This window comes from Chiloscyllium punctatum, chromosome 14 (assembly GCF_047496795.1).
Source record: "Chiloscyllium punctatum isolate Juve2018m chromosome 14, sChiPun1.3, whole genome shotgun sequence".
Lineage (NCBI taxonomy): Eukaryota > Metazoa > Chordata > Chondrichthyes > Orectolobiformes > Hemiscylliidae > Chiloscyllium > Chiloscyllium punctatum.
Window position 1 is genome coordinate 16,761,206 of NC_092752.1, and position 72,089 is coordinate 16,833,294.

At 41.9% G+C, this 72,089-nt stretch overlaps 1 protein-coding gene across 7 annotated transcripts; it reads left to right on the forward strand.

Annotated features, from left to right (window-relative positions):
• Positions 1-6,851: 6,851 nt before the first annotated feature.
• Positions 6,852-57,507, forward strand: gpat3 (glycerol-3-phosphate acyltransferase 3). Of its 7 annotated transcripts, XM_072583976.1 has the most exons (14): positions 8,546-8,604; positions 11,254-11,444; positions 13,282-13,348; positions 23,348-23,651; positions 25,612-25,686; positions 27,508-27,597; positions 39,829-39,922; positions 43,789-43,904; positions 45,979-46,034; positions 47,208-47,293; positions 48,270-48,398; positions 54,461-54,540; positions 55,776-55,885; positions 56,238-57,507. In XM_072583976.1, the coding sequence occupies exons 1-13, from the start codon at positions 8,583-8,585 to the stop codon at positions 55,870-55,872; spliced, it is 1,407 nt and encodes a 468-aa protein (XP_072440077.1). In that variant the 5' UTR covers positions 8,546-8,582; the 3' UTR covers positions 55,873-55,885; positions 56,238-57,507. The 7 variants fall into 7 exon arrangements, with proteins under 7 accessions (XP_072440079.1, XP_072440082.1, XP_072440080.1 ...); XM_072583978.1 differs by lacking the exons at positions 8,546-8,604; positions 56,238-57,507 and adding an exon at positions 6,852-7,105 and having other exon boundaries at positions 55,776-56,025; XM_072583981.1 differs by lacking the exons at positions 8,546-8,604; positions 56,238-57,507 and adding an exon at positions 7,132-7,150 and having other exon boundaries at positions 55,776-56,025.
• Positions 57,508-72,089: the final 14,582 nt, after the last annotated feature.

The following is a 72,089-nucleotide window of genomic DNA, read 5'->3' on the forward strand; positions in this document are numbered from 1 at the left end:
GTTGTGAAATGCATTTAAAAAGCAGGGATTGTGACAGGTGCTATAAAAATACAAGTCTCTCTTTTTATCTTCCTTCTTTCTCACAGCATTAGTCGTGGATTTTATTGTTAGAAAAGAAAAATGTGGCAGAAGTTGGAAAACATATACAACATGCTGGGAATACTCAACAGGTCAAGTAGCAATGTCAGTCAGAGATACAGCATCGATGTTCAGGTTCATGAATCCTCAACAAAACTGGAAAATATTTAGAGGTGGGAAAGGGATGTTATGATATTACACTTCATTGTCATTTTGTTTAAATTCCAAGTTTTGTCCCATCAAAGAAACTGCCTCTGCATAGCATCCTATCACATCCTTATACTCGTCTAAGTTTTGACATGTCAAGTGAAATGTTCTCGCTGTTCCAAAAGAGGCAGAAGGGGAGTGATGTCCTAGTGGTTTTATTGTGACTATTAATCCAGAGTCCTAGGTAATGATCTGGGAATTTGAATTCAAATCATTACATGGCACACCGTGGAATTTTAATTTAATTAATTAAAAAACTGTCAGTAAGTACCTAAGATGACAATGAAGTCATTTTATCAGAAAGACTCATTTGGTTCAAGAATGTCCTTTCGGGCAGAAGTTAAAAATCACACAAAACCAGATTCTTGTCTAACAGATTTATTTGGTAGTACTAGCTTTTGGACCGCTGCTCCTTCTTCAGGGACCTGATGAAGGTGCAACATTTTGAAAGCCAGTACTTCCAAATAAACCTGTTAGACTATAACTTGGCGTTGTGTGATTTTTAACTTTGTCCATCCCAGTCCAATATCAGCACCTCCACATCATGGCTACCTTTAGAGAAGAAAACTACTCACTTATATATGACTCCCGACCCACAGCAATGATTTTTAACTGTCATCTGGGCAATGAGGGATGGGTAATAGATGATGGCTGTCCATGTCCCTTGAATGAATAAAAAGTAAAAAATCTTTTGTGCTTCACAAAGGAAGTAAAGTGGTGATGGCCAGTTCATCAGGTTTCATTGATGTTAATTGAGGGAAAGATGTTGGCCAAGACATCTCGGTATCACTGGACAGGTGGATAGTTTATTTAGCATTCAATCTGAAACCTAGCTCGTAATAAGATGCACACCTTCACAGCTGTACAATGTCAGCTTAGTTTATAAACTTATATGTGCATACATCAAAATACAAGAAGTCTCTACTCAGTCAAAATCCTTTCAATTAAGGATGTTTTACCTGGTGCTTTTTGGGCTGTATCGGTCAGAAATGGTTTTGTGTAGTTGGTAGTGTCCATATTTCTGAATCAGAAGCTCCAGGTTCAAGTCCAGATGCAAGTTTTAATGGTCAAGAAAGGTATGTTCATAACATGGGCAAAGGGACAAACCTTATAAATCCATCTAACTTACACCAATGGCAGGCAATAACAGCGGGAGAGATTCCTGCTCAAACATGTGAAGGAAAGAAATTGGAGCCTTTGTCATCACTATCCATATCTCCTGATTCCAATGTGCATGATGGGGCTCTTGTGGGCACAATGTCTTCTTGGCATGGGGGGCACAGGTGGCTGGACAGTCAGTGTACATAAGATTGATACCAACAACATAGGGTTCGATTCTCATTCTGGCTGGGTTTCTGCCTCCTTGCCTTATCTGTAATAGAGATCATCTGTGGGTCAGAACTGCAGCAGAACACTTGCTGGAACAATCCATTAACTTCATCATACATTGGGAGCAAAACATAGCTGGGTTCAGTTAGCTTCAGTTGTCTAAATGGCCTGTTAGAATAATACAATATGGAAGCAGGCCATTCCACCCATCGAGTCCACCTGGAGCTCCTAAGAGCATCCCACCCAGACCCATTCCCCTAACCCTATCCTATCCTCTTAACTCTGCATCTCCGATGGCTAACCTACCTACACTACACATCCTTGAACACTATGGGTAATTTAGCATGGCCAATCCACCTAACCTACACATCTTTGCCACAAATACAGAAATTGCTGGAAAAGCTCAGCAGGTGTGGGGGGAACTCAGAATTAACCTTTCAGGTAGAGCGACCCTTCTGCACATCTTTGGACTGGAGGAGGAAACCGGAGCACCCAGAGTTAATTTTGGGACACTTGGGGAAGTGCCTTTTCCGAGTCTTTACATCGCTCGTCGATGTTTGTATACTCTCTAGCATCATCACAGACCAAGGATCAAGTGATACTGATGTTATATGAGGCTGGTTGTTATCGTCATTATTAGTGGGGACCTACTGATGTTGTTGATGTTGTAGGATTTTGTGGACCGGCACCCCCCGTTTTTTATTTTTATTTTGATATTTTTTTGGTGGGGTTTGTCCGGTCCTTGTCTCGGTGGAGGATCTTATCACACCGTTTACGGTTTTTGCTCACTTATCACTGAAGAGTTGTAAGAGTTCAAGTGTCAGTGACAGAGTGAGTCTTGATGTCTTTTGGGCGAAGGTATCGTATCTTTCTATGCCAAGGAATTTCATGAGGCGGTTATTCATATCCAGCCACTTGCCTCGTGCACCCATCACGAAGCCAAAGTATTTGGGGTCCATACCTCCCGTCAGTTCCCTAACCTCGGCATTAAGGTGTTTATATTTCTCTTGTTTCTCTCGCCATGCTGTTTCCAGTGCTTTACTAGCATTCTCATACCGCAATGTGACATCTACAACCGCGATCTTCTGGTCTTTTCTAAGTATGAGATCGGGCTTCCATAGGGAACTGTCTTTGGCAAACAGCCTGGGCTCCACGTACGATGTCCAGCCGTACTTACTGACTTGCTTCTGCAACTGGTCAGCGATCTTGTTATGGCATTTTATTCGAGCATTTTTCATGAATGGGCAGCTTCCTGAGATGTGTGATTATGGTCTCGTTTGCCATCTCGCACCTTCGGCATAGTTTGTTTCGGTTTGGCCATCCCCTAGCTAATGTGGTTCTTGTCGGGTACAGGTTACACCACAAGAGCACTCTGTTAATGAATCTAGAGGACTTTTGTTGTACTCCGGCTTTTGTCTAAGAAAAAGAGATCTTGTCATCTCTAAAGTACTGGATGCCTGCTCCTTGACATTCCAGCTTTTGCCATTTTTCGAATTCCCACTCCCTCCAGCCAGCATACCTATTTGGTGGTTTCGGTCACCCCGCGTTTGTCTCCTGAAGTGCAGGCATGATGTCTCGGATGGCAGTCATTGGGTCAATTTCCCCTTCGCCGCTGCTGCGGCTACTGGGTTGGAAATTTTCAATTTCCTTGAGGACCTTGAGCTCGCGCAGTCCCACAACTGTCTCTGTGTTGCTCTCTCCTTTATCTTGAAAGGAGGCCTGAATGACTACATCACTGGACATGTCTAGTGCCTCGCATTTGCGAACAATCGCGGATTGGATTTGCACCTCCAGGTTTGGGACGCCTAGACCGCCGTTCCTGTTGCTAGCGTATAGCACTCCGTCTGCGGTATGAGGTGGTAGGTGTAAGAATTCTTTGGTGGCATTGCGTGTTATTTGGTCCAGTTTTATGAGAGTAGCCTGTGACGCTTCTGTCAGGATCAGATTGGGGGATGACATTTATCTTTAAGATCTCTCGCCGTTGTCGTGGTCGGAGAGATCCTGCCTGTATTCCTTTAACCCAGGACTTAAGCTTCTCCTCCCACTCTCCTTCTGCCACACCTGCCCATGGATTGATCCGGGCACCCAGGTATTTCTCTGTCTCGCCTGGGGGTATGTAGGCTATGGATTCGTCCCGCAGCTTCCAGTTCGCGAAGTGATTGTACAAGAAGGTTTTCCTCTTAAAAGTGAAGTGGAATCCCTTTGTCTTCACTGTGTTAATACTGAGGCCCTGTACGGTCGCAGTATGCCTGGAGCAGCTTTGGATTCCTAGTCATACCCGTGTGTGTGAGTTGCTTAGAAGGGCAATGTCATCCGCGAAGGCCAAAGTCGAACAGTTGACTCTTCTGCTGCCCAGGGGCATGGAGACTCCTGAGTTGGCCCTCTCCAGAGAGCACACCAACGGATCCAAAGCAATGTTAAATAATATTGGTGAGAGTGGGTCGCCTTGTTTTACGCCTCTCTCAATAGTTATTGGGGTGGTTAAGTTTCCGTTCCCCTCCACCACTGTTGTGTTGCCAGTGTATAGGTCTGCGATGAGGCTTACAAAGGCTTTGGGTAGTCTCACTCTTTGCAAAGATTTGATCAGTAGCTTGTGCCCAACCGAGTCGAACGCTTTCGCTAGATCAACAAAGACAACTGCGAGGTCCTTCCGATTGTACTTTGCTCCCTTGATGATGTTTTTGAGGACTACAATGTTTTCATTGCATCCAGGAGTGGCTGCTAGGAACCCCTTTTGCCTGGGGTTTATCTCGAGTGTTTCACTTAGGCGTTTAGCCATTATTTTCGTGAACAGCCAGAGCAGCATTGGACCGATGGTTATTGGTCGCCAGTTATCAATGCTTTTCAAGCGTTCCTTATCCTCGCACTTAGGAATCAGGACGGTTCGACTCTTTTTAAGTGAATCAGGGATCGTGCTTGACTTTAGCCATAAGAAGAGGCGGGGTAGACGGGTTTCCTCCTGCTCATGGAGTGTTCGTATGTCCTGCAGTTTCAGGCCGTCTGGTCCGGCGGCACTGTTCTCATCTATCCCCTTGATGGCCGCTTCAACCTCCTCTAACCTTGATGGGTTTCATCAAGGACCCGTCATCGACTTTGCCAGTGTATGGGGCATACGTATTTATGTTTAATTTATTATTTGGTGCTGACAGTTTCTCACGGAAATCTGTCTCCAGTTCCTCTTTTGATAGAGGATAAGCGGATGAGGTCGGCGCCCCCATGGTCTCGCGTGCTAGTTGGCGCAGGTTGGATTTGTAAAGCAGCTGTGTTGCTTGAAACAGCGCCTTACATGCTGCCCACCGTTTCTTGGCTCCAGTATTACTACCGGGCCTTTTGTCTTTCTTGGCCCGATCTTTTTGGGGCCTCTTGTGTTTGTCCTGCCTTTTCCTACTATTCATTAGTAGGTCGGTAATACTGTCCACCAGTCCGATTCCGAGGGCAAGCGTGTTCGGGTCATTCCTCGCGCTCAAGAGCTCTTCAGCTTGTGTAAGCTGGTCATCTATGTCTCGATGTTTTGGGATTGAAGCCGGTGTTTTTTGGCTGGCTCTTTGGCGCTGGGCTTGGTCATCGGAATTCTCCTTGACACTCTCTGCCTCCGAATCGTGCGAGTCTATACCTGTCGTTGGCTCGCTGATGTTCTTGACCTCCGTCGGGGTGTTTGCCAAGAGATTTGTTTTGGTGTTTTAGTTTTCAGGATGCTACTGATGGATTTGTTTATGAATTTGCATCGAGCAAATCTCACTTCTAATTCCCTCAGGAGTGCCACCTTCTCCTGTGACCATACACGGTCGCTTCTCCCAGGTTTGCTTTGGACTTTGGGTGCCAGTTTGAGGCGTTTCTCGTTTTGTAGAACCGGGTGTCTGTGCCTCTCGTGTTGACCAAGGCCTGATTGTGTTGAAAACCGTTGGTCACACGCACTGCATGCAAAGTCCCCAGCTGGGGGTTGTTTCGTTCCTTTGCATTTTGGGTAATGGCAGGCTATTGAGTGGTATTCTCCTTCTTTATCGCAGCGTGAACATCTCGTACGAATGTTCTTTATTCCGTGCACTTTAGTCACATGGATCTTAGACATGCTCACCGTGGGGAAGAGGGTGCTGCAGTCCTTGCAGAACAGCCCATCGTTGGGATAGTGGATGATTACCTCTGAGGCAGACGTTCTGTCTCATACTGGCTCGATTACAACTCCTTCCATGAGGGCAGTTGTATCAGTTGTTTCTTCACCAGTCTCATTTATAGTCTTTTTCGTGTCTGTGCCCTGCTTTATATCTCGATAACTTTTGTTGTAGAAGGTCTGCGCGGTTATGTTTATCTCAACCGCAGGTTGGGCTGCCCTTACGGTACCTTCTCCAACGTTATCTATGTCATCCGTTACAGAGCGAGCCGGCTCCCTGAGAGGGGTTATCGATCTCAGCTCCATGTAAGGTAGGAGGTAACGTCTCAAGATCGCTGTCTCAGTCTGGACCGAGATGGACCTTGTTGCGGGTTTTATACAATTACAACCTAATGATTTATCACAGCTCACGGTGGTGGACAAGACTGCGGGGAGGTTGTTTTTCTGGGACGCTTCCCAGCCAGACTGCTCCATTGAATATGGAAGACTCATACTGGTTGTTTGAGAGCTGGTCAGTGTAGACCATGGCCGTCTCGTACGTTTTCTGGTCGTTTGGTCACCCAACATCTGGGAATGTTGGGCTTACCGGTGGGGAGGCACGACACACACTGTGCGCCAAAAATACGTGAAAACGTCACAGTCGGCAACTATGCTTCCTTGACCAGGTCAAGAAAGAGAGTCATAGATACTCCCGCCCAGACAGATGTGCAAACTCCACACAGACAGTTGCCCGTGGCTGGAATCTAACCCGCGTCCCCTGCGCTGTCAGTGTCTGAAATACAGAGTGTGGGGTTCAATACCTACCAAGGGTACCTTGAAGGAGTCTCCTCCTCAAATTCTCCCCTTGACTGTGGCAAGGTGGACCTCAGGTTAAACTACCACCAGCCTGTATCTCTCTTATGAGATAACAGCCCTATGGGTCCAGTATAGCAATTTTACCTTTTATTTTAACATTAAGAATTTCCTCTCAGAAACACACGGTGAAAAATACCACGGTGTGTTCCCCGTTCCCCTAATGCACAGGTTTGCCGCGTGAAGTTCACGAAAACATATTTAAATAGAAAGAAGAAACAAGCGAGGAGGGTAGGCGGAAGTCAGAAAGGGAAGCTAAACAATCCACAAAAAGCCAAGAGTGCAAGTAGGAGGAAACCCAGGGGAACAGCAACGCTAGTGAAAGTTGTAACTGTGGGTTTCCTGCTGGCTCAGTCCTGGGGAAGAGGAGCTGGATCTGGAGGGGGGGAGTTCTAAGTACCAGCTGATCCGGACCCGGGGAATCACGGTGCTGGGAGTTCCGGGTGGGCGCGGTAAGGAACAGCTGAACTCTGGAACCAGAGCAGAGCCCAGTACGGAGTCAAGAGGGAACACACTTTCAAAACTACAGCGGTAAGGATCAGAAGGAGGGCTCGAACCCGGAGGAAAGGGGCGAAGGTGGGGACCGGGCATGTAAGCAAGTGGCGACATTTTTGGAGGGGGGGTTGGAATCTGATGTTAGGGAATAATTAGCCAAGAGCGAACCCGGAGTAAGGGGCAAGGAGTAAAGAGCGAGCCCAGGACAAGGTGCAAGGTTTTCACTTCGAACTCAGACTGACAGAATCCAGGGGCGAACCTGGAGTGAGAGCAATAGGAGCCGGTGTCAAGTGGTGTCTGGGGAGTAAGGGCCGAGAAAAGTTAAAAGCTAAAACAAACGAAAAGGAAGAGTTTAGAGGGCCAAGTGCTGGCAAATGGGACTAGATTTATCTAGGATATCTGGTCGGCATGGACGTGTTGGACCGAAGGGTCTGTTTCTGTGCTGCCCAACTCTAAATAAGGGCAGAAGTAGGATAGTGGGCGGCACGGTGGCACAGTGGTTAGCACTGCTGCCTCACAGCGCCAGAGACTTGGGTTCATTTCCCACCTCAGGCGACTGACTGTGTGGAGTTTGCACATTCTCCCCGTGTCTGCGTGGGTTTCCTCCGGGTGCTCCAGTTTCCTCCCACAGTCCAAAGATGTGCAGGTCAGGTGAATTGGCTATGCTAAATTGCCCGTAGTGTTAGGTAAGGGGTAGATGTAGGGGTATGGGTGGGTTGCGCTTCGGCGGGGCGGTGTGGACTTGTTGGGCCGAAGGGCCTGTTTCCACACTGTAAGTAATCTAATCTAATCTAAAAGTGAGACAGTTAAGAGTTCAAGGTCCCGTGTGGGTGAGGGGTAGGATCGGCAGGAATAGGGAACCCTATTGAGGCTTTGACCAGAAAAAAAAAGGGAGGTGTGGCTCAGGTCCAGGCATTTGGGATCAAGAGAACCTCTGGATGTCTATATATAGACAATACAGGAGTTTACTGAAGAAGGAAGTCAGGAGGGCAAAAATGGGGCATGTGATAGCCTTGGCTGAGGTTAGGGTGAATCCAAAGAGCTATTTAAGCATATTAAAGGGAAAAAAATAACCAGAGAGAAAATAGGGCCCCTCAAGAACCCAAGTGGATATGTAAGAACCCAAGTGGATATGTATGTGTAGAACTGCAGGAGTGGACAACGAATATTTAGATTAGATTATTTACAGTGTGGAAACAGGCCCTTCGGCCCAACAAGTCCACACCGACCCGCCGAAGAGCAACACACCCAGACCCATTCCCCTAAATTTACCCCTTCACCTAACGCTATGGGCAATTTATCATGGCCAATTCACCTAACCTGCACATCTTTGTGACTATGGGAGGAAACCGGAGGAAGTCCACACAGACATGGGGAGAATGTGCAAACTCCATACAGACAGTTGCCTGAGGTAGGAATTGAGCCCGGGTTTCTGGCACTGTGAGGCAGCAGTGCTAACCACTGAGCCACCGTGCTGCCCTGTGTTTTCTCCTGTGTTTACCGTGGAGAAGACATGAAGACTGAGAACTTGGGAGGTTAGTGGTGATATCATGGGAACAATCCATATCACAGTCAAGGTGGTGTTGGATCTTTTGGAATGTATGAAGGTGGATAAATCTCCTGGTCCTGACCAGATATGTCCAAAAACATTGCAAGAGGTTAGAGAAGAAATTACGGGGGCCCTGGCTGATATTTTTATATCATCATTAGCCTTGGGCGAAGTCCTTGATAAGGTTCTACATGATAGGCTGCTCTGGAAGGTTAGATCACATGGAATCCAGGGCGAGCTGATGATTTGTTACAGAATTGGCTTGATGGTAGGAAGCAGAGGCTAATAGTGGAATGATGCTTGTTGGACTGGAGGCCTGTGACTAGCGGAGTGCCTCGGGTTTGTGCTGGGCCCATTGCTGTTTGTTAACTATTTCTCTGTCAATGATTTGGGTGAGAATGTACAAGGCATGATTAGTAAGTTTGCTGATGACACTAAAATAGGTGGTATTATGGACTGAGAAAGGTTATTAGAAATTGCAGCAGGTCCTTGATCAGCTGGCGAAGTGGGCTGAGAAATGGCAAATGGAGTTTAATGTAGGTAAGTGAGAAGTCAAATCAAGGTAGTTTCAAGGTGAATGGTAGGGCCTTAAGGAGTGTAGTGGAACAGAGGGGCATTGGAGTTCAGGTGCCCGATTCTCTGAAAGTGGAGTCACAGGTAGACAGGGCAGTGAAGAAGGCTTTTGGCACACTGGCCTTCAACAGTCAGGGCATTGAGTATAGAGGTTGGGAAGTTATGTTGCAGTTATATAGGATGCACTTGGAGTATTGTGTTCAGTTTTGGTCACCTTGTTATAGGAAGGATGTTATTAAACTGGAAAGAGTCCAGAAGAAATTTAAAAGGGTGTTGCCTGGACTCAATGATCTGAGTTATAGGGAGAGGTTGGACAAGCTAGGACCTTTTACTTCAGATCATAGGAGACGGAAAGGGGCACCCTATAGAAGTGTATAAGCTTACGAAGGCATAGATGGCACGAATGCATTCAGTCTTTTTCCCAGCGTTGGGGAATCCAGGAACAGAGGGCATCAGTTTAAGGTTAGGGGGGAAAGAATAAAAGGGAATCTGAGGCCACCATTTTTACACATAGTGGTACACATGTGGAATGAGTTGAGATGCCAGCGGAAGTGGTTGAGGTGGGTACATTAACAGCATTTAAAAGGCATTTGGACATGTACATGGATAGGAAAGGTTTAGAAGGATATGAGCCAAGCGCAGGGAAATGCGGTTATTGTGGACGGACGTTTTGGTCGGCATGGACCAGTTTGGACCACAGAATCTGTCTGTGCTGTAGGATTCTATGACTAGGAGGGAGAGAGACCAGAATGACAGTCGGAGTAAGGAGGGAGTGTGAGATGCCACCGCATGACCCTTCCTCACTGGGAGCCCTGTGCCCAAGCTCCTGCTGTTGGACTGGGTCAGCTGTTCACTGTAGCAGAGAAGAGCATGAGGGAGGATGACTGGATCCGTACTCCCAAAGAGGTTTGTGAATATTAAGGGGGCATATGGGATATTTGCCTTAATAAATCGAGGATACTGAATACAAGAGTAGGAGGATTATGTTGGAGCTGTATATTATGCTCGTTGTACCACAGCTGGAGTACTGTGCGCAGTTCTGGTTACCACACTAAAGGGAGGATGTCATTGCTGTAGAGAGGGTACAGAGGCACCCCACCACCTGCGTTGATGTGTTTCAGTTCTGATACTTGAGTAGATAGACTAGCGCTGTTTTCCTTAGAGCAGAGAGGGATGAGGGGGAACCCAGTTGAGGTGTACCAGATTGCGGGTTATCGATAGGAGTAGTAGGTTCAATAACCAAGGGGGAATAGATTAAAGGTAAAGGAGCAGGGTGTTTACAGAGAACTTAAGAAGTACTGTTTTCTCACCCAGAGCATGATAAAGGCAGGAACCATTATGATATTTAAGAAATATTTAGGTGAACCCTTGAAACATTTCAGCTCCCACCTCTGACTGGGCAGGAGTGGGGTTGTGCAGGAAAGTGAGTTTCCACAGTGTATTGGAGGAGATTGTTAGGGTACACTGTTACACAGTAATTGTGCTACATTCTGACTTGTGTGTGATTTGGTAGAGCTGTGAGTCCTCTATAGTACCTGATGGGGAAGGAAAAGAACAGCTGCCAGTTCCCAATTTCCTCCCCCGACCCCCCTCCCCCCACCCCCAGCCTCCGTTGCAGAGAGTTGTGTTCTGTGTTGCATTACCTGCTTCACCCCAACCATCCTCTAAGGTATCTGCACTCCTCCAAGTCTTGCCCCTTGAGCATCTTTGATTTTATTCACTCTTCCAGTGATAACAATGCCTTCAGCTAGCCTGGTCTCTAAACTCTCTTCCTCTAACTCACTATTTCAGAATGAACTCTGAGTAGACCTTTGATCGGTTGGCTTATTAGTTCTTTGTGACTTTGTAGCAAATGCCCCGTTGAGCACTTTGGAATGTTTCACTACATTGAATTCTATTTAAATACAGATTACTGTTTTGTTTGGTTGGTATTGTTTTGGGTGGATTCATATGGAGAGGGGTGGGGTGTGTTTGACACATTGAAATAGCAGCAACTGTGTACGTCAAAAGAATGTCCCCATTATCAGGAGCTAGTAATTCACTTTTATTCCATAACCTCCAGAACTGGATACCAGCGCACTCTGGTTGTGGAGAATAGAGAGCCAGGAGATGGAGGGACTTTGGGAATTCCTGTTGAAGCTGCTGTCAGTATGGCTGATTATTGGGATCACACTCATTATGCTGCCTGCCATGTTTGGGGTTTCATTGGGAATAACAGAACTTTACATGAAAATTCTGGTCAAGACTCTTGAGGTAAGAATCTTTGGTTCAATAAGGGATGTATTGCAAATCACATTTGGGCTTAAGTTGTGGGAATGTGCCTTACATTGGAAGAAAGTATTGGAGGTGGCTATTTCCTAATTAGCTCAATGGATCATGATGGGTCCATCACTCTCTTGAATTTCAGGCTATTCAATAGTTGTTCATTTCAGCAGCCGTTGGCTCTTGTAACACATCGAAGTATGTATGTTTATTTAGCAAGTCAAAGAAATGCCAATTTTAAGGTGCTCTAGCTTTCTTTTTGTTTAGGCATTTTACAATTAATTAATCTGCAATGTCACTGGGTTTGTGTGGTGAGCAACTTAACTGTTGATAGTTCTGGTTTGATGAGTTTGGTAGGGTTTCTTCTCTGTGGATGGTATGAGAATTTGTTTTCAGTACTCCAGGATTCCCACTGTTTATCACCAACCAATGACCACAGCTGGATGTTGGCAGGACCACGTGTTGCTGTAATGTTATCCATTCGTGCCCGTCTGCTCCCCATGTCTCCTCGGCTCTCACTTTTATCACCCCCTCACTTTTATCACAAAAAACTGAATGATATTGCCTTCACTCAATAACTGGTTTGGATCATTGTATGAAAAAGAATAACAGCCAGCATATGCTGGAAGCAATGATCCAACATTCTTCTCTTCCTGTCGCAGCTGTTTTTAATTGAAATATGATCTCGAAAGAAGTGTTTTCATCGTGTGGTTATTCTGTTAGCTGAAGAAAAATAAGAATATTTGTCCAAAATAAAAAGACATTGTTTCCAAAACCTTCTCTCATGTAAACTGTCACTTAGCCTCATCTGTTCATTGTAAAATTACATTGTATCTCTTAACCTCATTAACACTGTACGAATGTTCTGAATTGGATGGACCTTGATAAGTATTGCAACACTTTATTTTTTCTTGACACCTCTTGGCAGTTTAGTTTACAACTTCCATTACAGCTGGGAAGTTTAGAAAGAAGAAGCAAAGACTTGAGCAGATAATTGATTAAATCTCTCGGCCTCCTATATTATGGGAAAGCTTCTGTGAAGTGAGATGTAATTTTGATTAGTGTGTCAAGGTGCAGTAGTTAACAGACAATCAAGCTTTGGTATATTTCAAAAAATGTGTTGCTGGAAAAGCGCAGCAGGTCAGGCAGCATCCAAGGAGCAGGAGAATCGACATCTCGGGCATGAGCTGACTTTCCTCATCCTGAAGAAGGCCTCATGCCTGAAACGTCGACTCTTCTGCTCCTTGGATGCTGCCTAACCTGCTGCGCTTTTCCAGCAACACATTTTCAGCTCTGATCTCCAGCATCTGAGGTCCTCATTTTCTCCTATATTTCAAAAAAAGGCAAGTAACCATCTGTGGTACTGAAACAGATCACAGTATGGGACAAGTCAGTGCTTGGGATCTTCCAATCGTTTTTTGATTCCAGAAAAAGTCATTTTGAAAGCAGTGCTGAATAAAGGTAAGTGGGAATGTTGGAGGATGTGTAGGTAGTATAACATGCATATCCTCCCCTCCCACCAAGTCATCTTTTCAAGTACGCACAGAAACTGTCATTGACAGGCAGACACACTATGCCTTTCCAAACCCACCTGTCACTAAGGTCCTCTCACACCATGGTAATGGTGTAAAGAGCTAGGAGATGGTGCTCAGAAGGAAACTCCATAATTGAATGGCTTGCCGGTTAAAGGACTTGTTGGCACTTAGAACAGTTCAATGTGATTCACACCTTATACATTGATCTATAGAACAGCTATGCCTGATTTTAACATTAGGGAAATGTTTGACTTGAGCTCTTCCTAACTGAGGTGCTGTCTGTTATCTTTTAGTGGGCGACTCGAAAAATACAAAAAAGAGCACAGGAGCAGCCTGGCTGCCATTATTCTCCTTCCAATGGTAAGGTTTATGCTTTTCTCTATTAAAATTTGCAACAAAAACTGAGAAAGATGATGTTTTATGATAAATAAATGATGAACGCACAACATGTTGCTTCCAATAATAAGCTTTTACAACTGAGGCTACACACTCTGGGGAAAAGAGTGTTAACCTGTTTATACATGTTATGAGAAACCTTCATGGACATGAGTCCAGTTGCCTAGTGACAGGGATATGACTATCACTTTGATCTTTACTTTTAAGAAATATTGCTAATGAATTGATCAGCAAACTTCATCTGTACAGTCTTCAAAGATGAAGGAACTCTGAAATAGCCAGGAGTGTCTAATCCACCCTTCACTACAGGTAAAGCAACCTGCCTTAAAGTAAGGAACAAGTAATGGTTTGGTTAGGAGCAGAAGAAGGCAGGTTTCTTGCTATGCGTCTTCGGTCAACATTACTCTCTAGACTTTGTTACCACAGTGATATTCCATCTATTTGAAAGGACAAGCAAATAATGTTGAAATTGGAAATGCTGAGGTTTATTTTGATCCCAATAATGGCAAATCAGGGCAGGACTTCTACACTTAATGGTAAGGTCCTGGAGAGTTTGGCTGAACAAAGGGACCTTGGAATGCAGATTCATAGTTCCTTGAAAGTCAAATCACAGGTAGACAGGGTAGTGAAAAAGGTGTTTGGTACGCTTGTATTTATTGGTCAGTGCATTGACTATATGGAGTTGGGAGGTCATGTTGCGGCTGTACAGGAGAGTGGTTAGGCCACTTTTAGAGTACTGCATTTAGTTCTTGTCTACTTGCTACAGGAAAGATATTGTGAAACTAGAAAGGTTTAAGAAAAGATTTACAAGCATATTGTCAGGGTTGGAGGGTTTGAGCTACAGGGAGAGGCTGAATAGATAGGCTATTTTCCGTAGAGCACCGGAGGCTGAGGGGTGACCTTATGGGGGTTTATAAAATCATGAAGGGTATGGATAGGGTAAATAGACAAGATCTTTTCCCCAGGATAGGGGAGTCCAAAACTAGAGGGCACAGGTTTAAGGTGAGATGGGAAAAATTTTAAAGGGACCAAAGGGACAACATTTTCACATAGAGAGTGGAGTGTTCATGGAATGAGCTGCCAGAGGAAGTGGTGGAGGCTGGAACAATTACAGCATTTAAAATGTATCTGGATGGGTATATGAATAGGAAGGATTTAGAGGGATGTGGGCCAAGTGCTGGCTAATGGAGCTAGATTAGGTTAAGATATCTGGTCAGCATGGGCGCGTTGGATTGAAAGGCCTCTTTCAGTGTTGTACATCTCTATGACTCTCTGGCATTTGCTTTTCTGCTTGAAGCAGTCACCAGTGGGGAATAGTGTCAGGAGCCCAAAGCAAAAGATAGAATGTCATGTTCTTTGGTTAAACTTTGGAAACACCAAGAGAATACAAACTCAGTTTCATATATTGATTAAATTTAAGCAAAATTTTGTGAAATCATATTCTCTTTCTGAATTGTTATGGCAATGGTATCAAGCAAACTGCTCAGATTATATTACGAGATAGCAGCATTTTTCAGAAGTTCCTCCATCTCTTAGTGATAGACATCAGACCCACCTGCTGAAAGAAGGTTTCAATTCTTCCTATGTATGTAATCCTGTCCCGAACAATACATATGGAAAAGAGGATGTTTTTTGGCAGCAGGATTATACATTAGAAGACAGTGAAGGCAAAATCTTACAGGATAGTTGCCTGGAAAGGAACTGAGTACAGTGATTGCTGAGAATACAGTGGAACAAGGCAATTTTGCCAAAACAAAGCACAAATTTTCCTATTGTGCTGACTCCCACAGCCCTTGTCAAGCAGATGATGGATCAACCCATCAAGAAGAACTCTGCTCATCTGAGAGAATTCTAAATGCGTGCAAAGCAGTGCATGATCACAACTTTTTAAAATGTGAATCAAAACAAGGATATTGAATTTTATTGTCATGCTGTCTTTCACAGGAAATTTATATCTGGAATCATCTAGGCTACCTTTGGATTCTGCATCATTGATTCATATCCATCTTGGATATCCAAAGTGGCAGCAATGGCATAGTGGTATTTATCATTAGACTGTGAATCTGGAGACCCAGGAAATGTTCTGGCGATCTGGGTGTGAATCCCACCATAGCAGAAATTTAAGTTCAATAAAAATCTGGAATTAAGCCTCTAATTAAAGCCATGAATCCATTGTCGGATGTTGGAAAAACTCATCTGGTTCACTGAAGTCCTTTCGGGAAGGAAACTGCCATCCTTACATGGTTTGCCCTATACATGACCCCCAGACCCACAGCAATGTGGTTGACTCTTAACTCCCCCCTGGCAATTAGGGGTGAACAATAAATGCTGGCCTAGCAGCGACGCCCACATAGAGTCTCCTGTGAATGAATTTAAAAAATACAAGACACAACTTCTTCAAATAATTCCAGGAAGCTTTGAGGAACTAATGCATGTGATGCTAATCTTCATTTAAGGTGCCTTTGATACCTTAGATGAATTTACAGGGAAATGTTGTCACAATGTTTTGATTTAATTGAGGCAGCATGGTGGCTCAGTGGTTAGCACTGCTGCCTCTCAGCGCCAGGGACCCATGTTTGATTCCAGCCTCGGGCAACTGTCTATGTGGAGTTTCCACATTCTCCCCGTGTCTGTGTGAGTTTCCTCCGGGTGCTCCGGTTTCCTCCCACAGTCCAAAGATATGCACGTCAGGTGAATTGGCCATGCTAAATTGCCCATAATATTAGGTGCATTAGTCAGAGGGAAATGGGTCTGGGTGGGTTACTCTTCGGAGAGTTGGTGTGGACTTGTTGGGCTGAAGGGCCTGTTCCCACACTGTAGGGGAATCTAATCTAATTGTAACTTATAAAGTGAGAGAGACAGGATTTGTTAGTCCTCTTTGACCAGTCATGGCTTGTGTCATATTTTGATTTGAATGGAACCCTATCCTTTGACTGGCTCTATTTACGTTACCTAGACTAATTGAGAACACTGCTAGTAACCCAAGTATCAACATCATGTTCATGAGCTTGTACTTCAGGAGTTGGTTCTTTCTAGTTGCAGGAAGTTCCATGCTTGTCAGTGATGGGAAGGAAAGATTCTATTCCTATTTGAGTGGGCCAAGCGTTCTCCACACAAGTGGAATCAGCACTGCCAACAGATGATCATCAGTGCTTTTGGAGCTCCCTGCCCCACCTTGTTTGTACTGCACAGTTGCTGAAGGCAGAATAAAATAGCACCCAGTATCTTTAACTGCCATTGTCTAATCGGGAAAAACACCATAAGTGTACCTTTGAACTGCAGTGGAGAACACGACCAGCTAAATCCAGATTTAAATGATAATTAATGACGATGGTTGCACATCATCTTGAAGAATTCACTTTGCAGTGTGCACACTGGCCAATTGTCAATGACTACCATTGCAAAAGAAAATCTCTTATGCTTCAGTTGTGCTTTTCTAGAGTGCGTCTAAAGAGTTAATTTCTGATCAAATTAGAATTTATCACATTTCATAAATTATAGGCCAAATGAAGAGTTCTTCTTTCTATAAGCACTAAACTACACCCCTCTCACATTTGGCCTTGGATAATTAGCATCAATTAGTGTCAGTTTACTTGCCTTCTGCTTTAACAAAGCATCTAATCTACATCATTTATTTATTTCTTTTGTAAAAGAATTATCTGCCATTTGAATGTCATTTTATTAACATGACCATTTTACTTCTGTTGAAGTTAACAGTCTGAAACCTGTTTGATTACAAAGATCAATGAATTTAAATGCAACATTGGATGTATCCCCAAGAAAACATAGAATAAGTGTTTTTTTTTGTGCTGATAAATCTAAATCAAGTATGTATAATTATTCATTTTGTCCTCTGCTCACCAATTTTCAGGGTGACACCTATGACTGACTTCATGTTATCTGTCTTGAAGTCATGGTTATAGTTTGACACTGCAGAGACAGCTGGGTATCTGAGAGGCAGCTGCAACACTTGGACTTGATTATCTTCACTTGGGAGAATGCTGTCTCGGAGATATATGAAGTCAAAATAAGTTTTTACTTTAAAGGGACAATGATAGGAGTGGGTACTTTTCTGTCTTTGAGTCCCCCAAGATCACCGTCTGTTGATTTGATTTTCAGGTCAATCATTTTGCAAAGTAATTATCTCCATATCAAGACCCAATTTCAACTGGAATGCAATCACAGTCCTGATTATAGGCATTAAGTCTCTGTTCATTCCTTGCAGTTCACAGTTCAGCTTGTTTGGTTTTGAAGTTGTCTGTAAGGAAGTCTAGCGATCACTTTGTCTAGCAGTTCACTGCACAGTGCATTCCTTGCTTTAAGAAAAGGTATAATGTCAGCCATCCGATTGAAATGTCTTTCGAGGACCTTCCCTCGACTTAACCACCTCACAGCGGCATGGAGGATTAATTCACCATAGGCAGCATCAAGTTTGTCAAGTAAGGATTTAAACCAACAGTGATTAATGACTCTTGCTCAAATCAAGTTTGCAGCCTTAACAATTTTAATTTATATGAGAAAAGTGTATAACTTTACTCAGTAATGCTTGCTGGTGGATAATAAGTGATAATTGACAGAAGAGGGGATGTCAGGATCATTTTTTCAAAATGTGATAAAGTGCACTCACTTTCTTGATTGGAATGTTTTTCTCAAGCATGTAACATTTTTGAATTAGTTATGGGTATCCGCACCCTTTGCTCCTTGTTTAATAGAGTCATAGAGATGTACAGCATGGAAACAGACCCTTCGGTCCAACTCGTCCATGCCGACCAGATATCCCAACCCAACCTAGTCCCACCTGCCAGCACCCGGCCCAAACCTTTCCTATTCATATACCCATCCAAATGCCTCTTAAATGTTGCAATTGTACCAGTCTCCACCACATCCTCTGGCAGCTCATTCCATACACGTACCACCCTCTGCGTGAAAATGTTGCCCCTTAGGTCTCTTTTATATCTTTCCCTTCTCACCCTAAACCTATGCCCTCTAGTTCTGGACTCCCCAACCCCAGGGAAAAGACTTTGTCTATTTATCCAATCCATGCCCCTCATAATTTTGTAAACCTCCTATAAGGTCACCCCTCAGCCTCCGACGCTCCAGGGAAAACAGCTCCAGCCTGTTCATCCTCTCCCTGTAGCTCAGATCCTCCAACCCTGGCAACATCCTTGTAAATATTTTCTGAACCCTTTCAGGTTTCACAACATCTTTCTGATAGGAAGGGGACCAGAACTGCATGCAATATTCCAACAGGGGCCTAACCAATGGCCTGTACAGCCGCAACATGACCTCCCAACCCCTATACTCAATACTCCGACCAATAAAGGAAAGCATACCAACGCCTTCTTCACTATCCTATCTACCTGCGACTCCACTTTCAAGGAGCTATGAACCTGCAATCCAAGGTCTCTTTGTTCAGCAACACTCCCTAGGACCTTATCATTAAGTGTATAAGTCCTGCTAAGATTTGCTTTCCCAAAATGCAGCACCTCGCATTTATTTGAATTAAACTCCATCTGCCACTTCTCAGCCCATTGGCCCATCTGGTCCAGATCCTGTTGTAATCTGAGGTAACCCTCTTCACTGTCCACTACACCTCCAATTTTGGTGTCATCTACAAACTTACTAACTGTACCTCTTATGCTTGCATCCAGCGATACATGAATTCAAACAGCAAAGGCAGTAACTGTGCAGGTTCTCTGTCTCTCTCCTGCTCTGTCCTCACCATGTGCTTCCTTTGTCTGCTCTTCTCCCTTGTAAACTGCTGTTGTTTTGACTTTTTTTTTCCAAAGTTCCAAAATAATGCAACAGCATATAAAAGAATAATTGATGCTCCTGGAATTTGAGGAAATCACCTCCAGCACCTAAAATACCTGGAAAAAAAAAGGAGCAGCTCTTACAGCCAGAAATTTTTCCTGTCCTCCATATTGGATTACCCAGAATCCAAAAGGGGCAAAAGGGTGAAAGGATCCTTTTTTATTTGTTATGTCCTTTTAAAAACCAGACAACATGTTCTTACAAAAAAACCTGTATGAAGATGATGGGTTAGATGGTCTGCTCTGTTTTCTGGTATGTAATATATTGGGCTCACATCAATTCCCAAAATATTTCTTCTCCTGTTGCTGGCATTACCATTACAAACTTGCTTTAACCTGCAATAATAATCCATCTGGACCAAACTGAAACATGTTGGAACAAGCTGGCAAAGCCTGCTAAGAACGCACACTTATTTCAAGCTGCACAGCTCCTGGAAGTAGATGTTATGCAGGAGCACATGTGAGCAGTGAGGGAATGTGAGCAGGCGGGGAGATCAACTGTCATAGTTTCTGCAATTGACCAGTTGATCATGATCCAAGTGTTAGAGATCACGGTGTCAAAGCCTGCATGTACTCATTGCATGTTGGTGTGTGTATCTAGACTCATTAGTGTGCTTTGGGTAATAATCTTCCTGATTAACCAAAGGAAGAGCTGTTGAACAGGATCACCCCTTTTTAACGAATAAAGTGTGTAATACAGAGGGATACAAGAAGCTTCAGTTGACATTGTCAGTGGTCACTGTAGATAGTTCTTTTGTCCCCCTTATGGTCATGGTAATGTGATCGTTGTATTTCTGGGCTAATAATCCAGAGTCTTGAATTATTGATTCAATAAAATTAAATCCATAAGAGCAACTCGGGAATTTAAATTCCACCTATTGATTTGTTGGAAAACCACATCTGGTTCACAAATGTTAATTCAGAAACAAAATCAAACAGGTGTGGTCTATATGTACTTCACAGCCATGAGAGTGTGGTTAACTGTTCCTGAAATGCACTAGCAAAGCAGTTGCGTACAAGGAAGTAGCATTGAGGAAACTAGGGATGGACAGTAATTACTAGCCTTTGCCAGTGTCAATAATATCCCATGAACTGATTAAAAAACATCCCAGGAAAATCCCACAAGGGCATTTTGAGAATTTCAATAGAGGAAGAAAACTGAAAAATGGCCTTAAAACTTTTAGCCAGGCATCCAGTAATGTCTTTTAGACAAGGCCTCCTGCTTCGTTACCTGACGTGGCTAAAATTCTACAGCTGTACAGTGCCAGAAGTGGCTAAGCTAAAATTAACTATGTTGTATTGCATTGCTGATTTGAGAGTTATGACAGATTGGCTGATAATTTCTGGCTTTGCAGTGGTACCCAAATCATGAGAGAGAATTCATTTTCAAAAAAGGTTCAATCAGGAAGGTGATAGAACCGGTGGCCAGTCGATAGAATCATATAATCATGCAGCACGGACACAGACCCTTTGGTCCAATCTGTCCAGAACATAATCCCAAACAAAACTAGTTCCAGCTGGCCTGTAGTCCTTAAAATTTTGTCTTCGAATTAGAGTCATAGAGATTTACAGCACAGAAACCGAGCCTTTGGTTCAATCCGTCCATGCTGACCAGAAATCCTAAATACATTTAGTCCCATTTGCTAGCATTTGGTGCATATCCCTATAAACCCTTCCTATTCATATACCCATCCCGATATCTTTTTAAATGGTGTAACTGTACCAGCTTCCACCTCTTCCTCTGGCAGGTTATTCCATACATGTACGTACCCCTCATTGCATTAGAGCCAGTCTCAATACCAGAAACTTGGCTGTTCGTGCTACGTTCCCCTGAGAATCCATCACCCCCTACATTTTCCAAAACAGCATACCTGTTTGAAATGGGTACATCCACAAAAGACTCCTGCACTAGCTGCCTACCTCTCTTACCTTTCTTGGAGTTAACCCATCTCTGTGACAGTAGCTGAAATTTATCCCCCTTCCTGTAACTGCTGTAGCAAATCCCTCATTGCTTGTAACTGTCTCTCCAACCGATCCACTCGATCTGATAAGATTCACAGCCAACAGCATTTATGGCAGATATAATCCGCAGTAACCTTTAAACTCTCTTTAAATTCCCACATCTGACAAGAAGTACATATCACTGTACTAAAGGCCATTTTTGCTCCTTCACAATCTACAGACCCAGAAAATAACACCGTCTTATTCCTCTACAAACACTGCCCCAGGTTAAATTAATAGTTATGGCTTATATTTTAAGTTTGATCAAGATTCATATCTCCAGAAACATGTAATCAAGAAAGAACCCACTCTACTCACTACTGCAGATTCTCTGTAGGCCACACTTAAAACAACAGTTAACTTATCTGATTCTGTGCTATGAACTTCACCCAACAGTTCCTCCAAGATCAGTTGTGAATTTCACTGTTTGTTAATTTTCCCAGATGTACTCTGATGTCCAGCGATTCATGAATTCAAACAGCAAAGACAGTAACTGTGCAGGTTCTCTCTCTCTCTCCTGCAATGACTTTACCATGTGCTTCCTTTGTCTGTTCTTCTCCCTTTTAAAACTGCTGTTGTTTTGACTTTTTTTCCAAAGTTCCAAAACAATGCAACAGCATATAAAACAGTAATTGCTGCTCCTGGAATTGGAGGAAATCACCTCCAGCACCTAAAATACCTCAAAAAAGGAGCAGCTGTTACAGCCAGTTATTTTTCCCGTCCTCCATCTTGGATTCAAATGTTAAGCAACATTCTGTGGGACCTTACCTTTAAGTGTATAAGTCCTGTTCTGATTTGTGTTTCCAAACTGCAGCACCTCGCATTTATTTATAATAAACTCCACCTGCCACTCATCGCATTGGCCTTTCTCCTCCAATTTTGGTGTCATTTGTTAACTTACTAACTATACCTCCTATGTTCACATCCAAATCATTTATATAAATGATGAAAAACAATGGACTCAGCACTGATCCTTGTGGCACATCACTGGTCAGGAGCCTTCAGTCTGAAAATTCACAACAGCCCAGATGGGACTTTGATCATTACTGGACTTTATGCTGGTACCAGTGATTTCCTGGAATGCTTCAGTAAGGTAGAGTGTGAAATAGTGCAGTGCCAGGTCTTTGTAAATAAATATGGGTGTTGTTGGAGGTCATCCAGCAGAAGCTTGTTCCTCAGGGTAATATCCAAGACACAATTGTCTTTAGCTATTTCATCAATGACCTTCCTTCCATCATAAGGTCAGAAGTGGGATGTTCCTGATGACTGCACTATGTTAAGCATCATTCATGGCTCCTCATACTGAAACAGTCCATGTCCAAATACAGTAAGATCTGGACCATGTTCAGGCTTGGGCTGACAAGTGGCAAGTAACACTCATGCCACTCAAATGCCCAGACAATGGTCATCTCCAACAAGAGAGAATCTAATCATTGCCCCTTGGCATTCAATAGTATAACCCTCACTGATTTCCATAAATCAACATTCTGGGGGATTACCATGAGTGGAAACTGAATTAGACTATCCATATAAATATTATGCCTCCAAGAGCTATAGGAGCCCCTCTACCTTCTCAAGAGCAACTAAGGCTGGGCAATAAATCTGGCCCAGACAGTGACGTTCACATCTCGTGAATGTATTGAAGTGTTTTTATTCTGTTCTGCATTATGGAACATTTGCCCCTGCTTTGAAGGTATATCTTTTGAAATGTCTGGCAGCTCATTCACATAGTCGTAACAGAGTCCAAAGCCAGAGGGCATAGGTTTAAGCTGAAAGACTTAAAAGGGACCTAAGGGGAAACTTTTTCGTTGGGAGTGTGGTACGTGAGCTGCCAGAGGAAGTGGTGGAGGTTGATGCAATTACATAATTTAAAAGGCATCTGGATGGGTACATGAACAGGAAGCGTCTAGAGAAATATGGGCTGAAGTTGGCAAATGGGCCTAGATTAATTTTTGGATATCTGATCGACATGGACTGATTGGACCGAAGTGTCTATTTCCATGCTGTGCATCTCTATAATTCTGAGAGGTTTCGGTCTGTGTTATTCCCTCCCCAACCAGCTTGTATGTATGTACATTTAACCTTTGCTGTCACTCTCTCTGGTTCTCATTTCATATTAGAATAAAACAAGTTCATTGTTGAGTTACAGAAATCATCGAGAAGCGTGATAAAGTGTCACTGGAAGAAGAGATGACAGAATTGAGACGCTATTCGAATCGAAATAGGCCTCTTCATGAAGGTGACTTTGACATGTCTGATGTGATCTACTTCTCAAAAAAAGGACTTGAAGCTATTGTTGAGGATGAAGTGACCACTCGATTCAGCTCTGAGGAGTTGGTCCTGTGGAATCTGTTAACAAGGACTAACCGAAACTTTCAGCATATAAGTGTTCGTCTGACTATACTATGGGGTTTGGGAGTTGGGTTTCGATATGGAGTCCTCCTGCCCCTACGGTAAGTAAAATAAATCTTAACAGGACTCCACAGGTTTTGTAGTATGGTGCTTTATATATAGATATAGCATTCAAATTAACAACAAATAAAGCCTTTTTATGGTTGGTGGGGGAGGGTTGGGGAGGAAGGGTGTGATCCAAGACTGTGTGTGAAAGTAGTTTACATAATCCTTCAGAGAGAACAGGATTTAAATGTAAGAGTTTGTGATCCATACGTGCTGCAACATGGTAAAATTTGTCAGATCTTGGGCAGTCGACAAAAAGACAACATGAGACACAAAATCTCATATATCCACTGCATGTTGTGATTCCATTTCACTTTCCATATCTATTTCATTTTACATTCTTTTTTGGCTTTGCATCTTTTGCTTATGAGTTTCCTTTTGTTTAAAATGTCTCCTCTTTTCCCATCAGTGGAGAGAATTTGATGATCACAGCCGACTCCTATGTAGGAAGAATGGGATGCAGAATTTTCAGCTCATCTGATCTATGCTGATGTTTCTGTTTTGCACAATCTGCATCCTGTTACACATCTTCCACCCCATCCCCCCATGCACTATATATTTCTCCCTCAGGTCCTTATTCTAGCTTCCCTTTCAATCAGGGCTTCCCAAATTGTGGGACCACATTGGGATTGCCAGGTCTGAGTCAGCAATTCCTGACATGGAGCTCTACCTTACCAAGTGTTGACAGATGAGCAGCCCCTTTAAATCCTTGTGTTTATTTAAAGGCTGGTAATGCCTAAATTATCCTGTTTAAGGCCTGTTTCTCCTTGAAAACAAAACTCAATGAAACAGTAAGTTCTTTTAAAAAAATAATCAATAGCCTGATGGTTAAACACTTTATCTGTGTTTAATGCTGCCGCTTTTATGCCAAGTAAGAGATGATTGAGAATATCAAACTGAGAATCTATCAAACCTTCATCCTCTGCACTACCCTATGTTGGGGAATCCGGACAAGGCAGGAGGAAAGATTAATCTGCTTCTATCTTGGTTGTCTTCAACTTATCTTTGGTAACTCTTGTCAGGCCAAAGCTACCAACTCCTCGACATTTTCTGTGCTAATTTTATCAGCATGCACTTATTACTAAGCCAACAATATCTGTTTTGGCGCAGTCACATTCAATCATTTGAATGGTGGTCAGATGTACAAAGTCCTTCTGTATGGTGAACTGTCTACTAGGTCATGACCTCTTGGCCATCAATATCTTGACTACAAGGACATCTGTAAGTACAGACATTAACACTGACTCCTCACTCATTGTTGGCTGTGACTTCTGGAGGCTGACTATTTGGAAAGGCATTGGAATAAGTGTGGGCAAATGAAAAGCTGATGAGAAGAGGGCCCAGAGAGAGAGAAAAAGAGGCCAGTGAGTCCTACATCTTCCAAGTCCACTTTCTTCCTCTGCAGCAAATGTGGCAGAGAATGCCAGGACAGACTGGGGCTCCCGAGTTTCACCAGATAACGCCCAATATGGAGTTGGTTACCATGGCATAAACCAGCACTACAAGAGCTGCAGGGCTGTCACCACCATCACTTAAACTGTACAATCTAAAGCAGCATTGCAACAAAGTGGGCTTCTCACAGCCTTCAGTATAACAGCCCTTAGTGAAAATAATCATTGCTGATACGAAATGCACAAATGTTTAACACTGGTTATGAGTTTTACTGTTTCAGAACAGGCACTATATCCTGGTCCTGCGAATTCACGTCACTCACCAAACAGATACTGCCCTGAAACTACATCTAGATGTAGTCAAACATCTAGTGTTGAAATTCAGACCTCTGAAGAACATATTTATCTGCTGATCATTTGCATGGAGTATTCAACTATTCTTCAATAATTTTGTTGTGACTTTTTACTCCATTGTACAGTGAGTGAATTCATTCCTATATATTACAGGTGGTTTCCATTGTGTGACACATTTTAACAAGACCTCCTAACCTGTTCTCTCCTGCAGGATTACTTTGGGTCTGATTGGCATTAGCTGGCTGGTGATTGGGACCACCTTTGTAGGACAACTGCCAAACAGCAGGTAAGGAGCAGCTCATTCCTGATGCCTACCATCTATAAAAAATGTTGCCCCTCATGTTCCCCTTTATTCTTTCCCCTCTCACCTTAAACTGATGCCCTCTAGTCTTTGATTCCCCAACCCTAGGAAAAAAGACAGAATGCATTCACCCTGTCCATACCTCCCATGATCTTATACACCTCTATAAGGCCCCCCCCCCCCCCCCCTCCTCAGTCTCCTATGCTCGAAAAAAAAAAGTCCTAGCTTGTCCAACCACTCCCTATAACTCAGACCATTGAGTCCAGGCAACATCCTTACAAATTTCATCTGCACTCTTTCCAGTTTAATAACATCCTTCCTATAACAAGGTGACCAAAACCGAACATGATACTCTGAGTGGCCTCACCAACATCCTGTACAACTGCAATATAACTTCTCAACTTCTACACTCAATACCCTGACTGATGATGGTAGGTAAAAACAAGGACTGCAGATGCTGGAAACCAGATTCTAGATTAGAATGGTGTTGGAAAAGCTCAGCAGTTCAGGCAGCATCCGAGGAGCAGGAAAATTAATGTTTCAGGCAAAAGCTCTTCATCAAGGATAGAGCAATTCCTGATGAAGGGCTTTTGCCCGAAACGTCGATTTTCCTGCTCCTCGGATGCAGCCTGAACTGCTGTGCTTTTCCAGAACCACTCTAATCTAGAACCTGACTGATGAAGGCCAATCTGCCAAAAGCCTTCTTCACTGCCCTGTCTACCTGTGACTCCACAATCAGAGAACCATGCACCTGAACTCCAATGCCCCTGTGTTCTACCACACTCCTTAAAGCCTTACCATTCACCATGAAGCTCCTACCATAATTTGAGTTTCCAAAATGCAAGACCTCACACTTATCTATATTAAACGCTATTTGCCATTTCTTGGCCCACTTCCCTAGCTGATCAATGTCCTGCTGCAATTTCTGATAACCTTCCTCTCTGTCCACAATACTGCCTATTTTAGTGTCATCAGCAAACATACTAATCATGCCTTGTACATTCTCATCCAAATCATTGATGCAGATAACAAAAAGGTAATAGGCCCAGCACCAACTCCTGAGGCACTCCGCTAGTCACAGGCCTCCGGTCCGACAGGCATCCTTCCATTATTTTCCTCTGCTTCCTACCATCAAGCCAATTCTGTATCCAATTTGCCAGCTCGCCCTGGATTTCATGCAGCCCATCATGTGGAACCTTATCAAATGCCTTGCTGAAATCCATACAGACTACATCTACCGCCCTGCCCTCGTTAACCTTCCTGGTCATTTCATTAAAGAATTTGAACAAATTTGTGAGGCATGCTCTCCCACTCTCAAAGTAATGCTGACTACTTTTAATCAAACCCTGTCTTTCCAAATGCATGTGTATCTTATCCCTCAGAATCTTCTCAAGTAACTTATGCATCACAGATGTTAAGCTTACTGGTTTATAGTTCCCAGGCTTTTCTTTGCAGCCCTTCTTGAATAATGGCAGAACACTTGCTACCCTCCAGTCTTTCGGGACCTCACCCGTAGTTAAATCAGTACTACTCTTTGTTTTTAATTCCAGATATTTTTGTTTGTTGAATTCAAATTCCACCGTTTGCCATTGTGGGATTGAAACCCATGTCTCCAAAACATTGACTTAAGGTTCTGGATCATTAGATAGATGACATTATCACCATGTCACCACCTACTCCTGTTAAACTGTGAAGATGTTGTAATTACTCTTTTTGAACTAATGCAACTACTTTGCTAAGGTGACAAGCCTCACCAATATGAGAGCGATTGTGGGTCAGTTGAAATCACTGTACATTTCTCCTCAGTGTGAAGATGTGGCTTAGTGAACTTGTACACTTGATGTGCTATAGGATATGTGCAAGAGGATTGTCTGCAACGATCCATTACCACAACAAGTAAGTCTGAAATCACCGAAATTTCACGTAAATTCTAAAATAGGGTAATTTAGAAAACCAAGGCAATTTTATCTGAAAGAGCCAATCGGCAAAATGTAAAGGTGAGATGTCTCATTTAATTAATATGAGGACCACGGGAGTAATTCTATTTGATTGTTTTGCTTTCCAGAGAGTAAAGTCCTGGGCTCCTCCTCTCCCATTAGGGCTATGTTGTAAGTCGTCTATTTGTTTGGGATGGGTGCTACGAAGAATCAGCTCACTATGTTCTTTTAACACAAATAGAAATTGCTGGAAAAACTTAGCCTGCCTAGCAGGCTGACACCTGAAGAAGGGACAGTGGACCTGAAACACTAACTCTCCTTTCCCTCCACAGATGCTGTCAGGCCTGCTGAGTTTTTCAGCGGTTTCTATTTGTGTTTGTGATTTCGAGCATCTGCAGTACTTTGGCATTTTTTTTTCATTTGCAGTTATTTTAACCTTTGGGACCTGCCATTCACATGTGTAAGAATGGTTTCCCTCCAGTAGCATAGTGGACTCATGTGACGTGACTTTGGCCATTTGAGTCCCTGAGGGGCATAACACCAGAGCTCTAAAACACACCTAATTCAAAACATTTATCTGTTGAGATCGATCTAAAATTTCACCATACGACTTTGAAAAAGAGTAGGTGAGTTTTTCCTGGTATTCTGATATTTATCCCTCAATTAACATTATAAAAACACAGCTTCTCTGGTCATTAACACATTGCACACCCAGCAAATTCCAATGAATAACAAATTGGAAAACAATTTTTCCCAATATTGCAACACTTTACTGGCTTTGAAGCACATTGCAAAAAGCCCAAGTGGTTATGAAAAGTGCGACATAAATGCAAGTCTTTTTGCTTTTTTGTCATAGGAGAGGATGATTTGGGTTTCTGCTATACTATAGGAGATAGTTTCCTTTAATCCAATGTAATGAAATATCAGATGTGCGAGTACTTGATTGTTACATTGATCTAAAATGTGCAGACAGTTTTACCAGAAAATTCAGTGAGCACTAAAGTGGGATTTCCAATTTTACACTTTAACCATTAGGAATTGTTCCATGTTGAAGGATAGAAATGTTCAGATCACGAGCAGTGATGTGTGACTTAGAGCACGATATTCATAAATGTGTGTTAGATTCAGTTGTTAAACAACAGTTAAGAATGAAATTGTGTTGAATTGCAAAGTGGGATAACTGGAGATGGTGATGTTGTAATGAACTGACAGTGATCGTTTGAAGTTCACTCCGAGACAGCACTCCCAGAATGAGCATCTGGAAAGTGAATATACTGTTACCAGTTATGTGCATGTGCATGTGCATGTACATGTACAGGTACATGTGAGGTTCACTATGGTAGAAAGTACAAAGACTTTACATGCTCTTAAGAAACTAAGTTCCTTAGTAGGTACAGGAGCAGAACACAAGGCTCCAATGATATCAATACACAGATTATAAAAACTAGTGACACAGATTTATAAAGCCTTTAAAGAAGTAAACATACATTTATGCTTATTTCTAGAGGAGCCAAATTGAAAAGCAGAGATGTTAAACTAGCTCAGTTGTTAAGTTTAAATCCAAGATAGATAAACTTTTATTAAGCGAAGGTATATGGAGTTAAGCCAAACATCAGCCGTGATGTCATTTAATGGTGGAATAGGTTCGAAGGGCAGAATGGCCTATTCCTGTTCCTATGGAGCAGTTCTTAGATTATTCTTGCAATATAGTGAACAGTTCTGATCTCCATAAAAAAATTACAAACATTGCAATTTGAATTTAGGAATATAATAACGCGATTAATACATGCTGATGTTTTTTGTTAACTTCTTAATGAAAAGATGTTGGTGTTGCTGGCTAGGCCAGCATTTATTGCCCATTTCTACTTGCCCAGAAGGCAGTGAAAAATCAACATTATGATGGGTCTGGAGTCACATGTAGGTCAAACCAAGTAAGGATGGCAGATTTCTTTCCTTAAAAGACATTAGTGAGCCATGTGTGTTTAATGACAAATGGCAGTGGTTCCATGGTTGCCATTACACTAGCATTTTCTTTTATTCCAATTTTTTTAAAATTGCGACACAGTGGCTCATTAGTGAGCACTGCTGCTTCTCACCCTTGGGTGACTGTCTGTGTGGTGTTTGCACATTCTCCCAGTGTCTACATGGGTTTCCTCTAGGTGGTCCGGTTTCCTCCCACAGTCCAAAGTTGTGCAGGCTGGGTGAATTCACCTTTGGAAATGCAGGGTTCGAGGGACAGGGTCGTGGGGTGTGCGTCTACTTGGCATGCTCTTTGGAGGGTTGGTTAGGACTTGATGGTCTGAATGGCCTCTTCCCACACTGTAGGGATTCCAATTGAATTCAACTTCCACCCTCTGCCATGGTGGGATTCAAACCCATGTCGCCAGAGCATTAACCTGGGGCTTTGGACTACTTTCCCAGTGAAATTACCGCTACACCACTGCCTCCAGCCAACTCTATTGAACATATAATCTTTACTTTTAATGAAGAATATTTTATTGCTCTTCTGTCCTTTGAATTTGAACACTCTGCTATTTAATTTGATGGAGCCTCAGGTTAACTAGCAATGTTTCATTGCATGTCCTGAAACAGACTTGCTACCACAGCCACATTTGCTTCAGCCCTGTCCCCATGACTTGTCCTACTGGCCTATCTTTTCCACCTATCCACTCCACCCTCCTCTCTGACCTATCACCTTCATCCCACCCCCATCCACCCATTGTACTCTTTGCTACCTTCCCCCACCCTCCTCCCTGACATATCACCTTCATCCCCACCCCCACTCACCTATTGTACTCTGCTACTTTCTCCCCACCCTCCTCCCATTTATCTCTCCACCTTCAGGCACTCTGCCTGTATTCCTGATGAAGGGCTTTTGCCCGAAACACGATTTTCCTGCTCCTCGGATGCTGCCTGAATTGCTGTGCTTTTCCAGCACCACTAATCCAGAATCTGGTTTCCAGCATCTGCAGTCATTGTTTTTACTACAATAAAGCTCTTGTATTTCAGTATATAGTGTGAGTTTATTCAGATTACACAGCATGGTACTATTAGCAATTGTGGACGCTTTGATTCTTATCTGGCCTTGATTCTCCTCCGGGTTTTAAACAGTTCAAATGAATCTTGGGATCACAAGAATAAAATGTCTTAAAGTTCTTCACTGGAGATTAGTGCTGTACCATCTAAGCAGATATTAGAGCCAGTGACCAAAACTTTGGTCAAAAAGAGAGGTGTGAAGGAAGGTCTTAAAGGAAAGTGAGAGATAGGGAGATGGAAATCAAGGGAGGGAATTTCAGAGCTTGGTGCTGAGGTAATCAAAGGCATTTGTACCAGTTTTGGATTAAAGATTAAATGTGGGGCAAGAGACCAAATTTGGAGAAGTGTATAGAAAGCCATGGGGATGGAACGAGGTGTGACTAGGGAAGGATTTGACAAGAAAGTTGAGAACTTTAAAATTTTAAGTTTTACTTAATCAGGAGTGGTGGGTGAATGGGACTTGGTGCATATGAGGATATGGTTAGCAGGGTTTGGATATGCATGAAGGATGCAAAATGGAAAGCATTGGTGTGGTTGGGGCTAGAGGCAAAAAATGCTTGAATGAGGGTTTCAGCAGCAGAACTGTAGAAGGGTTCAGGCAGACAGAGTGAATGTGCCCTCACTCAGTTGTGTAGACCTATAGACATGAGAGAAGTATTGAGGTAGAGAAAGGCTGGCTTCATGCTGGAATGAGGTAGGGTGAATTTTTTTTTCTCTCTACGCTGTTCGAATTAATGAAACACACATTACTTTCTAATTACAGAATATAATTTATTCCAAGTATATCTCTCAGCACAGTGCAGGTATTTTATCTTATGTGCCTTTTTTTTTCCCATTATAGTTGCCTATTTTGGATTATATTAGGTATTATAACTTAACTCTTTCAAAACTCATTGTAGACATGTGTGGAAGGTGATCTAGTAAATTTCAGTGGGGGAGATTAGCTCTGCAAGTTCAAAGAAATAAGCAACAATGATTTTCAGCTCATGCAAGACCAGTGAAGTAATTGTGAATATTAAAAAGATAGATTTGCATTTATGTGGCCACTTTCCAGTCCATTTTTGAGCTCTTATTCCCTTGGGCTTTTTTTGGAATTCGGTTAGCTCAGTTGGCTGGATGGCTGGTTTGTGATGTAGTATAACATCAGCAGCATGGGTTCAAATTCCAAGCTGCCTGAGGTTACCAAGAAGGCCTGTGCTCCTCAACCTTTCCCTTTGCTTGAGTTGCGGTGAGTCTCCTTAAGTTAAACCACCATCAGTCATTTCTTTTTCACGAGAGAACAGTTTTCTAGGACAATGGTGACTTTACTTTACGTTTAACTTATTTTTTCATTTCAATTCCATCCCCTTTTTGACTTGTTCACATTTTTAACTACTACTTTTCATCTTGAGTGATCTACCTTGCCTACCATTTTCTAATTTTGAAATTTGTTCTTAAATCTTTTGCTTCTTTTCCAGTCCCCCATCATTACCAGGCTCCAGACAATCTCAGGGTTCAAACATTGAGAAAAATCACTTTCAAAAGAACACAATGTGACACTTAACTTCACTGCCAATTAATAAACAGAATCATGAACTTGTCGTTAGTGTAGCTTTACGTTTTTAGCATGGTGACCTCCTGGTCTGTCTTTACATAATTGTGGGTGAAACATACCTGTGAAAAAGAGTCATAATGGTCTATAGCATGTGAATAGACCATTTGGCCCATCGAGGTAAAAACAAGGACGGCAGATGCCGGCCCATTGGGTCCATGCCAGTATATAATACCTGTGAGTGGGCAAATATATAACAGGATAGTTTTAGACTGGGTTGATCAAACATCCTTGTTTTGCCAAAACACTCCAGAGTTATGTTTGCACCTCATTGTGTCCTGACAACTGTGCCCAAAATGGTTCAAATGTCCTTTGGTTCAGATTTCCTGTTATTCTACAGACTGGAATGAGTTTGAACTGAATTTAGCATTCTGCTTGCAAGCTTGATCTGTCGTTTTGCCCCACACCACAACATTGCATTTCTGGGTAACTTGTAGAGCACTTGTAAGGTGGGGCAAAAATATGTGGCAGGGAGTCCGTGCCTGATTGGCCAGATTATCTGCAAGACATATCAGGGAATCAAGTTTGAAAAGAGAAGGAAGGGCACCAGTTTATGGAATACTGGACTTGTTTCAGTTTGTACAAGGGTTCAAAGGGAGGAAGTGCTGTTCCTGAGGAGCTGAAAGGAGAAATTTGTATGTGTGTTAGGAAAAATTAATTAGTTCAGGGTATCACGATTTTCACTTCTGTGTATGGAGATGCCAGTGTTGGACTGGGGTAGACAAAGTTAAAATAGTCCAATGGGTTTAATTGGAAGCACACTAGCTTTCGGAGTGACGCTCCTTCATCAGGTGATAGTGGAGGGCTCAATCCTAACACAGAATTTATAGCAAAAATTTACAGTGTGATGTAACTGAAATTATACATTGAAAAATTGATTGACTGTTAAGCCTTCCATCTGTTAGAATACAGTGATAGTTTCGCTTCTTTCATGTGTAAATCACAAAACCCTTTTTTTTTAAAAAGTTGCATTCTCGGGTAAGCTGTTAACAATGGGTGATAGCTAGACAATATGTTGAAGGAGTTGGCCCCCTGTGTTCTCTGTCTCTGGCATGATGTTTAGATTGATTCTAATCTAAAATGTGAGATAACGGAGTTTTACATAAATTCATGCAGTTTTTGAGCTCAGAGTTCTACATGAATGTATGCAGTTTTTGAGCAAAGTACAATGTAACTCTGAAAGTACAAATTCACCCCACAAAATATATGTGTGCATGTGGGTCTTTGTCTGTGTGTGTGTGTGTGTCTGTCTGTCTGTCTGTCTGGGTTGGGGGTTGTGAGTGTGAGAAAGTGTATGTGTGTAGTGAGTGCAGAGTGTCTTAAGTCTGTGAGGGGGTGCATTCGTGTGTGTGTGTGTGTGAATAGGAGTATCTGTGTGTGTGTATAGTGCAATGGTGGTCACCTGTAATGTGACATGAACCCAATGTCCCGGTTGAGGCCCTCCCTATGGCTACTGAACTTAGCTATCAGCCTCTGCTCGGCCACTTTTCTCTGCTGCCTGTCCCGAAGTCCACCTTGGAGGATTGGCATTCTCACCACTAATAGCAAAGCCCACCCTGGAGCCACAGTAGACAACATTATCACGGCGGGGAAGTGTATTATCAACTTACCGGACCACACCCTTCAACCGGAAGAGATTGAAGTCCTGAGTAGGGGGTCTCAACTTCTGCCCCACCACCAAAATGGACCCGTTGGTTCTGGCAGCATGGAGGAGTTCATCAGACGAATGAGACTCTGGGAATTCTTTCAAGTGCTGGCAGTGATCCCAACGAGCCCACTGATGAACTGGAACAGTTATCACGGGGATCTGTAGAGGAGCGATCAAAGAAGGTGTCAACTTGGACCCCATCGGAGGGCTGCTGCCCTGGGCTTGACATGTATGCTCAAACCGTCAGGAAATATATAAATGCCAGATTCATCAGCCGTACCCACAAGGTAGAGCAAAACATCACCCATTCACAATGCAATGCCATCCAGGCTCTCAACACCAATCACAACATTGTCATCAAACCAGCAGATAAAGGAGGAGCCATTGTCATTCAGAATAGAACAGATTACTGCAAGGAAGTGTACCGACAACTGAACAACCAGGAACACTACAGGCAACTACCAGCTGATCCGACCAACGAACACACCCGAGAATTAAACACACTGATCAGAACTTTGGATCAAGTCCTTTAGAGTTCCTTATGCGCCCTCATCCCATGTACTTCTCGTGTAGGCGACGTCTACTGCCTTCCAAAGGTACACAAAGCCAACACACCGGGACGTCCCATCGTGTCAGGCAATGGGACCCTATGTGAGAATCTCTCTGGCTATGTGGAAGGCATCTTGAAACCTATTGTACAGGGGATCTCTAGCTTCTGTCGCGACATTACGTATTTCTTACAGAAACTCAGCACCCATGGACCAGTCGAACCAGGAACATTCCTTGTCACAATGGACGTTTCCACACTCTACACCAGCATCCCCCACAAGGATGGCATCGTGGCAACAGCCTCAGTACTCAACCCCAACAACAGCCAATCTCCAAACACCATCCTACAACTCATCCGCTTTATCCTTGATCACAATGTCTTCACCTTTGACAACCAGTTCTTCATCCAGACACACGGAACAGCCATGGGGACCAAATTTGCACCCCAATATGCCAACATTTTTATGCACAGGTTCGAACAAGACTTCTTCTCTATGCAGGATCTCCAACCAACATTATACACCAGGTACATTGACGACATTATCTTCCTCTGGACCCATGGTGAGGAGTCACTGATAAAACTACACAGTGACATTAACAAGTTTCATCCCACCATCAAACTCACCATGGGCTACTCTCGACTGTCTGTCTCATTCTTGGACACCTGCGTCTCCATCAAGATGGACACCTCAGCACCACACTCTACCGAAAACCCACAGACGACCTCACAATGCTATACTTCTCCAGCTTCCGCCCAAAACATATTAAAACAGCCATTCCCGATGGACAAGCCCTACGCATACACCGGATCTGCTCAGATGAGGAGGAATGTGACGGACACCTGGAAGAACTCAAGGATGCCCTCACAAGAATCGGGCACAATGTTCAACTCATCGACCTCCAGTTCCAACGTGCCACAGCAAGGAACCGTAATGACCTCCTCAGGAGACAGACACATGCTGCAACTGACAGGGTACCTTTCGTTGTTCAGTATTTCCCAGGAGCTGAAAAATTATGCCATGTTCTTCGTGACCTGCAACACATTATCAATGAGGATGAACACCTCACCAAGACCTTCCCCACACCTCCACTACTTGCCTTTAAACAACTGCCAAACCTCAATCAGATCGTTGTTCGTAGCAAGCTGCCCGGCTGTCAGGACAACTCCATACAACCCTGTCACGGTAGGCGCTGCAAGACTTGTCAGTGTGTGGACATAGATACCACCATTATGCGTGGGGACACCTCCCACCTTGTACATGGCAGGTACTCATGTGACTCAGCCAGCGTTGTCTATCTTATACGTTGCAGGCAAGGATGCCCGGAGGCATGGTACATTGGGGAAACCGAGCAAAGGCTACGACAACGGATGAATGGGCACCGCACAACAATCAATAGACAGGAGGGTTCCCTCCCAGTTGGGGAACACTTCAGTGGTCCAGGACATTCAGCCTCGGACCTTCGGTTGACCATCCTCCAAGGTGGACTTCGGGACAGGCAGCAGAGAAAAGTGGCTGAGCAGAGGCTGATAGTTAAGTTCGGGACATTGGGTTTATGTCACATTACAGGTGACCACCATTGCACTATACACACACACAGATACTCCTACACACATACACACACAGATGCGCACACAGACACCCACACACACCCTTACAGACATACACATTCCAACACTCTCACATGCACCCCCTCACAGATTTAAGACACTCTGCACTCACTACACGCACACATACACTTTCTCACACTTACAACCCCCACCCCAGACAGACAGACACACACATCCAGACAAAGACCCACATGCACACACATATTTTATGGGGTGAATTTGTACTTGCAGGGTTACATTGTACTTTGCTCAAACACTGCATGCATTCATGTAGAACTCTGAGCTCAAAAACTGCATGAATTTATGTAAAACTCCGTTATTTCACTTTTTAGATTAGAATCAATCTAAACATCATGGCATAGACAGAGAACACTGGGCCAACACCTTCAACATATTGTCTGGCTATCACCCATTGTTAACAGTTAACCCGAGAATGCAACCTTTTTTTATAAAAAAAAATTACACATGAAAGAAGTGAAACTATCACTGTATTCTAACAGATGAAAGGCTTAACAGACAATCAATTTTTCAATGTATAATTTCAGTTACATCACACTGTAAATGTTTGCTATAAATTCTGTGTGTTAGGATTGAGCCCTCCACTATCACCTGATGAAGGAGTGTCGCTCCGAAAGCTAGTGTGCTTCCAATTAAACCTGTTGGACTATAACCTGATGTTGTGTGATTTTTAACTCTGTTCACTTCTGTAGATCTGGTCACCCTACTTTTGATGCATCAGGGCTGGGCAGCGGTAATAACACTAATAGAAAATGATAATGTTAACCTCGTACTATTTTAGACTGCAAAACCATTTTTCTTTAAAGTTTAGAAAGCTTTTTTTTCCCCCATGATAGCTGATTTGCTTTTGGGAAATGAGCTGATTGAAACATTTATTTGTGTTTTTAACCTATTTCCTTCCTGATATCTATTCATTCTCGTGTGCAGGGTCTGAACCGAGTTTCATTTCTCTATAATTTCTTCTTGTATTCTCTCTGCCTGACTGTAAAGAAACCAATCTAACTGCTGCTATAAATATTGAATGGACTTCAAAAGAAATGCATTTTTTTAAGTAAAGGGAGCTGAAAGTGGAATTGGAACAGAAATTGCCAACTGCCCAAATTCTAATAATACAAGTACCAACAAATTGGTTTAAGGGAATATGACTTAGTTGCATTGTTAAACATCCAAAGATGGGGCTCTTTGTGCAAGTTGCACTGTGTGTGTGCCTCTCTCTATGTCTCTCCCCACCCCTTTCTTCCCCCTTCTTTGCCCTCCCCCTCCAACCTCTTTCCCTGCACCACCCCCCCCCTTCATTCCCTTGCTTTAGTGTGCATGTGTCTTGCTCCATTGTCAGTTGGCTTGGCTTTAGATCGGCTTACTTCAACTTAACAGATTCTGAATAGTTTCTCTGTTTTCCTATACATTCCACTGAATTCCCAGTGAGCTTTTCTTTGATTTAATCACACAAGAAACAACTGCCCATTTTATTCTATCCTGATTAAACAGTTTAAACCTGCTCTGAAGCAAGTGCTGTACATTCTGAAATGTGTGGGCTTTCTCTAGCCTTCATTTTCCATTTTAATTATTTTGAAGAGTTGGTGGATCTTTGAAGGTCAAAATTTCATCCAAATTATGACCGGCTTTTCCACTTGAGCCGATTTGCCCAAACTCCCAATTTGACTGGAAAAGAGATAGGAAATAGTTGAATTGAACTTGGTATACAGTACGCTGCACATGGCGAGCATGTCTGTTCTTAGTATCAAGTCTGTATTTAGAGTATTGCTTCTGTCTGTGGCATGTCTGTATTCATACAGCATCACATTGCCTCAAAAGAAATAGGACAGTGACAATTGGAGTGCAGAATGGCTATGGTTACTGAACAAGCCATTTTGTGCCTTTTTTTTGGCATGATCTTGTTATTTTTTTTGCGAGCTCTGGCCACCAGATAAGCAAGGACTGGAGAGAAACACTTTCCTGATCTCTGCTCATTCGTGTAATTTGACCGATTAGTCATACCAACGCATCTTCCCCCATGATAACATCCAGCAGCTTCTTAAAATGTTTCAAGGTTTTTCCTCCATTGCTCAGTTTGGACAACAGTCTGTATATTCGTAAGTATCTGGCTGCAGCTGTTCTGAAATCAGCTCTGAGTTAATGCTACGCCCCATTGTTTAAGACTCATGGTTTAGTTAGATTCACTTTGTAACTTGGAACAGATGGGAGGCAATAGAATATTATAGCCGTTGGACTAGTAATCCAGAAATCAAAGTAATGTTCTGGAGAATGGATTAAAATCCCACCTTGGCTGTTAGTGAAATATACCTTTGACTAAATCTGGAATTGTAGTCTATTGATGACCATTCTCATAAAAATTAATCTAGTTCAATAATGTCCTAGATGGAAGGAAATTGACCATCATTAAGCTGGTCCAGTTGACATGTGACTCTACACCCACAGTAATGTAATTAACTCTTATGCCCTCTTCAGTGGCCTAGAATCACGAATACATTTCAGAAAAGGAATGAGACCAGATGGACCACCTGACATTGATCAAGTACTGGAAGCAAGAATGGCAAACTCCAACCTGCCAAGCCCTCCTTATTGGAGGAACTAGTGACAAAATTGGGAGAGCTGTCTTTGACTAGTCAAGCAACAGACAAAGTCCTGTCTTCACATTGAGGATATCCTTTAGTGCTGCCATACAACACAATAACAATAAATTGAATAGCTTTTCAAACAGATCTATCCATTCAAGACTGGGAATGATGAGGGGCTTTGGGCCATTAGCAACAGAATTGTAATGTAGCATCATCTGTAATCTCATAGCCCAGCATGTCCCCAACTCTACCATTATCAGCCCTGGCTCAATAAAGCGTGCAGGGGGGCATGCCAGGAGCAGCACCAGGCATACCTAAAAATGAGATGTTAAACTGGTGAACCTACAACACAGGACTACTTGCATGCCAATGCAGCACATTATAGAGCTGAGCAACTCCATGGATCAACGGATCAGAATCCAACACTGCCGTCCTGCTACATCTAGCTATGAATGGTGATGGACAACTCATTGAAGGAGGAAGCTCCACAAATATCTCCATCCTTAATAAAAGGCAGTGCAAAAACATTTGCAACAGTTTTTGGTCAGATATGCTGAGTGAATAATCCATCTTGGCCTCCTCTAGAGATTCCCAGCATCACAGATGTACAGGTACATTTAAGGGAAAGTTAGATAAGCATAACTAGGAGAAGGGGGTAGAGGGATTTGCTGATTGAGTTAGATAGCAAAGATGGGTGTGGATTTGAGTGGGGCATAAATGTCAACACGAGCTGGTTGGTCTTGGTGACTTGTTTCAGTAGTGTACATGCTGTGTAAATGATAATGAGGGTATGCATGAACACTGCAGGTGTGTGCTTATTTGCACTAACTATTTCTTGGTGCCACTCTCTTCCTGGATGGTAAACAGCTGGCAGGTTGTTTACCACCCTTCATGAGAAAAGAATTGGATTGCAGTACGAAAGGCAGTTTCAGTCTGGCTGTGGCCAACTCTGATCCATCTGGTTGGAGATGGTCTCCAAAGGTTGTCATAGTCTAGACTTGGTCAGAATCACAAGTGCTAACAGTTTTTTTTTGTGTTTTGGTTAATCTAGGGTATGGGCACCTTTCACCTTGATGTAGAATAAATTAAGATATTGAAGGTTTAAGGGATTGTCAACTCTGATATTGGGCAACCTTTTGAGTAATGCTTTGTAATTGCAGGGAAAACAAACCCAAGAGAGGAGGCATTTGTGTAGCCAACCACACGTCACCAATTGATGTCGTCATATTAGCCAATGATGGAGGCTACGCAATGGTGAGAGGGATGATGCTCCTGTAACTTGTCTATTTCTATACAAAAACAGCAAGAAATATGCATATTAAGAAGCTTCACACCAATGTATGAGTGTTTGAAATATTTGAATTCCCGGCTGTAGGCTACTTAGACAACTTATCCTTTCACGGAGATTGATTTGTTCCCATTTCTCTGTTGCATCTCTGTTCCTGTATGATCCTCTCTACTCTGTTTCTTGTATCCATTTGCATCTCTTCCTCCCCTTTCCTACCCACTTCTCTCACTCTTCTCCCATCACTATTATCCAGTCTTTTCTCTCTTAGCTGTTAATGAAGGAAATCAAAGCTATTATTCCTCAGCCAAAAATAAAAGGTATGTCCTGAATTCTTCTCCAGTGAATTAAATTGTTTTGCTTCCACAATTGGATTTATGAAATGATTTGGGTGAAGCAATTTCAATAAAACATTGGAACAACAGTAGATCTTCCAGCTCTCAAGCCTGTTCCACTATTCAATGAAATAATGGCTGATCTGAGACCTAATTCCATATGCCTTCCTTTGGCCCATATCTGTTAAAAGGTTTTGCTTAACAAATTTGTCTCTGTCTGATTTAAGATTTAACAACTGATCCAGCATTCACTACCGTTTGTGGAAACGCATGTTCAAAACATCTACGACCCTTTGTGTGCAGAAGCTTCCCATCATCTCTGGCCCTAATTCTCATACTGTGTCCCCTAGTTTTAGAATACCCATTTCAGATGTAAAATCACCGTAATCCTATGGGACTGTTGATCTGCAGTCTTATTAGAGAGAGAAAGAGAGAGAGACGGACGACTGATGGTGGTTTAACTTGAGGATTACCACACCTCAGGCGAAGGGAGAGTTTGTAAAGGAGAGTCCTTTGTGGTAACCTTAGCCGGTTTAGGAATTGCATCCATGCTGTTAGTGTAATTCTGTATCACAAACCAGCCATCTAGCCAACTGACACTGGAGTGCTATATTTTTATGGCTCAAAAACCTGAAATAACAGATTCACATGAGGTAAGTTTAAGTAAAGAGGAGCGCACTTAGCTAATGATGAAGTCACCATATTGTCTCTGTTTTCTGGTAATTATCCAGAGTAAATAATATCCTTGCTTCAGGAACCATGTCCTTGATTGTGTGGAATATAGAACAGTACAGGCACTTCGGCCCTCACTGTTGTGCCAGCCTTTTATCCTAAGATCAGACTAACCTACATATCCTTCATTGTAGTATCTTCCATGTGCCTATCCAAGAGTTGCTTGAATGTCCATCCCTTGTATGCTCCATTAATGATTGTGTGGAGTAAAACAAAATGTTGGAGAAACTCAGCAACTATGACAGCATCTCTGGAGAGAGAAACAGAGTTAACATTTTGTTTTGTATTATAGTTGGTGTATCTTCTGTTTGGGCAGCATCCCTTTAAAAAATGTGTCACATGAACATTGGTGGGTCATCAGGCGGATTTGTGGGTTTGTTCAAACTTGTTTGGGGTTCTTGGAATGCACAACTTTGGAATGAAACCTCCAAGTTGGGTTGCAGCAAATATTGAGTTAGTATGTTCTTTAGTTCTGACTGGAGCTTAGTAACTGCCCAGTACAAAATGCATTTCAAGTCCAATATGACCTCAGAACTGTTTTTTATTTCAGATTTAAAGCATCTGCAGTATTTTGGTTTTATTATTAATAATTGTGTGTTTACATCAGAAGCCATGTGATCCTAATCTGCCCTGTGATTGTTCAGTATAGTGGATGGGGCTATATAGTACTCTGGGTTCCAGTTGGCAGAATGGATGATAATTGCTTGCTTTCAACCAGTGGGTGGACTGTGTTCTCCAACTTACATAAATGTCTACTCCCATCCACCACGCTCAATACTATGTACACATATGGTTTTCCTCTGAAATTTGGTTAATAGAAAACTACCATAGAGACAATATGCTGGAATAATTGGGCACACTGGTAACTAGATTTGAGCGATGGCTGCAGCAGAGTATACAGATGTCCCAGGAACAGATACAGAGCGTATTCTGCAACATCTGATAGTGTAAGTGGGCTGTATGTCCTGCAATTTTATTTGAGAAAATTTGGGCACACCAGCCAATGAGCCATTTACTCCTTCTAGATTCTTCCTTTAGTTTGAATATTTCAACCTGAGACTGCCACATAAACTGGAAAACATGGAAAACAAATGGTTTGCAGATCACGTAATAACCATCATTACCTGCTGCTGGTTTCCTCCTTGCAAACATGGCTTGGTGATTCAATCCAACCCTGGCAACAGATAGCCTGATTTAAAACAAAAGGCTTGACGTAATAGTAACATAAGAACTAGGAGTAGGAGTAGGCCATCTGGCCTTTCGAGATCACTCCCCCACTCAGTAAGATCATGGCTAATCTTTTTGGGGTCTCACCTCCACTTCCCTGTCCACTCATCGTGACCCTTAATTCTTTACAGTTCAAAAAATTCTTAGCTTTAAAAACATTCAAGGAAGAAGCCTTAACTACTACACTGGTCAGTGAATTCCACAGATTCACAACGCTTTGAGTGAAGAAGTTCCTCCTTAATTCAGTCCTAAATCTGCTCCCCTTAATTTTGAGGCTATGTCCTCTTGTCCTAGTTTCACCCGCCAATGGAATCACCCTCCCTGCTTCTACCTTGTCTATTTCCTTCATAATTTCAGATCTTTCTATAAGATACCCCCTCATTCTTCTAAATTCTAAGGAATATACAAAGAACAAAGAAAATTACAGCACAGGAACAGGCCCTTCGGCCCTCCAAGCCTGCACCAATCAAGTTCCTCTATCTAAACCTGCCACCTATTTTATAAGGGCCTGTGTCCCTTTGCTCCCTGTCCATTCATGTATCTGTCTAGATACATCTTAAATAACGCTGTCGTTCCTGCCACTACCACCTCTGCTGGCAATGCGTTCCAGTCACCCACCACCCTCTGTGTGAAGAACTTTCTACGCATATCTCCCCAAAACATTTCCCCCCTCACTTAGAACTCATATCCCCTAGTAATTGAGTCTTCCACTCTTGGGAAAAAGTTTTTTCCTATCCACCCTGTGAATACCTCTCATGATTTTGTAGACCTCAATCAGGACCCCCCTCAAACTCCGTCTTTCCAATGAAAATAATCCTAATCTACTCAACCTCTCCTCATACCTAGCACCCTCCATACCAAGCAACATTCTGGTGAGCCTCCTCTGCACCCTTTCCAAAGTATCCACATCCTTTTGGTAATGTAGCAACCAGAACTGTATGCAGTATTCCAAATATTGCCGAACCAAAGTCTTATACAGCTGTAACATGACCTGCCACCTTTTGTACTCAATAGCCTGTCCAAAGAAGGAAAGCATGTCATATGCCTTCCTAACCACTCCACTGACCTGCGTTGCCACCTTCAGGGAACAATGGACCTGAACACCCAGATATCTCTATACATAACATAATCACAGTCTACTCAGTCTCTCCTCATAAGCCACACCTCTCAACTCCGGAATCAACCTAGTGAATCTCCTGTGCACCTCTGCACTGCCCTAAATCCTTCTCAAATAACTACATACAGTACTCCAGGTGTGGCCTCACCAGCACCCTATACAGCTGCAACATAATATTTTGTCAATATTTGTTTTCTTGATTTAGAATTGCTGTGAGTTTTGTTAAATAGTGAGCATCAGTCTGATGAAACGTTGGCAATTTTACTGAAATGTCCATGAGTTTGAAAGGGTAGGCAAAACTTGTAATGGGCGTTTTGATAAATTTTTTTATGTGCTTTGTTAATTGTTTTCTTTCAATGTGATGATGGTGGGGAGGAAAAAGAAATCGGCTGCAAAAAAAGTTAATTGGTCCATTTCTGAACAGGTTGGACAGGTCCACGGTGGGCTGATGGGAATCATTCAGAGGTCAATGGTGAAGGCTTGCCCCCATGTCTGGTTTGAACGATCTGAAATGAAAGATCGCCATCTCGTTTTAAAAAGGTTAGACACACTGACTGTTACACGTGGCAATCATGAACTTGCATTCGTTCAGATTTTCCTGTCCGTGATTGCAGGAGTTAAAGTGGAGAAAGATTGGGTCAGTAATGGTTATCAGCTTAGTAATTATCAACTTTTCATTGTGCTAATCTTTTTATTGTCCCAACAAGGGTTTGAACACACTGCTCGAAAGTAGAGGCTGCATCCACAATGTTGTATTTCCTGCATTCCTTTAATAAGGTTTATCATTTGGATTGTAATTTGCAGTTCAGTGGGAGCATTCACATCTCTGAGGTGAAAGATCATGCTTTACTTCCCACTCCAGGGCTGAGCTCATGACGGCTGATGATCCTACTGTAATATTGAGAGAGAGTCACAGAGATGTACAGCATGGAAAAAGACCCTTCAGTCCAACTTGTCCGTCCCAACTTGATCTCCTAACCTAATCTAGTCCCATTTGCCAGCACTTGGCCCATATCCCATTAAACCCTTCCTATTCATATACCCATCCAGATGCCTTTTAAATGTTGTAATTGTACCAGCCTCCACCAATTCTGGCAGCTCATTGCATTCTCACCACCCTCTGTGTGAAAAACTTGCCGCTTAGGTTTCTTTTAAATCTTTCTTCTCTCACCTTAAGCCTCTGTCCTTTAGTTTTGGACTCCCCTACCCTGGGGGAAAAAGTTTGGAATTCACCTTACCCATGCTCCTCTACAAGGTCACCCCTCAGCCTCCGATGCTCCAGGGGAAACAGCCGTAGACTATTCAGACACTCTCTATGGCTTAAACCCTCCAACCCTGGCAACAACCTTGTCAATCTTTTCTGCCGAGCCATTCCTATGCTGGCCATTGAGTTCCTTAAACAACATCACTTAAACAGTCATTCTCACCTTGTTGTTTACAGGACCATGATATTTGAGTGCAAGTAGACTGCTGTGATTTTTACGTTACAATATGACACACTTCAGAAATATTACACAGGCTGCAAAGTGCTTTAGCCATGTCCTTTGCTGCTGGACGATGCTACCTATACAAAACAGAAATTACTGGTGATGCTCAGTACAGTGCATCAGCATCTCTGAAAAGAACATCTAAGTTAAGCTTTAAGGTTGATGATCTTTTTTAAGAACTAAAAAATGTTAGTTCTATCTATTCATAGATGTTGACTGACCTGCTGAATATTTCCAGCAATTTTGGCTTTAATTTCAGCTTGCCAATGTCTGCACTATCTTGTTTTGCCTATATTGAGCAAGGTCTTTCTTCCTTTGATGTGTCCTCCCAGGTAGTAATGGGGCTGTTATTGCCCCCTTTCTCAGAGACTCAATGAATGGGAAGTTCTGTGAGGGCCTTCCGATTGTATAGGACAATGGGATCGTATAGGACATTGGGAGTGGTTGCTATGAATTTGGAAAATGCATGGCAGTGTGCGTATTGTGAATAGATGTTGTTTCTGTGCTGTCTGATGGAAAGGCAAGCAGTCGATGACATTTCAAAATGTCTGCTTTTTTCTGCTGGAGGCAAATATTGAACTTCTGATTAAAACTGTTTTCCTGGTCATTCAGTCATCATTTAGTCATGGTGATGCTTGTTGGGGATAAAACTGTATGTTTGTTTTCCAGACATTGTAATAAATACAGACTCAGAATCTACCACACAGACAGTATAACTAATTGCCTTCTGTAACAAACATTCACTCAAAAGAGTGGAACATAGATGCATGAGTATGCAATTCAGCTCCTCAAACTGTTCTGCCATTCCATTAGTTCATTGTGAACTTCTATTTTAACCCTCATCTACTTGCCTTGCTTAAGTATTCTTCAGTACCCTTACATATCAAAAATCAGTGAATCTCAATTTGATATTTTCAACCTGAAAAAATCTTCTGAGGGGAGGAGCTTTCATGGTGAGGATCATGGGTGAGCATGGTGAGTTGGAGTAGTCTAGAGTTTGATGTTTTGGGTTTTTTAATATGCATTAATAACTGGCCTGTTGTTTAATAAATAGAACAAAGATTAGAGAACCATTACAGTTGTCAAAAGGCTTTCTCCCCGTGATGAGTCTTCTGTTCTGTTCACAGACTAAGTGATCACATTGCAGACAAGACAAAATTGCCAATTTTAATATTTCCTGAAGGTAAGGACAATTTTAGGGCCAGCACATTTCTTTCATGTATTACTTGAAAGCCTATGAAAGTGCAAAAGGAATCACTTTGAACTAACTGGCATATTTAAAAGAAATATGCTTACCTGTCCCATAATTTAGCACAAGCTCTACATGTAATCTCTCCTCCGTCCCTTGCATATTCTTATTGAACTTCTGGATACTCTGTGTACCATTTGGTTTCATTATTTAAGAAAAAAATCTAAATGCGTTGGATGGAGTTCACAGAAAATCAGTGTGACTGATACCTGAAATGGAGGGGTTACCTTATGAGGAATGGCTGGGCAATCTGAGTGTATGACCATTGAAGTTTAAAAGAATGAGTGCTGATTGTATTGAAACTTATAAGATCTTGAGGGAACCAGATAAGGTGGATGCTGCAACGATGTTTTCCCTTGCGGGACTAGGAGGCAAAGTTTTCAAGTAAAGGGCCTTCTACTTAAAGGTGAAAATTGGGGAAATATTTTTCTGTGGATTGAGAGTCCTTGGAACTGTCTTCCTGAGAGCAGTGGAGGCAGGGGCATTGAATATTTTTAAGCAGAAATAGATAGATACTTGACTGATGAGAGAGTCAAAGGTTATTGGAAAAGGTGAGAATACACAATTACATCAACCAAGGTCTTAGTGAATAGCAGAGCAAGCTCAAGAGGCTGAATAGCCTATTCGTGTTCTCCACTCTTTTATTTTTAATGTATATTTTGGTATTCTCCAGAGCAAAGGTGTGCATACATGTTAGAAATTAGAATGTTGTCTAGGATTCAATGGTTTTCTTCTGAGACTTGATTGATTTCTAGTCTTTAGGAATGTCAAGGGTCACTGGTCTTTACTTAGCCAGCAGTTCATTTGCTGACTCATGCTCCTGCTTAAGGTCTGAAGATAATTCTTGTGATACTAAATTTACAAATAAAGATTCTTAAATAAGTCAATTTTACATTCAAATCTTTCCTTTTCATCCATTCATGAGGAATGGATCACACTGTAGCAAATGGAATAACACCTAAAACAAAAACACTGGATATTGACCTAGGCTATGTGTTACTATGGAATGTTAGCTTGGTTGATTAACAGTGGAATCTTTTGCAAACTGTATTTCCTTTTGGGTATACATTTGCAAACTAACTGTTGAATATGAAACTTGCTTTCCAGGTACCTGCATAAACAATACGTCTGTGATGATGTTTAAAAAAGGAAGTTTTGAAGTAGGAGGCACAATATATCCTGTTGCAATCAAGGTAAATGATTAATGATCATCTTGAATTTGACTGTTACCATTTTGTTTCAATTTTTAAGAAAATATATTTTACTTCTCGAGATATTTGGCCATCAAGTTATGTTGCAGGCTCAAACTGATTAAAGAGTGCTTGTTAAAAGTCTCATCGCTGAAATTCCTTCAGGCGTAAGAATCAGTTGTGGGAAATTGCTTTTGTTTCCTCCCTTCAAGACCACTGTATTCTACACCTTTTTGGAAGTTCTGCTTTCAGATGATCATAACTCTTTGTGTTTAGGAAAAATAATTCTCCTCATCTCACCACTGGCTCTTTTCATATGACTGTGTCTTCTAGTTATGAGTCATACAGTACAGAAACGCACCCTTTTGTCCCTGCTGATCATAGTCCCAAATTAAACTAGTCCTACCTGCCTGCACATTGCCCATATCCCTCCAAATGTTTCTTATTCATGTACTTGTCCAAATGTGTTTTAAATAATGTAAGTGTACTTGCACCACTACTTCTTCTGGAAGTTCATTCCACACACAAACCACTCTGTGTATTTTTAAAAAAGGGTAAAAAAAAATCACATGACATCGGGTTATAGTCCAACAGGTTTATTTGAAGCCACAACCTTTAGAAAATATAGACACCTCTTCTAGTGGAAACAAATTTCTCCTTTGTTACCATGTGACCATTCATGTTCTCAAATTTGCAGTTATTGATATTGATAGGATTGTGTGTTCTGTTTCAAGATAATTGCAGAGAGTTAATTTCTTTGCTTTTTCTAAATAATCAATCCCCTCCTCTTGAGTTTCAGTGTAAGATTTCATTACCTTTCTGGCTGACGAAAAAATAAGGCTGCTTTTGTGAAATCATGCTAATTGTGAGATTTTGCTTTCATAAACACCTAATATTTTTACTTGCTGCAGTTGCCCTCTTTGAATGTTGACTAGAGTAACAAACGTTCAGTGAGCTTGCTTCATTGTTTTTGTCACAGTACGATCCTCAGTTTGGTGATGCATTTTGGAATAGCAGCAAATATGGAATGGTGTCCTACCTGCTCCAGATGATGACCAGCTGGGCCATAGTCTGCAATGTTTGGTACCTGCCTCCAATGACTAGACAGGTAACTGATTTGTTTGTTGTTAACTGACTTCACATGACTTTGTCATTCAGCAGTTGAGACTAAGTGGACCATCAAGTTCTACAAGGTTAGAGGGCAGGAGGGTAGTTGGTTCAGGGGTAATTCACTTTCTGTTTTGTATTCGCATCCAGCGGCTTGTATTTTATGGAAGACTTTTATATGATTGTTTTCAGTTGGTCAGGAAAACTTATCGTAACTTGGAAAGTTGTGAAGTAGAGCAGGTTGGAGGGTAAAAGTTTCTCTGCAGTACCAGATGAGAAAATCAAACTGCGGAGCTACAGTGTCACTCTTGGTCCCCAGACCAACTTACCGCGAGGCATATTTAGACAGGCCGTTTCCTTTATGCTTGTGGATTGAGGAATATTTGGTAGAAGTGTGCAAAAAAGGAGAATGCATGACTTGCAAATGCATTGTGGATGTTTGTGTGGTAAGAATGTAAGCTTGCAATAGTGTTTCATCAGCATCAGACAATGTTCAAAGCAAAACCAGTATGGACCTGCTTTAGCTTGTGTGGGATGGATTTAACAATGTAGTAATCTGTACCGTTACCCTGAATGTTCATCATGTCAAACACTGTTCACACTTGTTCCAATACTATTTTTGAGGAGTCCAAACATAAACTGTTGTATGAAGATCACAAATGGTGTTTGCAATCTTCTTGTAACTAGACTGCCAATGTTACAGCCCCCTCAGAAACCAATTGCAGTGATACTGATTAACCACCTGAGGCAAAGGTCAAATCTCCTCAGGACCAATGCTGAAAATGAACTGAAACATTCAAGTCACATATATGGCTTGATGAAATCTGACCTCAACAGCTGTCGGATCATCAGAAAAACTCAAATAGTTCTGTTATGCAGCTGAACAGGATGTTGGTTAGGTCACTTTTGCAATACTGCATTCAGTTCTGGTCTCCCTGCTATCAGAAAGATTTTGTTGAACTTGAAAGGATGCAGAAATGATTTACAAGGATGTTGCTAGGGTTAGAGCTTTTGAGCTCTAGGTAGAGGCTGAATAGGCTGGGACTATTTTCCCTGGAGTGTGTGAAACTGAGGGATGACCTTACAGAGCTTTGTAAAATCACGAGGAGCATGCCTAGGATAGATAGTCAAGGTTTTTATCTTTAGGGTGGGCAAGTCCAAAACTAGAACCAAAAAAAGGAGATTACAGCACAGGAACAGGCCGTGCGGTCCTCTGAGCCTGCGCTAATCCAGATGCTCCATCTAAACCTCCACCTATTTTCTAAGGGTCTGTATCCCTCTGCTGCTGCCCATTCATGTATCTGTCTAGATACATCTTAAATGACGTGATCATGCCTGCTCCTACCATCCCCGCTGGTAAGGTGTTCCAGGCACTTACCACCCTCTGTGTAAAGAACTTTCCATGCATGTCTCCCCTAAACTTTCCCCCTCTCACTTTGAACTTGTGACCTATAGTAACTGAGTCTCCCACTCTGGGGGAAAAAGCATCTTGCTTTTCACCTGTCTGCACCTCTCATGATTTTGTAGACTTCAATCAGGCCCCGCTCAGCCTCCATCTTTCAAATGAAAATAATCCTAATCTGCCCAAACTCTCTTCATAGCTAGTGCCCTCCATACCAGGCAACATCCTGGTGAACCTTCTCTGCACCCTCTCCAAAGCATCGACATCCTTCTGGTAATGTGGTGACCAGAACTGGGTGCAGTATTCCAAATGTAGCCGAATCAAAGTCTTATACAACTGTAACATGACCTGCCAACTCTTCTACTCAAAACCCTGTCCAATAAAGCAAAGCATGCCAAATGCCTTCTTGACCACTCTATTGACCTGCGTTGCCACTTTCAGGGAATAATAGACCTGAACACCCAGTTTTCCTCTGTACATCTATTTTCCCCAGGACTGAATAGTTCGCTCTTGAATTGGATCTTCCAAAATGCATCTCCTCACATTTGCCCAGATTGAACTCCATCTGCCATTTCTCCGCCCACCTCTCTAATCTATCTACATTCTGCTGTATTCTCTGACAGTCCCCTTCACTATTTGCTACTCCACCAATCTTAGTATCTTCTGCAAACTTGCTAATCAGCCCACCGACACCTTCCTCCAGATCATTTATGTATATTACAAACAACAGTGGTCCCAACATGGATCCCTGTGGAACACCACTGGTCACAGTTCTCCATTTTGAGAAACTCCCTTCCACCACTACTGTGTCTCCTGTTGCCCAGCCAGCTCTTTATCCATCTAGCTAGTACACCCTGGACCCCATGTGACTTCACTTTCTCTATCAGCCTACCATGGGGAACTTTATCAAATGCCTTACTGAAGTCTATGTATATGACGGCCCTTCCCTCAATCAAATTTGTCACTTCCTCAAAGAATTCTATTACATTGGTAAGATATGACCTTTCCTGCACAAAACCATGTTGCCAATCACTGATAAGCCCATTTTCTTCCAAATGGGGGGGCCGGGGGGGGGAGAATACATCCTACCCCTCAGTATCTTCACCAGCAGTTTCCCTCCCACTGACATTTGGCTCACCGGTCTATAATTACCTGGATTATCCCTGCTACCCTTCTTAAACAAGGGTCCACATTAGCAATTCTCCAGTTTTCCGGGACCTCGTCCGTGTTCAAGGATGCTGCAAAGGTATCTGTTCAGGCCACAGCTATTTTCTCTCTCACTTCCCTCAGTAACCTGGGATAGATCCCATCCAGACCTGGGGCGAAACCACCTTAATGCCTTTTAGAATACCCAACAGTTCCTTCCTCCTTATGCTGACTTGACCTAGAGTAATCAGACAAGTATTCCTAACCCCAGCCTCCTGTCCCTCTCCTCTCTGAATACCAATGCAAAGTACTCATTAAGAATCGCAAAGTACTCGTTTCCCCTCACTCCACACATAACTTTCCTCCTTTGTCCTTGAATGGGCCTTTCTCTAGTTACTCTCTTGCTCCTTATATATGAATAAAAGACTTTGGGATTTTCGTTAACCCTGTTTGCTAAAGATATCTCATGACCCCTTTTAGCCACCTTAATTCCTCATTTCAGATTGGTCCTACATTCCCAATATTCTTCCAAAGCTTCATCTGTCTTCATTCCCCCAGACCTTATGCTTCCTTTTTCCTCTTTAGCTAGTTTCACAATTTCACCTGTCATTCATGGTCCCCTAATCTTGTCATTTCCATCCCTCATTTTCATAGGAACATGTCTCTCCTGCACTTTAATCAACCTCTCTTTAAAAGCCTCCCACATATCAAATGTTGATTTGCCTTTAAACCGCTGCTCTGAATTTACATTCCCCAGCTCCTGCTGAATTTTGGTAGAGTTGACCTTTCCCCAATTTAATACTCTTCCCTGAGGACCACTCTCGTCTTTGTCCATGAGTATTCTAAAACTTACGGAATTGCGATCACTATTCCCAAAGTAATCCCCTCCTGAAACTTCAACCACCTGGCTGGGCTCATTCCCCAACACCAGGTCCAGTATTGTCCTTCCTGAATTGGACTATTTACATACTGCTCTATAAAACCCTCCTGGATGCTCCATCTAGACCTCTAACGCTCTGTGAATCCCAGTCAATGTTGGGAAAATTAAAACCACCTAACACCACCACCCTGTTGCTCTTACATCTTTCCATAATCTGTTTACATATTTGTACCTCTATTTCATGCTCACTGTTGGGAGGCCGGTAGGACAGCTCCAACATTGTTACCACACCTTTCCTATTTCTGAGCTCTGCCCATATTGACTCACTGCTCGAGGCCTCCATAGTGCCCTCCTTCAGCACAGCTGTCATATCTTCTCTGATCAGTATGCAACTCCTCCACCCCTTTTACTTCCCTCTCTATCCTGCCTAAAGCATTGATATCCTGGGATATTTAGTTGCCAAAGTTCCCTGTTACAATATCTTAACAAACACCCCAAGACAAGTATAGGATGGGTTAGATTCTCAATAAAGCTCCCTTTACGTTATCCCTAATAAAGACTTCCCGGGCAGGTACGATAGGACAAATTTCTCACTAATTAACCCATAATCATGTCTCACATTCTCAACATTAGAACAACCCTATTTGCCCATCCCATGTATGATTTCTCAGAATCACAATAATTGCCAACTCATTTTATATTGCAGTAACTGGATAATTGATGAACAGGCCATTGATTTCACTTTTTAAGTCTGAATTTGAAATAGTAGTGATTCCAGTCCACTGGCATGGCAGTATTGCAGTTTCATGGAATTCATTTCCCTTTAACTCTGGTACTGCAGGAACTTGCACTCCTGAGGATATTCACTACAACACTAGCTGCTGATGCACTCACTTCAGTTTGAACTGATTTGCCTTTGACTTCAGTTTTGCCAAATTGTGCACCAAATTTAATTAGAAAATGAATTAAACTATCAGGGTTTGGACTGCAGATGACACCGAAATCAGAGAGACTAAACAAAAATAGGCGAGGGAAGGAAAGATATTCAGTGACACCAAATTTAGGTTTTAAAAGACTCAAAATGACTGAAGGTAATGAAGAATTCCATGGAGAGCTGTATAAGAATAATTGGAGACGGGTAAGTTTTATAAGGCTAATTGTACTCAGGCAGTGTTTGTTAGCACCTCCCTGGATATGGACTGTTCTGAGATGGCATCAAGCATTGTTCATTGCTGCGTAATCATACTTACAAAACAGGAAACAGCTGCACGGAGGAAGTTTCAACAAACAGGAAGGGCATAAATTCAATGCCAATGTCAAAACCAAACATGCTGAAATATAAAGGATGGTCACGGTTCAGCATTTTGTGGCTTTTTGTGAAAGAAGGCTGAGGAATTGGTGGGTTTAATGTGAACTTTAGCCAGACGTTGTACTTATCCAATGGAGGATCCTTCTCAATTTCCTACACTTCAGAGAAAAAAAAAGTCCCAGCCTATCCAGTCTTTCTTTATAACTCAAAACTTCCATACCTGGTAACATCCTGGTAAATCTCTTCTGAACCCTGCTTAATGATATCCTTGCTATAACCAGGCAACCTGAACTGGACACAGTAATCCAGAAGAGGCTTCACTTAAAAGACATTTGGATAAGTACATGAATAGGAAAGGTTTGAAGAGATACGGGTCAGGAGCAGGCAGGTGGGATTAGTTTAGTTTGGGATTACGTTTGGCATGGACTAATTGGACTGAAGAGTCTCTTTTTGTGCTGTTTGACTCTATGACTCCATGACTGTAAGTCCAATGCTGGATTGACCATCCATAATCAATCAAGAGGCAATGTAAGGAGAAAGCAAGACTTGTATTTGTGTAGAACCTTTTCACACTTCAGGATATCCCAAAGCCTCTTAGCCAATGGTGTTACTCCTGTAGTGTAGCCATTGCTGAATCCTGAGAGAAACAGGAGCCAATATACTCCCAGCAAAGTCTCAGAACCAACAAGATGACGATGATGCTCAGGCAAAACTTATTTGTTGAGGAATAAAGATTGGCAAGGGGTGAAGAATTGGGGGAAAATAACACATTCTAGCACATAGTGATGGATTGTTGCAAGTTCCTAAGATCACTAACAAGCAAAGACAGAGAAGTCTCAAATCTGCTGTGAAACATTTGCCCCGTAACCAGTGCAGCACTCTTTCAATGCTGCATTGCAGTGTCAGTCTACAGTTTGTGCACTGTTATTGGGAGTGGGTCTTGGAACTGGAACCTTCTGACTCAAAGGAGTCTGCTGCCACTCTTTGGGTGGTCAATTCTGCACAGATCCTGAACACCCCTTGATAATGGCTGGAGGTCCAGCAGTTTGGTGTCAACCTGATTTTTTTGATTCCTTGGGTCAGGAACAAGGCTTATGAAGAACTGTTGCCCCAATTGTAATTGCATGAGTGATACCAAAGGAGGTTTGCGCGCGCGCGCTACACTGAAATTGAGATTCTGAAAATGAATGCTTTAAAAATTCTTTTGTATGATCATGTTAGTTGAGATATTATTTTTTTTTCATGAAGGACTGACTCTTGCACATCTTAACTTTCAGGAACTGAGTGATGACTGAGTGACCATTTGCCTCTCCCTTTACTCTACAGGAAGATGAAGATGCTGTGCAGTTTGCCAACAGAGTCAAAGCGGCTATAGCTCAGCAGGGAGGCTTGGTGGATCTCGCCTGGTAACTATTCTGTGCAATTATTTTAAATGGATAATACACTGGAGTGAATGTTTGGAGACTTCTCTTTTAAGAATTGGGGTTTGATTGATATTAAGTCAACCAAGGTAGTGAAAAATGAAAAGTAACTCCTCACTGAGTTTCAGTTCCACATGGTAATTCTGAGGCAGCCCATTTCATGTATTCCACTTGGGTTGCCTGAGCTTGTCAGGTGATCACAGCAGCCATTTTGGGAGAGTCTTTTAAAACCATTTTTAGTCCATGAAAGCCTTGGGCATTAAAGTTGAGTAATTCCACCATAATCATAATACAGAATTATTTTTAGTTCTTTACTTTCCCATTACTTTCTTTGCTGTCTTATGTTATCATAGATCTTCCCTTTTTCATCTCCCCTCCCCACCCCCCACTTCCGTTTGCTCAAAACTTCTGACATTTCTAATGTATCTCACTTCCGTAAAGCCAGGTCATTGTCTGGAAATGCTGACTCTCTCTTTCTCTCCAGAGGTACAACCTGACCTGCTGAGTGTTTTCTTCATTTTCTATTTTATTTCCAGTATCAGAGTACTTTTGTACAATTTGCGAGCTTCTGCCACCCTCTGGGATGGAGGGATTGTGGGGTTGGGAATGCAGGTCTGAGGAAGATGAAGAGAGTAACAGTGGAAGCAAGGGATTTTTTTTAAAAAAACCACATTGTGTGGATGAACATACCACACTAAATATTAGAGTGGTGCTGGAAAAGCACAGCAGGTCAGGCGGCATCCGAGGAGCAGGAAAATCGGTGTTTGATGCAAAAGCCCTTCATCAGGATTGAGGACTCATTCCTGATGAAGGGCTTTTGCCCGAAACGTCGATTTTCCTGCTCCTCGGATGGCTGCCTGATCTGCTGTGCTTTTCCAGCACCACTCTAATCTTGACTCTAATCTCCAGCATCTGCAGTACCCACTTCCACGTTCTCCACTAAATAGCCTACTGATCACTCTGGCACAACTAATAGCTCCCTAATAATTCTGCCAAGCATGGGAAACCCAATCTTCTAATCTTGAAGTTAACAAAAGAGTACTGTTTTGAATGTGTTTGGATATTATCAAAATTCATGTAAAGATGAGCATCTGGCACCAGTGTTACTATTGATTTTGTGTGTTCTCTAGATGTTTCCAGTAAATCCAAGCTTTGTCCTTATAAATTCATAAAACTCCGAAGATGAGAGTGCATTTTTTTCTCTCTCTCTCTCTCTCCAGGGACGGAGCTCTGAAGAGAGCCAAAGTCAAAGACAGTATGAAAGAACAGCAGCAGAAATCCTACAGCAACATGATCTTTGGGAATGAAAGCAGCTGAAGAAAAATGAAATGTTAGTCCCTCCGTCCTTATGGTCATTGTTTACGTCTTTATGCCACTTGGATTTTCAATGAATGTCTTCTTTTTATTTTTGTAAACTGAGCAAATTTATACATTGAGTCCCAAATACACACAAATGGTAAAGATTCAAAATTGTTTGTTTTGTTTAGTTTACTGACAAATCTGATTCGTTGGTAGATGATTAGTGGATTTTTTTTAGTTGGTCTGTGTCCTTGCAAGCAATGCTCCTGTTTAATATATGTGATGGGGTGACAGGCCTAAGACAAAATACTCATCTTTAATGGATTTCTGAAACTATGAGATGCTAACCAGCTTTGTCTCGTCTTCCACTCTTTTCTGTGCAGCTTGGAAAACACTGAATAGTCTTGAGGGTGCCCTGATCCCAGGGAGGAATTGATGTGTTACGTGTGTCGGAAAGACTGCACTCTTGATCAGCAGACTGACCATTTTTGAATTTTATCTGTGTTTACTTGGCTTCCGGTGGCTATTCTTTCCGTATCTGAGCTCTTGCCCTTTAGGGTGCAGCAGACAATCTAAAATCAAGCCACCTTGTTTCTCCTGCATGCAGCTCTGAAATGATATCATCTGAAAAAATGCCAGTTTCCACATAGAGGCAACTGACTTGCACCTTCAACCTCACCAGCTACTCTCTCAAAACACTCTTCACACACTCTGATTTCTCACTGCTTGTGTGACATCCAGTGCTGAATGAGCAGAACTTAGCTCCAACAAAATATTGGTTCTGTCCCCTCACCACCGACTCTGTTGCTGTCACAGATTAGTGACATGAATTAGGAGTGGGAATAGGCCTGAACTTCTCTGCATGTTGCCGCCATATCACCAAGGCAACCAACTTCCACCTCCGTGTCTCTGCCAATAGCTCAGCTTTGCTGCTGTTGAAACTTTAAGCTGTGTCTTTCCTACCTCCTAGACTTTTAAAAAATGTATTCATGGGATGTTGGCATTGTTGGCTGAACCAGCATTGTTCCAGTGCTGTTATGACTGACGTCTCACTGTTCACCTTGCATGGACCTGAAGTAATGCAACAGTGCTGTCTATCACCCACCCTAATATCTCCCTATGTAGCTTGTGTTAAATATGAATAATACTTCTGTGAAGCACTTTGAGACATCTCAGCACATTAAAGGCACAATATCAAAGCAGGATGTTAGCTGTTGAATGTTTTCTGCTCATTCCACGTAGTTTAATTTTGGTTTTTGGGAGGGGGTTTGGTCCTGGAAAGCTAAGTGAATTCTGAAAACTGTAGATCTTCTGATAAATCAGTTGGTGCCTGATTTTACTGCCAAGATGGTGTACAGAACCACAGCAGTGGACTAGAATTTGGTGATGTTTGAAATAAACATTTCTGGAACTATAATAGCTGCAGGTCATTCTTCATCTTTACGTTGAGTGGGGATGGAGTTTGTTCTGTTATGTGTAGGGCTACTGTGGCTACCATACGTCACTGCAGCTTCTTTGTACAAAAGAAACTTATCCTGCAGCTATTTTCTCAGTTCATAACCACATTCCATAACACCGAGAGAAAAGTAGATTCTCCTAGTTTAGTACAAGTTCTAATGTAAGTATATATAAAATGCCAAGTATGATGTTAACACAAATATTTCATGATGAAAGTTGAATTGACATAATAAAATCATATAAATACTCGTTTCTCTTGTTCTTATCAAACAAAGCTAATAATTCATTCACAACGGGTTCTTAATCAGATGAGCCATTGGGCTGAGGAATAGCAGATGGAATTTAATTTAGATAAATGTGAGGTGCTGTATTTTGGGAAAGCAAATCTTAGCAGGACTTGTGCAGCTAATGGTAATGTCCTGGGGTGTGTTGCTGAACAAAGAGACCTTGGAGTGGAGGTTCATCGTTCCCTGAAAGTGGAGTCACAGGTAGATAGGATAGTGAAGAAGGCATTTGGTATGCTTTCCTTTATTGGTCAGAGCACTGAGTATTGGAGTTGGGAGGTCATGTTGCGGCTGTACAGGACATTGGTTAGGCCACTTTTAGAATATTGCGTGCAATTCCGATCTTCCTATCGGAAGGAAGTTGAGAAACTTGAAAGAGTTCAGAAAAGCTTTACAAGGATGTTGCCAGGGTTGGAGGATTTGAGCTATAGGGAGAGGTTGAATAGAATGGGGCTGTTTTCCCTGAAGCATCGGAGGCTGAGGGGGTGACCTTATAGAGATTTATAAAATCATGAGGGGCATGGATAGGATAAACAGACAAGGTCTTTTCCCTGGGGTGGGGGAGTCCAGAACTAGAGGGCAGAGGTTTAGGGTGAGAGGGGAAAAAATAAAATAGACCTTATGCAGAGAGTGATGTGTGTATGAAATGGGCTGCCTGAGGAAGTGGTGGAGGCTGGTATAATTGCAACATTTAAAAGGAGTCTAGATGGATATATGAAAAGGAAGGTTTTGGAAGGATATGGGCCGGGTGCTATCAGGTGGGACTAGATTGGGTTGGGATATCTGGTCGGCGTGGACAAGTTGGACCGAAGGGTCTGTTTCCATGCTGTACATCTCTGAATATGACTCTAAATAGCATAGCAGTACATTATTTTGCTTGTTCAATCCATTTTTGGCTTCAAAATAATATAAAAGCCTTGGATATTCAGTGATTATTTTCAGTAATATTTGAATCAACTCTGAATTGTTACATTGCAGACTCTGGTCTTTTCCCTGGGGTGGGGGAGTCCAGAACTAAAGGGCATAGGTCCAGGGTGAGAGGGGAAAGATATAAAAGGAATCTAAGGGGCAGCTTTTTCACACAGAGAATAGTGCATACATGGAATGAGCTGCCAGAGAAAATGGTAGAGGCTGGTACAATTACACTGTTTAAAAGGCATAAGGATGGGTATATGAATAGGAAGGGTTGAGAGGGATATTGGCCAAGTGCTGGTAAATGGGACTAGATTAGGTTAGGCTATCTGGTCAGCATGGACAAGTTGGATCAAAGGGAATGTTTCCATGCTGTACATCTCTGACTCCTTGACTCCTCAGTGCCAACTTGCTATGTGTACTCTGTAGAATTAGTCAGGAGTAATACTTGAGGGGATTCTTGTATGATGTTCTGGGGCATCCAAAAAAAACACATCAGAGGAATGCTTTTCACAGTAGTTAGTACATTTTATTCTTTCCTTAAATATCCTACAACTGAATCACCCATTTTACTTATTAAAAGTACAAGACACAAACATTGCTCACTGAGGCACTGCACCTATAACAGAAGGACAGGGAAAGATAGCTGGGCTAATTCAAATTGGAATGGGAAATAATGTACTCCTCTCTTAATACTTTGAGGGTGTTACAAATAACCTTTTATATATATTCAAATCAACCTGTTCAGTGATTTCATTAACACCTCACAGCAGATTGGACTTGAACCCAGGTTTCCTGCCTCAAAGGAGAAAGTGAGGACTGCAGATGCTGGAGTACCAGAGTTGAAAGATGTGGTGTTGAAAAAACACAGCAGGCCAGGCAGCATCCGAGGAGCAGGAGAATCGACATTTTGGGCATAAGCCTTTTTTCAGATTCCTGAAGAAGGGCTTATGCCCGAAACGTTGATTTTCCTGCTCCTCAGATGCTGCCTGGCCTGCTATGTTTTTCCAGCACCACATTTTTCAATTCCTGCCTCAAAGGCCAAGGACGCTACTTCTCTTCTGCAAGAGTCCCTGCAAATAATCTTTCCTTTTTTTTGAGATTTGGAAGTATGTACAACTAAATGTATTTTTTCCTCCACTGCCAAATCAACCATATTTTTTTTTCTCTCAGCTATTAACCACCACCAGTAATTCACCCATGATTTCCAATTGATTCATTTACATGCAAAGCCCATTAAGGGAAATGTAAATAATCTTTTCTCAGGAGCAAACTTTTATTTTTCATTGGATCGTAACCAATACTATTCCCATCAACAGTTATGAATCTGCCCATTTGTGGGCACGAACCTTTCAAAAATGAAACAAACTTGATTTAATTAGGATCAGAACTTCAAATTTTGGTTGTGACGCCAAGTCTCCTGCCTCTCATGGCCCTTTCTCCTATAATATAAAAAGAAAAATCATTCTTCCCTGCCAAGAGTTATAATGATTAATTTAGTTTCTCATTTCTCTGCCTTATCAATGTTGAAGTTGATAAAACTTTTCTTGAGCAGAGATGACAACCTCTGCTTCTATCTCAAGTGCATATAAAGAGAAAGTGGGAAATCAATGCCATTATCTAAGTTTGGAGATGGTTTCTGATTAAAGGCTATAGGTGGTAGGTACTAAGAACTGTCATCTTAAAATGCTATAAAAGGAATGGGTTACTGCTGGTGAAGCCACGAAGTATACTGTGACAGCCAATACATTCCTCACCAGCAATACAAGGCACTTGTGATGCAATGGTGGTGTCCCTACCTCTGAGTTAGGAGGCCCATGTTCAAGTCTCAGTGGCTTTAGAGCTGTGTAACAATATCTCCAGATGGGTTGATTAGAAAATATCAAGAAAAGAACAAATCAAAATCACAGGCTTGTACGCTGATTCAATTTTAAAAACAATGCCCTTTCCTATTTGGAACGGTTTCTGTATAAATGACCATCTTGATATATGTAAGTGGCACAGTGAAGGGGGTTTACAGAAGATTGTATGGCTATACTAGTCAGATATAATTCTATTCACTAACTGTTTGCATTTTCAGTATTGCCAACTAATTTGTAGGGTTAACAAATGATTGTTAGGTCATGACTTTTTTGTCAGGCTTTAGTTGTCAAGAGTGCTCATTCATTCACTCAATGGCTTATATCAATCTGGAGGTGATGACTTCATAGTATTATTGCTTCACTGTTAATTCAGAGACACAGATTATGTCCTGCGGACCCGGGTTTGAATCCTGCCAAGGTGGATGGTGGAATTTGAAGTCAATAAAAATCAGGAATTAAGAGTCTAATGAAGACCATGAAATGACTGTTGCGAAAACCAATCTGGTTCACTAATGTCATGCCAACCTTATCTGGTCTGACTTCCATATGAGTTCAGACTCTCAGCAATATGGGTGATTCTTAACTTGATCCTTTGGGTATTATGGATGGGCAATACATTCTGGCATAGCAACTGACACCATCATTTTGTAAATGAAAACAAAAAAGGCAGAAGATGAAATTCTTAGTATACTCTAAACTGATAGACATAAAGCTATTTGACAAGCCAGTATTTAGACATTATGAACTCCTAGGCATAGACTGTGTAGTCCACTTCAGCTGATTTTTCAAACAACTAAAGGTTCTGGTGCTCTTGATGAATGTTCCTGTCAGGATATTGATCCAGATGATCTTGCAGCATCTAGACTTTAAAGGAAACTTCAAATGCAAGAAATATTGAAACAGAAACAGCAAATGTTGGAAACACTCAGCTGGTCATTTCTGTATGGAACACAGAAGAAATATCAGATTAGGCAGGAGTATCGGAAACAAACTTGTTTTCTCTGCAAAAATAACTTGTTAAAGAAACAAATGTAATTTAAAAAACTCAGTGTAGTATAATGAGAATAGATATTTTAATGAGATGGTGTAACATTAATATCATAACTAGAGATGATGAAGCAAAATTTGAACAACTTGTACCTGAAAGGTGTATGAGAGAATCAACATTTATGTATTGCAGATCAAATCAGAGTTGCAGAACCTATTAGAGTCAGACGACAATCACTCGTAGATAAGGAAGAAACCATTGGGGTCACACAAATCCAGAAGAGACACCTAGAGCCACAGATAACAAGTTTGCAAATGTGCAGAGCAGAACTGCCAAGTCTGAAACTGTTTGGCATCGTAAATCAGGAGGTCAGAACAGTCGGGGTCTGTGAAGAGAACAGGCCAGTTGCCATTTGAGATGTGAATCACTGAACATGACTGCTCCTGCCTTTTCAGACACAAGGGGGTGAAAATGGTTTATCAATTGTCATGTACTGATCTTCTGGACTCATCTTTTGCTCATTCATTTTTCCATTTTCATCATCCGTTTTTGTCTTTTAATCTCCTCTGTTTCCCTCCCTCTCTCAGACCCTTCCTTTTGTTCTTTCCCCTGATCCCTCCTGTCCCCCCTTTATTTGGTTAGCAACATTCACATCGCTATCTTTTGTCAGTTTTAATGAAACGTTGACCATCTTAAATATTAACCACTTGTTTTACTTTTTCTGCAGATACTGGCCAAATATTTCTAGCATTTTCTGTTTTGATTTCTCACATTTCAAACCATCCACAGTGTTTTTGTTCTGAACACAGGTTGTTCATCTCAGTGACAGTGGGACTGAAAGTGACACTTTTGCCATTGACATCCAATTGAGAGGCCATACTTGCAAGACCTAATAGCCCAAGGAGAGCACTGTTGCTGAGGGTATAACTCAAGTGTGTGGCCACCACAATGGTAGATGCCCTCAGGCTGGTGGAAGCAGCGGCTGGGACCTCCTGAATTAGGGGGACATCCTGTGCAGATGGGGTATCGCTCTCGATGGAGTGGATGAATTGGGTACCTGATGGGTGGCTGCAGTGTCAGGTTTCCCACTGTCACCCATAAACCATAGTGGCAGGAAGAAGTCAGGCTCCTGTCCCCATTCCTTTTCTGCAATCTTCCAGCCCTCTCCCTCTTAAACCAATGCCAAAATTCGCTGGTTTCTTTTACAGTAGTTAATTTGGTTTTAAGCAGAGCTTGTAGGCTAACTCTTGTTAAAGGTTGGAAAAAGGACACAAATACACTTGTAAGATCTTCATACTTTTCACCATAAAAGCCCAGAACCTTACGCTCATAGAACATTCCACGAAAGTGCTGCTGAGATTAGCTTCCACTGAAGGCAGTCATAAGGAAATATGTATGGCAGCTTTTCTCAAACTGATAACTAGAAAAAACTGAAAGGCATACAACAAATGTTTAAAGCTATGCTTGACATTGAATAGAAAGCTTGATTAAAATGTGGGTCTGTAAATTGAATTGTATGTTATAGCTTTGTTGCAGTGTTAGTCTGTACAGTGTATAGTTTATCATAGTATGGATTTCCTGCAAAGCACTTATATTCTGTCAGTTCAACTGATCTTCTGTCTTGTCTAGATAAAATCACAATTCCCCAATACTTTGAAATACTCTTCTATTTATCTATTTCTTCTGCTTTTTAAAATATATCCAAGAACTGAGAAAGCTGTCAAAAGCTTTTATTCAGTCTCCACATTTTTCGTATTCAGGTTTCATTGTTGTATTCTAGGACATCTTTCGGCTGGATGATAATTTTTCATGAAACATTTCACCAACAATGTAACTGTATATAGATTCACACACACACGCATACATACATACAACAAATTGCTTTTATCTTTCTGACATAGGAGTGTAAATGCCATGAAAATTGGCCGTGCTACAAGTACAACAGAATGAATAAAGTAACCCAGAATGCTTGATCAAAGAACAGTTTTTACTCGGTATCATAAAAGAAAAGTGAATGGAGAGATTTGCAGAGGGATATGGCATTGTGCCCTTACCATGGGTCAAAGCCCTGAAGAACAATGGTTTTAATTTATAATTCCAAAATATATTTTTTTAAAAACTTAGCAACAGATGCATAGCATCTGAATGCGGCCAATTCACCAATTTGGTGAAACATCACAAGAAATTAGGAGAATTGTTTGCATGGATCATTTACCTTGTTGCTCAATATTAATGTTATTTAGTTCCTTGTACAATGGTTTTGCTCGATATTGAACATTGAAAAATGACATTTTTTTAAATCAAATGCTACAATATCACCATGATTTGATCATGTGATATTTTATTGACAAACTGCAGCTACCACCTAGTAATTTGAATGGGAAATATTAATCAGAATTCCACAAACTTTTACCGATGTTATTTTGAGGCTGGCATAACATCTATGAAGTGCTTCTAGATATTGAGCTATGTTAAAGACAAATTGTTAATAGATTGGCAAAAGTTGGAAACAATTACCCTTTATTGAATATTCTTCAAACTATTTGCAGAAGAAGTAGCACAAGGTTATCTGCTGTTTGTGGTGTCTGTTGTCATGTGATCTCTTCTTGTTGTGTTGCCATTGTCTTGTCAGACCATAGGGGCTGCTCTCATTTTGGGAGAAGCAACTGATGGTGATGTAACCTGAGGGCCACCAGACCTCAGGTAAGGGATGAGGTTGAGAAGGAGAGTCCTTCATGGTAACCTCAAACCAGTGATGAGAATTGAACCCACACTGTTAGCATCACACTGCTCTATAAACCAACAATCCAGCCAACTGAGGTAAACCTACCTCTTACATCCCTGATAATGAATAATAGGTGTTTGCATATTTAATGTTAGCCCTCTGAATGATAAGAACCATCCCAGCATTGACAGACATCTTTGTATCTTCTTTGGCCACAGGTGAGGTGCCAGAGGACTGGAGAATAGCAAATGTTGCCCCACTGTTTAAGAAGGGAAGCAGGGATAATCCTGGAGATTACAGGACTGTGAGTCTAATATTCAGTGGTAGAAAAGTTATTGGAAAAGATTCTCAGGGACAAGATCTGTACCCATTTAGCATTAAGTGGACTTATTAGAGATAAGACAGCATGGTTTTGTGTGGGGGAGATCTTGCCTCACAAAGTTGATCGAGTTTTTTGCAGAGGTGATGAAGATGATTGATGAGGGAAAAGTGGTTGATATTGTCTACATAGACTTTGGTAAAGCCTTTGACAAGGCTCCTCATTGCAGACTAGTACCAAAGGTGAAGTCACATGGTATCAGAGGAGAGTTAGCAACATGGGTACAGAGCTGGCTTAATCATAGGAGACAGAGGTTAGCAGTGGAAGGATGCTTTGTGGAATGGAGGGATGTGACAAGTGGTGCTCCACAGGGATTAGTGCTGGGACCTCTGTTGGTGATCTACATTGCTGATATGGAGGAAAACATTTGTGGTCTAATTAGTAAGTTTGCAGACAATATAAAGATTGGTGGAGTTGCGGATAGTGAGGAGGATTGTCATAGGACTCAGCAGGATATTGATCAGTTGGAAGCATGGGTAGAAAAATGGCAGTTGGAGTTTAATCCAGACAAATTGGTGGGCAGGTTGTTGGAGGGAAAGGCAAGGACTGATTAGGGATAGTCAACATGGCTTTGTGCGCTGGAAATCATGTCTCACAAACTTGATTGAGTTTTTTGAAGAAGTAACAAAGAGGATTGATGAGGGCAGAGCAGTAGATGTGATCTATATGGACTTCAGTAAGGTGTTCGACAAGGTTCCACATGGGAGACTGGTTAGCAAGGCTAGCTCTCATGGTATACAGGAAGAACTAGCCATTTGGATACAGAACTAGCTCAAAGGTAGAAGACAGAGGGTGGTAGTGGAGGGTTGTTTTTCAGACTGGAGGCCTGTGACCAGTGGAGTGCCACAAGGATCAGTGCTGGGTCCACTACTTTTCGTCATTTGGATGTGAGCATAAGAGGTATAGTTAGTAAGTTTGCAAATGACACCAAAATTGGAGGTGTAGTGGACAGCGAAGAAGGCTATCTCAGATTACAACGGGATCTTGATCAGATGGGCCAATGGGCTGAGAAGTGGTAGATGGAGTTTAATTCAGATAAATGCAAGGTGCTGCATTTTGGGAAAGCAAATCTTAGCAGGACTGATACACTTAATAGTCAGGTCCTAGGGTGTGTTGCTGAACAAAGAGACCTTGGAGTGCAGGCTCATAGTTCCTTGAAAGTGGAGTTGCAGGTAGATAGGATAGTGAAGGTGGCATTTGGTATGCTTTCTTTTATTGTTCAAAGTATGGAGTACAGGAGTTGGGAGGTCATGTTGTGGCTGTACAGGACATTGGTGAGGCCACTTTTGAATATTGCGTGCAATTCTGGTCTCCTTCCTACCGGAAGGATGCTGTGAAATGTGAAAGGGTTCAGAAAAGATTTACAAGGATGCTGCCAGGGTTGGAGGATTTGAGCTATAGGGAGAGGTTGAATTGATTGGGGCTGTTTTCCCTGGAGCATTGGAGGCTGAGGAGTGACGTTATAGAGGTTTATAAAATCATGAGGGGCATGGATAGAATAAATAGACAAAGTCTTTTTCCTGGGGTGGGGGAGTCCAGAACTAGAGGGCATAGGTTTAGGGTGAGAGGGGAAAGATATAAAAGAGACCTGAGGGGTAAATTTTCACGCAGAGGGTGGTACGTGTAAGGAATGAGCTGCCAGAGGAAGTAGTGGAGGCTCATATGATTGCATCATTTAAAAGACATCTGGATGGGTATATGAACAGGAAGGGTTTGGAGGGATATGGGCTGGGTGCTGGCAAGTGAGACTAGATTGGGTTGGGATATTTGGTCGGCATGGACAAGTTGGACCAAAGGGTCTGTTTCTGAACTGTACATCTCTATGATTCTAAATGTGAGGTGATGCATTTTGGAAGGTCAAGTATAGGTGGACATTACACAGTGATTAGCAAAACCCTTTGGACCATTGATATGCAGAGGGACTGGGTGTGCAGGTCCACAGATCACTGAAGGTGGCAGCGCAGGTAGATAAGGTGGTAAAAATGGCCAATGGCAGGCTTGCCTTCATTTGAAGGCACATTGAGTGTAAGGGTAGACAAGTTATGCTGCAGGCTTTATAGAACTTTTGTTAGGCTACACTTGGAATATTGCATCCAGCTCTGCTCACCACCATTACCAGATGGATGTAGGATGCTTTGGAGAGGGTACAGATAATGTTTACCAGGGTGTTATCTGGTACAGAGGAGTTTACCTATGAAGAAAGGTTGGCTGGACTGTGTTTCTTTTCACTGGAACGCAGGAGGTTGAGGGGTGATCTGATTTTATAAAATTGTGAATGGCATGTATAGAGTGGAAAGTATGAGGCTTTTTCCCAGGCTGGAAGAGTCTGTTACTAGGGGACACAGGTTCAAGGTGTGAGGAGAGAAGTTTAAAAGATGTGTCTGAGGCATGTTTTTCACACAAAAGGTGGTGAGAGCCTAGAACATGCTGCCAGAGGAGGTGGTGGAAGCAGACACAACAGCAGCATTCAAGAAGCACCTGGACAAATACATGGATAGGAAAGGAATAGAGGGATACGGATCCTGTAAGTGAAGACAGTTTTAGTTTGGAAAAGTAAAACATGTCGGCACAAGCTTGGGAAGGGCCTATTCCAGTGCTGTATTTTTTTTTGTTCTATCCCAAAATGCTGCAGTCTTCCAACATGGCCTCTTGCACATCTTCCAAATCAACTGCCTCATCATTGGTTACCATGCCTTTCGTGATGTAGCTTCTAGCATTCACTCCCCAAATTCTCTTGCTTCTGTACCTTGCTCTTGTCCCCTCAGATGCTGTTTAAATCCTATTTCTTCAATTAAGCACCCCTGTCTTAACATCTCCAGCTATCCTTAGACTCAACTTGCATCTGATAAAGCACCTGCTGAACAAAAATCTGGTTATTTTGAAGGTACTTCATAAATGCAAGTTGGCTGCTGTTTTGTGAATGCACTCTTTAATAACTTCCTTAGGTTAGAAAAAAAGACATAAGTTCAGTTACACTGCAGTCACTGCAACTTAAAGTTGATGTTCTTGACATTGATTCAAAGACTTTAATCACAAGAATGTGTTGAGTTGCTTGCTACTTCAGCTGGTGAACTTGACCTGTATCTTTCTGCACACTTCGCAAAAAAAAGTGAGACAATGATACTGATTGTTGTGTAATATAATTAAGGAAATCAGACTGTCCAGAGCCAGATTAAATGTGTTCTGATTTCAGACGCCAGGTATGAGGTAGCACAAAGAGCACAATACAGCTGTAAAAAGGACATGTAACCCAGAGGGATCACACTTGTAGCTGTTAAGACTTACTGCAATGCGTTATCAAGAGAACATTTTCCAGAATCTCTCAATTGCAGTGGTGACGCAAGTAAATAATTGTCATTATATTTGAGTTGCTGCACAAAGGTGTTTGAGTTCCACATGACCTTTGGAAGGTGGAGGATGGTGATCGTACGCTTCAAAGCTGTGTAGGCTGAAATATTTCACTGTTGAATCCCCCCAATGCAACATTTTTGGATTGTTTCATTGACCTAAATCTTGATATAAATTTATGTTATTCCCTCAATAATCTAGCCAAGGTATTGGCACAAACACTGAGAATGCTGGAGAAACTCAGACAGTCTGGCAGCATTTGTGGAGAAGGAAACAGACTTGATGTTTTGGGTCTAATATGACTCTTTCTCAAATGCTGCCAGACCTGCTGGGTTTCTCCAGCATTCTCTGTTCTGGTTTCAGATTTCTGCATCTTGAGTACTTTGCCTTTTCACAGTATTGACAAGCTGCTACAACCCTTTAATGCTTTGGAAATTCACCTTTGGTATGGAATACATTCCAGACAGAATTCAATCTCCTGCTACTGGTAGATATAGACTGCATGGAATTTCAGAGGGTTCTGGACATTAGGATTGTCAGAGTTTTACAGTTCTCCAGGCAGTGTACCATTCCATTTTTACACTTGGTTCATTAGTGAGGGTGTGCAGGCGACAATTAAATTCAGACTCCCATTGTGGTGGGGTAGGGGGGATTGATTTGTCCTGGGGCCCAAGCTTACCTCGCTCTCTGATTCATTGCAATGCAAAGGGGCAGTGGCTTACATTGACTCACTGGGGTACAGACTGATGTCAGGATGCTAACTTACACTTGGTCCTTGAACGATAGATGTGATGCTGACTCATTGAGGTGATAATTTGTCCTGGAATAATGATGATGATGATGATGTTGATTTGCATTGTCGTTCAGTTCCTCAGCCATCTCAGCCTGTGTTTTGACCGATGTCGCTAAGTTAAATCTTGTCATTTCCTGGCACCTGCATATCCGCACTTTCCAGCAGGGGTCACTAAGTTGCTGCGACAAACAGTTGCTCTCACTTGCTCTGGTTTCTCTGTCTCCTTGACCCTGAGAAGTAACTTAGCACAAATTGAGCGATGGTGGTGTAAACAACTGAGCAGCCTAAACACTTTGGCCAAATTTCTCAACAGGTTTTCACAAAGCAAACCAGTGAACCTTTACAAACATGACGAATTTCATGACCTGAAGATATCCCAATTCACTTCACAGCACTGAATTATTTAAAGTGTAGCTGCTGATGAATGAAAATGACAGCTATTTAATGCATAGTACAAAAAAAACAATCAGCTCAATTAGCTATTACCATATATTTTGATTGTGGGATACGGGGAGAATACCCTTGCTTTCCAAACAGTGCCAGGCATTCCTTTACATCCTTTCAAATAATAAAACCAGACCCCTATTTACTGTCTGAACTGAACAATGACAATTCCAACAATGCAGTTCTTCTTAGTTGATGTAGCCTTTGTTTAAATTAAACTCAATGGAGTCAAAACATGATTGGTAAATTCATTGTTCACAATTATGTGCTATATGACAGTAAATCATATTTCATTGCAAAGAGACCACATGGCATAGTTTAAGGAACAATATTTCATGCAGGCTCCTTAATTCCCCATAAATAATGGAGCATAATGGAGAATGCATAAAAACAAATGGGAAAATCTATGAAACATCACCAGTCCTATTGAACACTGAAAGCAAACCCGCAACCTGTCTTTCTAACCACATTAGTTATGTCTGATAAACTCCGGCAGTAAATTAAAGCAAAGAGTAAACATAAAATACTTAATTGTAAAGAAACTATGTCAAGTCTTAAATATAACTAAAGATTCTTGAGAACGTCTTTTTTCAGGGTTCTTCCATTCACTAACGAAATTAGAAATGTATCACAAAAAGCCCTTTCCATGAGATCCCTATATTCACGGCATTAAGGTGATATGTCAATCACTAGTACTGTATTGGCAAAAGGCCACTTCTCTGCCATTTCTTGATGTCTTGTTAACATTTTCACAGCACTGGATGAGGGATATTCATCTATCTATTATGCCACTCATTAAGCAATTTATCCCCGTCAGCACATAATGGATTCATTTAGAGGAATTGTCATTTCATAACCTATATTATACCTCCCAATATACAGTAATGACTGTTAGTAAAAATGGATCATTCTTCAAATTGATTAAAATCCCACAAGCTGTGAGAACGATCTGGCTTAAAAAACAACCCTGTTTCAGCAGCTTGATAAGATTATGTAAATAAACTGTTTGCTATCTTACTGTGTACTGTCAGACGAGGGTGACTCTAGCAAGAGCCAAGACTGAAAGCTGGGCACACGCTTAGTTAGGATAATAGTTGGTTGGAACCTTAGAGTGTAACAAACCATTTCACACATCACTGGTTGTTTTACTTGGCGAGATCAAACAAATTCTCAACACTAGTGGTTTGGCATGAGAGTTGCAAATTTGTATATGAGAGCATGACAGGGGCTTAAGGTTTAAAAGCTGCATGTCTAATATGAGAGGCTTGAGAAATAATGCTGTCCGGAAATGTTCCAGCATAATGGAAAATGGAGCGAATCTTAGTCTGAGCACTGTGTCCTTGGCTCCCTTTAATTCCCTTCGGTACACCTCCTGTGCAACTTCAAAATCATGTATAAATTCTCATCCTCAGTGTCAAATCCCTCTGAGGCCATGTCTCTTCCTATCTCTTTCTCCTGCTCCAGCCCAAAAATCTCCCCCCGTTCTGTCCTAATTCTGGCCTCCTATCCCCTAATTTCGCAACTTCAGCAGCCTACGTCCTAAACTATGAAAACTCCCTCCCTCAACTCTCTACCTCTCTCTTCACAATGCATTTCAAAACCTGCCTGATTTAATCAAGTTTTTCTAATACCTCCTGACTTGGCTTAGTGCCACAATTTGTTTGCCAGCACTGCTTTTAAGCTCCTTGAGGTATTTCACAATGTCCAAACTGCTATTAAAATGCATAAATAAAAAAATTCGAACTGCAGATGCTGGAAATCTGAAATTGAAATAGAAGATCCAAATTTTCTACCTTTCATTTCTCTCCATTCAATCAAAAGAAAAACCATTTGCTCTGCTGTCCAGTAATCATTTGAAAATATTAATAGCTCACATTTCCTCAAGGCTGTCCATCTTAAAGGGACTGCAAAGTACTGCTAGGAGAACCACCTTCATGATCATGGTCTCTCCCCTGCCAGGTAGATATAAGGAAATGGACTTTGCATCAGGTTTGCTTGGAAGTCTCATTGTCCATGAAGTTGATATTGGGCTTCCTGGACTGTAGCTGTTCCATCTTATTTTGAAGATGGTTCTCCTAGAACAAGGTTAGCCCATTGCACTTTGGGTGTGCTGACATCAGTGATGTCCCCAAAGGTGGTTTATTCAACTCAATAAATGTTAAGGCCTTTATCAATCAAAAGAGATTCAGCTTTGATGCATCCCAGATCCTCAGCGTGCAAAGGAAACAGTTTTGGTTGGACATTGTGGATTGCATAAGATTTATAGATGCAGAATTTATAGTATTATTTCATTCAAATGATCTGTGCTGGACTTTATGGTCCACAGTCTCCTCCTACCCATTTTCATCTGTGCCTCTTCTTTTCTTCCTCATGTCCTTAGCTAGTTTCCACTAAAATGCATTTATGCTTTTTGTTTCAATTGCTTCTTGTGGTAATCAGTTCCATTCTCTGGTTATAGAGATTTCCCCTGAAGTTGCTTTTGGATTTGTTTGTGACTATTGTTAGCAATACATGTCTGATGAGAGTTTCTGAGGATCGTAAAATGGATGATTTAGACAAATCCTGCATTGCAGAGGGTTTACCAATTGACTCGAAAGTCAAAAGGTTAAAGGGAACTGGGAATTGAATACTGTTCCCAACTAACTTTGTAACAAATACAAGCTGAAGCTTTAATGAAAGGTAAGAGATAGGTCTGTTACCTTTAGTTGTTAGACAAACATGCTTGGAAAAGTCCTAAGGATGTGTCCTTTTCATTGCCTAGCAACAAGGTCTAGGTTAATGTGAAGTGTGGTTTGTTTACATTACACACTTGGCTGCGACAGTCACTGGAAATGTTTGCAAGTCAAGAAGTGCTCTTACTCTTTCTCTCTATCTTTCTCTTACTGAAGTGTTCGTGAATCCTGAGAGTTTCAAATATTCATGTTACTAGCTGTTCCTCCACAGAATATGAAATCTGAAGATCATCCCATCCTTTTGTGACTGACAGCAATTGGACCCTGTCGACAGGAAATCCAACTCATTCTACCTTCTGTACTTGAACCA

Coding starts and splice junctions, on each gene's coding strand:
- gpat3 (XM_072583976.1), top strand. CDS start 8,583: ATGAAGACTGAGAACTTGGGAG. Junction 23,652..25,611: donor GGAGTCCTCCTGCCCCTACG/GTAAGTAAAATA, acceptor TCTCTCCTGCAG/GATTACTTTGGGTCTGATTG. Junction 43,905..45,978: donor CGCCATCTCGTTTTAAAAAG/GTTAGACACACT, acceptor TTCTGTTCACAG/ACTAAGTGATCACATTGCAG.